At 41.7% G+C, this 65,222-nt stretch overlaps 1 protein-coding gene across 2 annotated transcripts; it reads right to left on the reverse strand.

Annotated features, from left to right (window-relative positions):
- Positions 1-553: 553 nt before the first annotated feature.
- LOC134336748 (BICD family-like cargo adapter 1) lies at positions 554-43,420 on the reverse strand. Of its 2 annotated transcripts, none has more exons than XM_063031171.1 (10): positions 40,911-43,420; positions 35,581-35,796; positions 22,027-22,143; positions 18,376-18,522; positions 14,905-15,084; positions 14,613-14,771; positions 12,778-12,900; positions 11,028-11,158; positions 6,883-7,003; positions 554-3,747 (listed from the first exon to the last, which is right to left on the reverse strand). In XM_063031171.1, exons 1-10 carry the CDS (start codon positions 41,127-41,129, stop codon positions 3,568-3,570), a joined length of 1,593 nt encoding a protein of 530 aa, XP_062887241.1. In that variant the 5' UTR covers positions 41,130-43,420; the 3' UTR covers positions 554-3,567. The 2 variants fall into 2 exon arrangements, with proteins under 2 accessions (XP_062887241.1, XP_062887242.1); XM_063031172.1 differs by lacking the exon at positions 40,911-43,420 and adding an exon at positions 38,841-38,862.
- Positions 43,421-65,222: the final 21,802 nt, after the last annotated feature.

Raw genomic sequence — 65,222 nt, forward strand, 5'->3', positions numbered from 1 at the left:
GTTTAATAGGTCTTGCAGTTCTTTGATGCTCTATTTTTAGTCCTTTGTGAGCTCCCAAATCAGCGAGTCAGAGACAAATCTTACCCTGGGTAAACTAGTCTATATCTCATCGTGGAAACTTGGCTCCACTGCATATTTCCCAATTTCTTGTTTACTTTCTCAAACTAGCCATTGTCTCAGTGGTTTCAAAGATCAGCATACGTGACCATCTTTTATAGAGTGTGCATGTGACCCTTTTATAGATAGTGCGAGTTGGAGACTGTCTGAAATGGAGAGTGTAAACATATTCTTCAATTATAGACATTGGAAATAATAACAGACACTACACAGCCTTGCAGACGGTGTAGATCCAAATGTAAATTCTTTTCACACTAATATCAATTTGTGTTGCAGGTAACACTCTATTACAGAAATGATACATAGTATGATTGTTTCCACATAGTGTATATTACTATAAATCTATTATAGACATGCATTAGAAATAATTCATGCTTTTGTTTTATAATGAAATGAATTTCTTAAGTAATAAATAATATTTTATTTAACGAACAACATATAGCAGCATCCAGGCACTGGAGAAACTGTTGAGTGTCTCTAAACTCATTATATTATGTACATTACAGATAAATTAAATGAAAAATGCCAATGCTGGAAACAAAAGTATAAGAAATACAGAATAATTTTGTTACATCTGTATAATGGGTACATACTGAAGATTCCTTTTCTGTGTATACTTGTTCTGATAAGACTTTACAATCAAATCTCCTTGCTCTTTACAGATGGTGATGAAACTGTGCCCAGTACCAGCTATTCACATTTTACTACATATTATCAATGGCATAACTCAAATATTTATTCTTAAGAACCTTTAATAATCACCAACTAGAACAATACCGAGCACCATCTCAGATTCAAACAAGCTGGTTGATAGCTTAGAAGATCCAACATAAATTGTATTAAGTCAAGTATTTTATTATCTATTGTTCTCTTTTATTTGACAGTGGATTTTCTTAGTCTGTTTAATCACTTCTGTAGCTCACAAGTACAGAAAACACTGCAAAGCTGGTGTCTCTTTTAAGCCGAAATTTCTTATACGTACAGTAGATATGCTCAGCTTTTTTTAAAAACAAAATTCCCCTTTTTATTTTAACAGTAATGGATAGTCCATGCACCCAGCTTCATTTTTTACTTGATCGATAATCTCTGATAAGAAATTACATATTCCAAAGGACTAATTCCATGGTGTAAGTAATCTCCTGAGTAACTATCGGCTAATGCCCAGAAATTGGGTTTATAAGTAAGCAAAAATTGACTTTAGCTGGAGTATAGGTCAATTTCCAGGTGAAATTCTGATTGATGCACAATTGGTTTGGGCATTTCTGGTCAGGAATTAAAAGAGATGCTTGAAATATTCTGCTGAAAAGTCATTTATTCAAAACATCAGCCCTACTTCTCCCTACAGGTATGTTCCTGACAATTTTCAACACCCGCCTTTTTTAATTTCATGTTACTAGCATTGGTGTTTATTTTGCTTTTCATTAATACCTGGTCAGTATCAATGTCTGTGTACCCAATTTTTTTTTTGTGTCAAAAGTGCATTACAAATTGTGCACTCACCTTTTATACCCCATCAACCCAATTTGACTTCTCACAATTGGAAAAAGACAACACACACAAAATGCTGGAAGAACATGCAGATCAGGCAGCATCCATGGAAATAAACAAACATTTGACGCTTTGGGCTAAGACTCTTCCTCAGGACTAGAAAGGAAGGGGAAAGATGCCAGAAAAATAAACTGTTGAGGGGGAGGGAAAGGAGGATAGCTGGAGGGTGATAGCTGAAGCCAGGTGCATGTGAAAGGTAAAGGGCTGGAGAGGAAAGGATCTGATAGGGGAGGAGAGTGGATCATAGGAAAAAAGGAAGGAGCACCACCAGGGGTAGGTGATAAGCAGGTGAGAAGATGTTAAAGACCGGTGGGGGGGGGGGGGTAGGGATAGAGAAGAGGAGTAGGGAATTTTCTTTCACCGGGAGAAATTGATATTCATGCCATCAGGTTGGAGGCTACCCAGACGGAATACAAGTTACTCCTACACCCTGAGGGTGGCCTCAACGAGGCACAAAAGGAGGCCATGGAGCGACACGTCAGAACAGGAATATGAATCAGAATTAAAATATTTGACCACCAGGAAGTTCCGCTTTCACCAGATGGAGTGGAGATACTTGACGGAGTGGTATTCCAGTTTAGAAACGAGTCTCACTAACGTAGAGAAGTCTGCATTGGAAGCACCAGACACAATAGACAGGTGAAGTGTTGCCCTACCTAGAAGGACTGTTTGGGGCCCTGAATAGAGGTGAAGGGGGTCTTGAATGGTGTAGCACTTTAGACTCTTGCAGGGTTAAGTGCTGGGAGGCTGATTAGTGGGGAGGGATGAATGGACAAGGGAATCACAGAGAGAGTGATCCCTCTGGAAAGTGGAAAGTGGGGGGAGATAAAGATGTGTTTGGTGGTAGGATCCCTTTGGAAGTTTCAGAGAAGGATGTGTTGGATGCAGAGGTGGTATACAAGTGCAGGAGGAACTCCATCACTGTTAAGGCAGTGGGAAGATGTGGTGAGCGTGGATGTCTAGCAAATGAAGGTGATGCAGGTGAGGGCAGCATCAGTGGTGGAGGAAGGGAAACCCTGTTCTTTGAAGAAGGCTGACTTCTCTGATGTCCTGGAAAGGGAAGCATCATCCTGGGAACAGATGCAGCAGAGACAAAAGTACTGAGAAAAGCAATAGCATTTTTACAGGAGACAGGGAGGGAAGAAATATAGTCAAGATAGCCGTGGGAATTTGTAGGTTTATAAAAGTTGTCAACAGTTTGTCTCTAGAGATGGTGGTGGAGGAAAGCTGGTTGGTTCTTTTATTGAGAGAGAAAATGACTGTCAGATGACAACCATAGAAAATAATGAAGCACAACCTACCAAAACTATCATTGAGATAGAGATTAAATAGATTCCATCGTAATATTGTACACAGAATCTGCCAGCTTATTTTGCAATGCTCAAGATATTAAAAATCGCTACTGTCTGCTCCATCGGTGATTACCTTAATCGGCCCAGCATAGTCCGCCACAGTGCCTAACTCAGTGATCACTCTGCACAGTGGCAAGGGGTCACATATGGCACATGATTTCATCAGAGCAGATCCTTGCATGGGGGATGGAGTGTGTTGAGGATCACCGCAAGTCCCCTTCCCATGTATTCCCTCACTTTCTTTAAAGCTGCTGTTGGGAGAGGGTTCCATAAGATCTGAAGGGCCTCCCAAGGGATCACTATGGAAGTTTAGAGCTGTCCATGACACTCATATTGGGAAGTTTGCAGCTCAAAACTTCTTTCATCTTTTGAGGTAAGATACAAAAGCACACTTCCAAAACTCTTTTCATACAATTTAACAATGTATTAAGGGAGGGAATCAAAGTGGCACCAACATTGCGCATAAAAATGTTTTAGCACACCAAAAGTAGATGAAATCTAATATTTGGGTACAAACGTCTCAAGGGAAAACAGACATCTGAGGCAGTTTTCACCTCTTAAACAATGCAAGGAAGCCTTTTCCTTCAGGAATCTGACCCCTGGTCCTTCGGAGAAAGAAAGAGTGTTTAGAATCAGAGTTCTCACTGGGATTTTCGGCAGAAGCAGGCCAGGTTTGTTCAGCTTGCTGCTGGTTTCTCAGTTGCTGGTTTATTACAAACTGCATGTCATCCTGCAGAATAATAGCACAAATAACAATATTGTCAATCAGGTAACCTGACCAAATATCCACATGTCTGTAAGGCTTTTGAATTTATCTCCCATTAATCTATTCAATCATCTGTAGAGCCATCAACTCACCAGCCACAGCATATTATGCTAAAATGGAAATAAATGACCCTTTAGTACTTTCTAAACTACTGGTGAATAGAATGTCCCTCATTCACAAATATCAAAGCATGCAATTTAATTAATTCCTAGATGTTTGTGGGCCTGGCTATATTTTAAATTGGTTGTTGTGTGCCCCTACGAACTAACTGTAGTTATATTACAGTTCCAGTCATCCAGGTTTGATCCTGATGCTGTTTACATGGAGTTTGTACTTTCTCTCTGTAACTCTGTGTTTCCTCTGAGTGCTCTGGTTTCCTCACATTTCGACAATGTGCTAGTTTTCAACTCAGCTGGTTACTTGTACAGATGGTTGGAAGGATAATCGAAGCGGGGATGTTAGTGAGAAAATAGGGGAGTGGAATGGATGGGAATTCTCTGAGAGTTGGCATAGACACACAGACATGGCATCCTTCCATGTCATAGTGCAGTATGAGAATTTACACTTTAGATGTGCAGTATCAGCTGAGATGCATTCTAGTATCCAGGGCCATAAAGGATGCCACCGATACATAAATGTCACTGTGCTTTAGTCCAGTCCATTCCCTCAGAAATCAGTCCATGTCTACACTCTCCATATATTAAACATCTGTCTACAACAGTTTTCCACTCTGTCCACTTCGATCCAGATTTACCATTGCTGAATCTCCTTAGACCTGCTCACAATTAAAGTCCAAGTGAAGTCCTTTTCGCCCATAAATAATGTACTAAAGTTAGCCTTTCCCTTGTAATCTTGATTGATTTCCCCTATCAATAGCTTACATTTCCCATTAGTGATCTTCCCATTCTCAACTCCTAGTTTATCATGGGCACATCAATAGCTACTGTCTGTATGAGGAGCTGCATCAAGAAGGCAACATCTATCACTAAAGACCCACACCATCCAGGCTATACCATCTTTTCACAACTACAGTTGGGCAGGAGCTACAGAGGCCCAAGATCCTACACCATCAAGAATACCTATTTATCTTCAACCATTAGTTCCTGGGCCAACCTGTGCAACTGTAATCAACTCCTCAGTGTAGCAACACTGTGACCACTTAGAACTCATTGCAGTATTATGAAATTTGTTTCTGTGTTCTAATTGTATACTTCTATTGGAAACCACAAATTTTTAAATAATACTTTTTATAAGATTCATACTTAAAAAAAAAACCCACTGGCAGCTAAACTAAGTTTATCACCTTTCTCATTTTTCATTGACTAGTTATTAGCATATTGCCCACATGATGTAATTGGTTTAATTATGTAGCCTATTAATTAATTCATCGCTATGTAAGGAATTTTCTTTATCTTGTGTTAGATTTTTCAGAAGCACCATCTTTATTCCATTGTCTTACACCCCTTAGCATTAACTCCCTTTTAGCATCATCTCTCAGCTCTTTATTTAATTTGCTTAGTATTTTATATGTCTGTTTGAACTCTTAAAATAAACTGAAATTTTGGAATTAAGACTGCACGCCATTCTTGGCTCCTGGAAGAACCCCAACGATCAGAAATTAAACAGAGGTCCAACTATTTCTTGTAAATTTTTTGTATAATTTATGTTTAATTTGTTTTACTAGTGAACGTTGTGCATCTGACGCGACGTGCCTGTGATGCTGCAGCAGGTAAGCTTTTCATTGCACCTTACAATATACTCATCTTCAAACTTCTTCCTCAAACTTAATGCAGTGAAAAGAAGTCTCAGGAACATCTTAATCCAATTAAATGTAGTGTCACTTCGTTATCAAAAAACATTTCAGAGCTCTTTTATACAAGTGACTCTCCACACGTTAGATATATTAGTGTGTCAATGTGTATGCACTGATTAAATGGCCAGGGAAATTATAAGGCACTGGAACAAACAGCTCCCTTGGGCCAACAGAATAAATTGAGAATTTTTCTGTGAGACATCCGGTTTGTTCACCTCCCATAATATTTGTGATTTTTCATTAGAGCTTTCCTGTTTTGTCCCCCAAGAAATTTCATTTAAAATAATTTTTGAATTAGGGACAGTGTCCCGTCCCTAATGTTGATGATCAGATGCATCTTGGGGTCCAGTTGTCGCACAGATTGAAAGGGTGCTGAAGGAGGTGTCTGGCATGCTTGCTTTTACCAGTCAAAACCCTGAGTCAGGAAGTAATGTTGTAGCTTTATAAAGCTTTGGTAAGGCTGCCTCTGGAGTATTGCATTCAATTCCAGTTATTCCAATAGAAGGGAAGATATGGCAGCCTTGGACAGGGCACTCAGGAGTTTTGCCAGGATGCTGTCTGGTTTAGAGGGCATATGCTATAATAAGTGAGTAGGCAATCTGGATTGTTTTCTCAGGAGCAGCAGAGATCTGATAGAAGTTTATAAAATTATGCAAGGTATAGAAAGGGTAAACGGCAGTACCTTTTGCCTGTGGTCGAAATGTCTAACACTAGGGGGTGTGCACTTAAGGGGAGAGGGGGTAAGTTCAAAGGAGATGTGAGGGGCAATCACATCTCCTGATAAAGGGTGCTGCCTGGCCTGTGGAGTTCCTCCAGTACTTTATGCATGTTGTTGTGAGGGGAAAATTTATCTTTACACAGAGAGGGGCAGGTGGAGGGAATGCACTGCCAGGAGTGGTGGTAGAGGCAAACATGATACTGTAGAGACATTTAAGAGGCTCTTAGATAGACACATGAATGTGCAGATAATGGGGCATAAGTTCATTTGGATAGGCAGAAGGGATTTGTTTAGGAGTTTAATTAGTTCATTAAGCACCTTTACCTTAATTAACTCAGCACATCAGCACATTCTTGTGTTTTACTGTTCTATGTTCCATTAGCTCTTTTGTCAATAGTTTGTGGTAGAGAACTCCTTGTCTGAAACTAAGTTTTACAATCTTTACAATTAACTCTGAAGTGATACCTTTCTATTGCCTTATTAGTTTGTGAAAACATGCATCACAACGTTTCATGATTCTGAAGACCTTAATTACATAAGTCATCCTTTGCAATGGCTTTGAACATACCTGCCAAGCTTCTAGCTCCTGTGACAGGTCCACTTTCTGCTGAATAGTGTCCAGAAGCTGGGAGTTCAACAACTTCATGTCCCTTTGACACTTGGCCAGCTCCACTTCCACGGCATTCTTCCTGGAAAAAAAAAGAATCCATTGTTAATATATCTGAGGTGATAAGTTACAGAAGCATTTGCTGTTCGTCCTAGTGTTCAGTTAAAAAACCATCCTTCCTAGCCTCACACGAAGGAGCTGGTGCCACATCCAATACTATTGGTCATCTAAAGGGGGGGGGGGGGAGGTAAAAGACAGGAAATTATAGACCAGTTAGCCTGACTTTATTGTAGTTGGGGAAATACCAGAGTCCATTATTAAGGATGAATGTTCTGGCCTGTGGAGGTGCAGTTTGTTTTGTATGCTCCCTGTTTGTATGATCATCACTTCCAGTAAGTAGGCTGTGTTTTTATATCATTTCCTGTGTGTATTAATTTGGATTTTGGTTTGAAGCACACAGTGGAAAGATGTCCATCTCCAACCACTCTTTATTTGCCCTTGAAGCAGCAATATTTGTGAATCTTAAGTTTTGTTAATACAGTGGTTTCCAGTTAATTGGGACAAATTAGGACCAACATATTTTGACCCAATTAAGTAGTTGCCCCAATTAGCCAAAGTTTAATGGAAATAGTTAAAAAGGTGTAGAAAATACAAACTACAATTTAACTGAGTAACAGATATTTATTTAAATGAAATTATGAATAAATCAAAATACTATCAAGACTACTACAGTACTATAAAACTGTGCACTAGTTTCTAAATGTTATTGATGGAGGAATTCTTATGACTGTCTATAAATTAACAAAATCAGTGCAGACACCTAGTGCAGATAGTGGACTGCCTTCAAACAGTGCTTTGGATGAATGCATCCTCCAAATCTTTTTTTTAATTGTGACTTTCAAGATGATTGTCAATATCTTCAAATTCCTCATGGTCCCTAACTTATTGAAGTAGTGAAATCCTTTCATTTTCACTTCCAGCCGTTTCGGGCATCTCCAAGTCTGAATGCTTGAAACTACAGTGACCAAAACAGCTCTGAATTTTCTTACTGTATATGGCTTGCCAACTATCAGTGACAAAAGTCACTGCTTTTTGAACACAAACACACAATGGCGCTATTTAGAAACAATTCAAACTAAGCATGTGTAGTGTCTAAGAGCCACACAAATTGCACGTGACTGACGCTAGTTAGAAAATGTCCGGCGACAAACTCTGGTCTCAACTAAGTGATATATTATCCCAAATAAACTCAGGGAATCCCACCTATCGTCTTGATTTGTTTTTGTTCTTTAAGAGTTGTCCCAAATAGCCAATGATTAATTGATGGCTCAATTAACCAGAATCCAGGGTATTGGTAACCATTCAGTAGATATATTTTGAAGGAAGTATTATATTTATTGCTTATTGTTATTAAGATATTGTAATGCCATGAGCTTACTGTTGTTTACACTGCGTAGTTATGTAGTGTTGCATGTGTGTAATACCTTGCTTAACACCGATTGCAAAAATAATTGCTGTATTTGTATATTCAGATACACAACAATTCTGTATTGAATTTATTACGTATTTTGCTTAACTTTCTGCAGTTTCACAAGTCAGATCTCGTTAAAATCCCTGAAGGAAGCTTCTGTCTCGGGTGAATTTTGAGAAGGTGTTTAACTTCTGCATAGCTTTGTATATATGCACTGCAAGGGCAGTAGAATAAGGTTTCAGTGTACTTGGATGTACTTGATAAAATAGGTCAAAGTCAGGATGGTTTCCTCAAGGGAAAATCTTGCCTTACAAATCTGCTAGAATTCTTTGAAGAAATAACAGGCAGGATAGATAAAAGAGAGATAAAGGATGTTGTTTCATTGGAATTTCAGAAGGCCTTTGACAAGGTACCACACGTGAGGCTACTAAATGAGATAAGAGCTCATGGTATTACAGGAAAGATACTAACATGGAAAGAAAATTGATTGACTGGTAGGAAGCAAAGAGTAGGAATAAAGGGGGACTTTTCTGGTCAGCTGCTGTTCTACAGCATTCTGTGCTGGGAACACTTATTTTGTGTTTTATGTCAATAATTTGGATGACACAATTGATGGCTTTGTAGCCAAGTTAGCAGATGATACAAAGAAAGGTGGAGGTGAGAAAGCAGGGAGTCTGCAGAAGGACTTAAACAGACTCAAAGTATGGGCAAGTAAGCAGCAGATGGAACACAGTGTAGGGAAGTCTATGGTCATGCACTTAGTTAGAAGGAATAAAGGCATAGACTACTTTCAGAAATCAGCAATGTCAGAAATCAGAACTGTAAAGGGGCTTGTGGGTCTTCATGCAGGATTCTCTAAAGGTTAACTTGTAGGTTGAGCTGATGGTAAGCAAAGGAAATTCGATGTCAGCATTCGTTTTGAGAGGACTAGAATATAAAAGTAAGGATGTAATGCTGAGGCTTTATAAAGCACTGGTCACTCTGCGGGAAGTTATGGTCCCCTTGTATAAGAAAGGATGTGCTGGCATTGGAGAGGGTACAGAGGAGGTTCACGAGAATAATCCTGGGAATGAAAGGGTTAATGTATTAGTAGTAGTTGATGACTCTGAGCCTGTACTCTCTGGAGTTTGGAAGAATGGGGGTGGGGTTGAATCTGCTTGAAACCTATTGAATATTGAAAGGCCTAGATAGAGTGGACATGGAGAAGATGTCTCCTATAGCGGGTGAGTTTAGGACCGGAGGAGACAGCCTCAGAATACAAGGACATCCCTTTAGAACAGAAGTGAGGAGGAATTTCTTTAGTCAGAGGGTGGTGAATCTGTGGAATTCATTGTCACAGATGGCTGTGGAGGCTAAGTCTTTGTATATTGGCTATATTTAAAGTGGGGGTTGATAGACTTTTGATTAGTAGTGACATCAAAGCTTATGGGGAGAAAGCAGGAGAATGGGATTGAGAAGGATAATACATCAGCCACGCTAGAGTGGCAGAGTAGACTTGATGGGCCAGTGGCCTAATTATGCTCCTATGTCTTAGGCCTTATGGTCTTAACTGGCAAAGAGATTAAAATCGGCACCGTGACATAACTAAAGCAAAGTAACAGATATTCTCAGGGTTGACATTGTGCTAACAGAATGCTGCAGCTCCAGCAACTAGGGTTTAATTCTCAACTCCAGGGCTGTCTGGAAGGAGTTCACCCATTCTCCCTGTGACTACATGGGCTTTCCCCCTGTTGATCTAGCTTCTTCCCACATCTCAGTATTAACATACGATGACAAATTTCCCCTAGTGCCTGGGAAAGTAGGGGAATTTGGGATGGCTGATGGGAATGTGAGGAGTATGAAAACACGGCTTAGTGTAAAAGAACGGTTGATGGTCGGTGCAAACTTGGTGACGAGGATCCCGTTTCCATGGAAAAGCAGGCAATCTGCTGGAGGAACTTAGCAGATTGAGGGTCATCAGTGGGAGGACAGGAATTGTCGATGCTTTAAGCTGAAACACTGCATCAGAATTTGGGTCCTGATGCAGGGTTTTGACGAAATGTCGACAGTTCCTTTCCTCCCAACAGCTGCGGCTCAATCCACCGAGTTCCTCCAGCAAATCTATTGCACCAGATTTCAGCATCCACAGTCTCATATCCCCAACCTGTTCACTCAGGGTCTCACTCAATGGCTCTTATGGCTGTGTTGCAAAAGCTGAGCTGAGGTTCTTTAACAGCAGCTGATTTTGGGTAAATTAAATTTAGCATTTTAAAGTAATGATATTGCTCAACTGGGAGCTGAGATGAGTGGATTTCCATTTTGGTGAGGGGCAGATGGGGCTGAATTAGTTAGGATGGCAACAGCAGTTATAAATGTGGAGAGTGGATGATGTGAGCCTGGCCTGGAGTGAGCTGAAAGGAGCCTTGTTCACAGGTAACAAAAGTATGGATAAGAGATTTGGCAGCAGGAACTGAGGCAGGGGTGGAGTCGGGCAGTGTGAGGGGGATTGAATTCAATAGTCTTAATTATGAAAGATGTGTGGGATCAGGTACCAAAAATTATAATATGCATTTCTGCTACATCAAGACATAGGAATCATGTAACAACTAAAAGTAGACTAGAAAAGGTTAGTGAAACAAGACACTCTGACACTCACTTTGCAATTGCGGTGTCCCGTTCGCGAATGGCCTGCTGGAGAGGTTGATTATCTGAAGAGTTCTCTAGGCTGCATCTCAGACTATCATTTTCCTTCCTGAGCTTCATCAGATCAGTGCTTTGCAACTGCACCTAAAAATCCAATCATACCATGATGCTATGTGAAAAAAAATGTGAACATTTCATGTGTCAAAAGCTGCTGTACCAAATCCATTGAGAACATTTCACTTGGACAGTGCTCTGTCCCAGAAACATCCTGCAGCCCTAATAATTGCTTTTGAACAGAAACTGAGACTTCAATAACTTTTTAAATGATAAAAATCACTTCACTGGAGGATGATTTCAGACAAGGGCCTTTCTTCATCATTCGAGATTGATTAGATGTTCACTGCAAATGACATGGCTTTCTGCCACTCAAACAGAGGTCTGCTCTGCTAGCAACTTAAAACACAAACCAAACTCAGGCAGCTATCATTTTTGCCGCACCCAATCATTGACACAGATATAATAACCTCAAACATGCTCTTGTTCTGTCTGAGAGGGAAACACCAAATCAGGATCTCAAGATGATTACAGCAAGGAAGGAAATCATTCAGCCTCTCGAGTCTGTACTGAGGCTGTCTAAGAACAAACCAGCCAGATCCACTCCACTGATTGCTCACCTTACCCCTGCAAATTATTTCCTCCTCCAGCTCTAAAATTGAACCCGCCTCCGCCACGACCTCTGGCAATAGTCTGCAGACTCTAACCACACAGAGACTGAAAAAAAAAACATATCCTTGTGCCACTTTTGGCTCTTTCCACAATCATCTACATTTTTCATCCTCTAGTCTTTGATTCTTCCACCAATGGGAGCTGTTTCTCTTTGTCTACTCTGCTAATCTCAAACATGCCATTGTTCCATTTAAGGGTGAAACACCAAAATCGCAGGAACTCAGGGTGATAAGAGCATGGAAGGAAACCATTCATAGTTTTAAATGCTTTCATCAGATTACTTTACAACCTGCTCTCCCAAGACAAATAACTCTATATTCTTCAACCTATTCTCATAATGAGTCCCACATGGAATCATTTTGATAAAACTCTCTCCAATCCCTTTGTATCTCTCTTATAATATGTAAAAGAAGACAAATTTGTGTTTTACAAAGACTCATCATGACCTTGTTGTTCTTTGTCCTTACTTATAAAGCATACATACTTAATTATCTCCTCATCTTGACCTGTTATTTCCATGAATTGTGGACATCTACCCACAGATCTCCTGGTATCTGTACTCCTTTTAGAACTCATTCCCATTATATTCCCATTTTTCACTGTTTTAATCACCCAGTATTGTTCAACGGAAACATTACACAAATCATCATGACCTAGATAAAAGTACTAATCCCTCTGGGACTGCACTACCCAACTTCACCCATCCTGATTTATGTTTACATATAAATTCCAACATCCTGTCAATCTGAACTGAGCACACAGATGAGCTCTGCTCGACTCTGGTTGGGTGGCCAGGGTTTGTGCTTTATAGCTCACAGCTTGGTGTGTTCGAGATGCAAATCCTTCCTAGTGTTGTAGATTCTAACTTTCTGGCTAAATAATGTGTAAGAATAGAAACATTGGCTGATCTACCTTCTCCAGTCTCATTGCCCAAAAATTATCTCAATGTCCAAGCTCCTTTATACAGCTGCTTCATGCATCCATCAGGCTATGCGGAAACTAGCCTGTGGACCACGTCATTTTCTGCACAGCATTACCTGATTCTGAAGCTCCTCGATCATCTGCTGCTTTTCTTTATTCATTGCTTTCTCCTGCTGGAATTGTTGCTGTTGCCATTTCAGCTTCTCCTGCAATCCTTTTGGATCATCTTCTGGGTGAACCTTAGGAAAATGTTAGAAAATAATTAACCATTTCCCAGAAAGAGCATTTATCCAACAGCATGCAGACAAATGTAACATGGTAGTCATTGTACAAGTGTCATTAAGAATCCTTATGTATGTCGTAGTGGAGGGTGGGGTTAGTGGGGAAAAGCTCCCACTGCCTATTAAATGTTCCCAACATCATGCATCTCAAGTTGCCTCTGACAACCAACTCCAGCCCCTGGCCTTCATGTGTGGCTTAGAGAAGCAAAATTCTGATCTCAAACCTCTGTTGCCTTGCAGCTATACTCACTCATGGGGAAGGCTTCGGGAGTAAACCCCAAGGAAAAATACAGAGCTCGTATCCCTAAGGCAGTCCTACATTGAGTTCGATGCTAGCTGACAACTCCTATCACACCATTGGTGCCACGCCGTATTGGTCCCTGCTGTTCCTTTGGATCCATCAGCTGCATGGAGAGGGGAAGCCTGCAGCACGGGCAATGGCTTGCTCTCCATATCGTACTGCCCTGGCTTACGTATTGAATATAGCCAGCTAGGATACAACGTCCACAGTCCACCTCAACCAACAGAGGCCTATAAATGAGTCATGACATTAACTTTCCTCAGTAGGGCTGGAGGAATTGAACTATTTAATCCAACAATTCGCTATGGTAATATGCTTTTATTGCTGTTGTCTCATTGGCCGATGTTGTTGTCATGCAGTTGCTTCACCATGTTCTCTGTGGCTCCCAGCCCTACATCGCAAAGTCCTTATTGTCTGCGGTTAACTTTAATGTTGCTTTTATATCAAAGTGCTGCTAATGAACTTGCACCTTTGGACCATTATTACAGGCAGGCAATAGGTGTATTTGTATTCTTAAAGTCTGCTGACTCAAATCCTTTGTTTTAGTTGTCCCAGTTTCTTCACGAGCCTGAACAAAGCAGCCATTGAGGACTAGATAGAATAATATTCGCGACAGGAGGCTCAGCTGCCGGAGTTTGGTTGATGTCCTGGAAGAGCTTCTTGGGACGAGGTGAAGAGACTTGGGCTTTGTGTGGTACTTCATTCAGAAACACATGTAATGTGACGATGTTTTGGGGAGGGGGAAGGTTACGCAGTGGCTCATCTGTGCAAACCTTATTGGGGCCTGCATTCATTCTGCTCAAATGTCAAGGAAAACAACAATTTGCTCTTTATCCCTGACAGGCATGAGCTGAATCCTCATTCTCTTTGCGGAGAGAACTGGATTTATTAAACAGTCTGGAGAGATATGGCTGCCGTGATTGGAGTTGTCACCAGAAAATCGACCAGTGTACCCTGCAGAACAACTGTCAGATCTGGGGGAGAGGGACCTTTGGTGTAAAATTCTCAGTGCAGCCATCCAGTATCAGGCCACACATGCAGATTAAGTGGAATTAGAGCTTTCACCTTTCAATAATATGCTTCAAGACCCAATAACAGAAAAAAAACATTCCATAATGTAATGGAGAGATTTTTCTGAGTTTCATCTCCAAGTAAGTTGACTGCTGAATTAGTGCTCTGGCCTGTGAGTCTATCCCCACTGGGACATGGATTGGAATATTTCAAATTCCTTTCCAGCTGGCAAACAGCGAAGGTTTTCATTCTTTAGTCAGGCTTGATTCCCTGCACCTCACTCAATGTGACCCTTAACTACTGGTCAATTCCAGCTGCAGTGAAATCAACTGATTGATAGGTATAAGAATTTCCTTACTGGTACAGCTGGCCCATGCACCAGATTGTATACCAAATCTTTCAGGTGCGAGAGGGCTGCCTGGAGACTGGGTGTCTGAGATCCAGTCAAACTATCAGAGCGATCCATGCCCATCAAGTTCAGTAACTCCTGGTGCAGCTTCTCAATTTCAGTCTTTATCTGGATTGAGACAAAGAAAAGCACAACTGATTAATAAAGTAACGAGTTCAGCAATTCCCTGCATACCAGCTCTACTGCAAAGTTTAGGGCAGTATAATCTGTAGACGTGAAAGTGTCCAGTGAGTATCCGTACCTGATCTTTCTCGGTCTCCCAGGCCTCGGACTCCAGGCTCTGCTCAATTTCCGAAAGCAGGGATGTGTTGCAGCTGGTGGATTCCTGCATTGTCTGCTGCTCACTCAGCTCCCGCAGTCGGCTCTGCAGCTGTTGGTTCAGTGCTTGCACCTCCGCGAAATCCTCCTGTGACAGGGTTAGCTATCAATGGCAGGCAAAGCAAACACATCAGCAACATTCAGAGAGAGGTCATCTCCTCAGCAATGATTACTTACTATTATGGTACAACCACACAAGTGGGACCACCTGGCCTATGGTAACACTTTCTTCGCACAAACCTTTCTACCACAGTGCTCCCATCCAATCTCCTGCCAAAGCCACTGCGTCTCACAGAGGACCTCCTCTGAAAAGTGCCTGAATTCGGTGGCCAGTCCTAATGTTCCAAGCCAGCAAGGATCAGCTATTCCGTCGCAGCCAACATTATATGAGAGTCAAAGCTTTCCTTTATCAATGCTCACATTCCAGGGGATTTACTGAATCACTCTGGGAGTACTGTTCTTCCTTTCAGTTCCAGAGAAGCTGAGCAAAACTGCAGTAAGCACAAAGGAGTGGGTAATACTGTCGAATATTTGAACCAGGGACTGAGTAGATACCGACTTGGAACTTGATTGGCCACAAATGTCTGATCATGGTGTCTCCTAAAATTGAGTTCCTTGGACATATTTTCAGAATCTCCAAAGGAAGCAAAGCATTTCACTGACTGTTGCCGCACCAGATCTGCACTAAGGTAATTCAACCACGACGTTTGTCCCTATAACGTGTCTAGTCATTAACTAGAGCTTTATTCAGCTTGTTTTGATTGGGTTAATCAACACACACACAGTATTACCGGCTACCGTAGAAGGAGAACTGAAGCCAGCGAGGATCACAAAGCTGAATAAACAAGAACTGAGCAGCCACACAGCAAGTAACCATCCACATGCTGAGTACATAACGGGTGAGAAGTCTCTTCTCCTCACATTTGGGTTATATATGTTCTTGCTCACAGAAGTACAATGAAGAGCTGCCTGGAAAGTGAATGAGGGCTCTCAACTGTGGAACTATCCCAACTGTGGAAACTTCTGAAAGTCCCATTTCCTCTCCAGAGAATTAGTTGGCTGAAACTAATCAGCAACACCAGTGTGAGTGTGTGTATGCACATTTGCATGCGTTTGAACGCAGATGTGCGCATGCATAGTTATTTTGTGTTCATTGTGTATTTTTTTTCCCAACAGCAGAGGAAAAGGTCATTCGGCCCATCAAGTCAATGCTGACCCTTGGAGCAATCCAAACATTTCCATTCCCTATTTATTTCCCTGCAATCTGTTTCCTCATCCATGTCTATCATCACCCCCTGATACTCCCAACACCCACCTGCACTGGGGGTTACCTAGAGCAGTCAGTTGATCTACAAACCAGCAGATCTCTGGGTGAGGGAGGAAATCCGAGCACCCAGGAGAGACCTGTGTGGTCACAGGGAGAAGGTTGAAGCTTTAAACAAGCAGCTAAGGTTGAATTGAAACACTAGAAAGCCTGCAGACACTGGAAATCAAACAGCACACACAAAATGCTAAAGGAGCTCAACAGGCCAGGCAGCATCTATGGAAAAGAGTAAACAGTCAACGTCAAGCTGAGGCCCTTCATCAGGACTAGAAGAGATGATAAGAAGTCAGAATAAGAAAGTAGGGGGAGGAGAGGAAGATGTACAAGGTGGTAGGTGATAGGTGAAATCAGGAGGAGGGTATGGGGAAGTGGGTAAAGAGCTGGGAAGTTGGTTGGTGAAAGAGATAAAGGGCTGGAGAAGGGGGAATCTGACAGAAAAGGGTAGAAGACCATGCAAGAAAGGGAAGGGGCAGGTGCACCAGAGGGAGGTGATGGGCAGGTAAGGTGGTAAAGTGAGAGAGGAAAATGGGAATGGAGAATGGTGAAGGAGGGTGGGGGGCAATTACTGGAAGTTCAACAAATTGATGTTCAAAATTGAACTCTGTCCCTGGAGCTGTTACACAGCTGCATAACCTTCTGTGTGCTACCCATGTCAATGTAGGTATGTTTAGATGCAAGTGTGGTCCTGTACAAGCTGCGGGTTTGCTTGCCTCTTCATGAGAGGTTGGTGCTTTCTGTTGTAGGCAGAAGATTAGGCGTACAGTACAAATAGCTACAATGTACCTTAATTTGTTCACAGAAAAAGCTATTACACTATCGATACATCATGTAATTTCTTAAAATATATTCAAAATTTGTACTGTCTGTCCATTAATAGCAGTTTGGTATTTAATTTTTACAGAACAAAGTGAGAGTGATCGCACAGAGGTTAAACGATGCAACAATCACCTAAACAGTCTTTCCAAGTGAAGCTGCACTTCACCAAAGCATGTACACTTCTTGTGTACTGCATCTAGTGTTCTCTACTTTGGAAACAGCAAACATACTTTGCAGAATGTGTAGGTTCTTTCCTCAGGATTGACCTTGACCTCCCCCTATCCCTTGCCCATGCTGGCCTGACTGTCTGCGTACTTTTGCACTGTTATGAGTCGGCCCAACACACACTTGATGAATAGCATCTTCTGTCAGGGCACTTATTATCTTACAGACTCGAAACTGAACTCTCTAACTTTGGGTAAATTGCTCTTTGTTTCTGTCTGTTTCTTAGGCAGGCATCCGTTAGTCTCATGAGACCATGGATTTGCGTCTTGGAAGGTTTTCCAGGGTGTAGGCCTGGGCAAGGTTGTTAGGAAGACCAGCAGTTGCCCATGCTGCAAGTCTCCCCTCTCCATGCCACCGATGTTGTCCAAGGGAAGGGCATTAGGACCCATACAGCTTGGCACCAGTGTTGTCGCAGAGCAATGTGTGGTTAAGTGCCTTGCTCAAAGACACACGCGCTGCCTCCGCCAAGGCTCAAACTAGTGACCTTCAAATCACTAGACGAATGCCTTAACCACTTGGCCACATGCCAACATTGAGGATTAGAAGGGTGATGAAGGCGGTTTTCTTTAAAACCGAGGGTAAACAGGATCGGGAACTCTGTTTCTATCCACTATGATTTTGGCACAGTTTTTCTTTCTTCATTGGGGCAGCAGACAGTAAAACTGACCCAGACCCTTGCTTTAGCAAAACATAACACAGCCAAAAAAGCATAACCTGTAACTAACTACGACACTAGCCCATCAGCTATCACCTCATCGGAGATCTACTGATCTACCCACCTCTTCCCCATGTTCCCTGAAAAAGAAAACTAAATGCTTTTTTTTCCTCAGTCCCAGTTCTGATGAAGGGTTCCACACCTGATATGTTAATTCTGTTTCTCTCCCCGTGACTTGTATTGCCAACGTCTGAAATTTTGGATTCTCATTTGTTATTTTCTCTGATCTAAGTAATGATTTTATAAGATTATCTTATTGTTCTATTCAATGACTCCTGTTAAGCTTCGGTTTCGAGTCCAGCGGTCCATCCTACCTGCAATGACTGCTCCTGGTTCTTCTGCTGCAGCTGTGAGCATTGTTCTTGTACCGAGTCGTGTTGGCTCTTCAGTGACAGATTTTCCTTCTCCATTGTAACCATCCGTTGCTCCAGGTTATGCTTCTGTTCTGATAATAGGGTGATCTGTCAAGAAGCAATGAAAACCTTCATGATCACTCCATTAAAACCTTTGCAAGAATCGGTTTTAATTAATCCAGAGAAGGCCAACTACTTAAGTCTCTCTTTATAGTAACATCGCAAATGTACAGTATTTTTAAAATTTTGCATGATCTGTATCATTTGCAAATGCTGGACCGCTTTCGAAAAGATGCCAATAAAAATACTGTCAAAGGGATTGTTAACTGCTGGAGCAACATACAGAAAGTACTGGAGGAACTCAGCAGGTCAGGCAGCATCTATGGAGGGAAATAAACCACCCAAGTTTCAGGCCAAGACCCTTCATCAGGACTGGAAAGGAAGGGCTAGCAACTAGAATAAGACAGTGAGGGTGGGGAAGGAGTACGAGATGGCAGGTGATGGGTGAGACCAGGTGAGGGGGAAGGTGGGTGGGGGAGGGGGGAAATTACCATAAGGTGGAGAAATCAATTTACTTCTTTTTCAGTTCCCCACTCTTACCTCTTCCCCTCACCTGACTATCACCTCTCCCTGGTGCCCCTTCCCCTTCACCAATGGTCCATTCTCCTCTCCCATCAGATTTTTTCTTCTCCAGCCCTTTATCTTTTCCAAGTACCACCTCCGAGCTTCTTCCCTCATCCACCCTCCCCCACCACTTGGCTTCCTAGCTTGCCTTCCTCCTTATTCTATCGTCTTCCCACTTTCTTTCCTGTCCTGAAGAAGGGCCTTGGCCCAAAATGTTGAATGTTTATTCATTTCCATAGAAGCTGCCTAACCTGCTGAGTTCCTCCAGAGTTTTTTGTGTGTTACCCCTGTGTTTATATTAACCGCTGGGACTGATCCGACTTTAGGCAGCTATCACTTGCTCATCTCCATGTTCATACATGACTCCCATGTTCCAAACATATCACATACCACAGGCTACACATTGAGGGATCACTGGACACATCTTTTAGATCGGGCAGTCCTGACTTACAAGGCAACCATGCTCAGTCTCACCCTTCATGTCTGTAAACAGTTCCCATGTCACGGTCTATCAGACAAATTCAAGGGCTCACCAGATTAGGTGGCAGCAGGAGTAGGATACCGGAGACTATCGCAATGAGAGCTGAAACCAGTTTACTGTAAAAGACATCATAGGTTTGAAATCCCTTTTCTAGCTCAGAGCATAATTGTAGCTCTTCTATTCAGTTAAGGGTATCTAAGATTACAGAAGAGTGGATAAAGCTGGAATCCTATTCAGTAGACTCACCGAACTCACAAGACTACTTCAAACTCCACAATTAGTCAGACGTTCAAATTTTTTAAAAAAATATTGAGGTACAAGTGTTGCCAATAATCACCAGCTTTCTGTGTCTGCAAAAGCACACTTCAGCAGTAAACAGACTTCTCTGTACCGTGAAACATACAGGGGCCTTTAAAACACTGACAGACAGTCACGATTTGAATCACACTGTTACAATGTTTCTGAATAACTATTAGAAATTTGGTTCTTTAAACAACCCATAAATGAAACAATTTAAAATTATGATTGTTTTCAAATTCCTTTGTAGGATACTTTGTAATGTGAGCTTGTCCTATACTGATCGGTGCATCTGTTTTCCTCACCCTACCCTCAACCCCATCTTGTGTATCTTATCAAAAAGTTTGGTTACTATTACTGCCAAGTTTACATAATAAAGATTGTTTTTTTTTGGGGGGGGGGCGGGGGAGGGTGAGGAATGTGAAGCTAAAGCCTCTTCTCTCCATTTGTTCCAGGTGTTAATGATACTGCCTTTGTGAGATGACGCAGAGAGAAATCAGAGAGAGGCAAATACCCATTAATATCTATGTGGCCACATACAGCTGGTAAATGTTTCACAAAATATTTCCCAACTGTCTATTGTTCATTTCCAATCTCTAGTGTTATAACTCCCAATAGTGTGAACAACTAATATGTCAAAAACACAGTGGCTCTCTTAATTAACTGACTGGCATACATTTAATTTCAAAATAAAATACAAAATACTGGAAATTATTCCCTGTAAAAATGACCTCTGTTTCTCTCCCATACATGGATCCTGAACTGCTGAATATTTCTGAGATATTTCAGGTACCTGTATTGGTTTGCTATTGGAGATCAATACATTTCCTGTAGCAGGAAACGGCACCTGGGGTGTACCTTTGCATTTGTATTATTGGACAGATCTACTGCCAGTCAAATGCAGGTCACCCTGCCCACCTGATCCAGACAGTTGAGACCCAGGTGAACGCGGGGAAGTATTTGTTCCATCATCACACGAGCTCAAGAAAATGTTCCTCTCCATCGGAGAAGATGGAAATATAAAGACCAGGCTGGTGGTGATGGCAGTATTTCTGTTATCTATCCCTTGTCAGACCAAGCTCACTTCTTGCTGAATGCGTGCCTGTTTACCTTGATTAGAAGCTGTAATGGCAGATCAGTCTGAAACATCTCCTCCTCGCATGAGCAATTGGATAGGACGGTTTGTTGAAATTGAGTGATGATGGAACAAATTTGCTCCTGTATTCACTCAGTGCAGGCTTGGCTCTCTGTTGGTATTTGGTGCTTCAGCTACAGAGACACAAACACTCAGCTGCAACCTCAGGCTTCAAACCATAGAAACATACGTTCAGTGGCGACTTTAACAGGTACCTCCTGTATCTAATAAAGTGGCCACTGAGTGTATGTTCATGCTCTTCTGTTGCTGTAGCCCATCCACTTCATGGTTCAACATATCCTGCATTCAGAGATACTCTTCTGCACACCACTGTTGTAATGTGTGGTTATCTGAGTTACTGTCACCTTCCTGTCAGCTTGAACCAGTCTGGCCATTCTCCTCTGACCTCTCTCATTAACAAAGCATGTTTGCCCACAGAACTGAACTGCCACTCACTGGATGTGTGTGTGTGTGTGTGTGTGTGTGTGTGTGTGTGTGTTTTGTCATGCTATTTGTCACGCTAAACTCTAGAGACTGCTGTGCATGAAAATCGCAGGAGATCAGCAATTTCTGAGATACTCAAACTACCCCATCTGGCACCAACAATTATTCCACAGTCAAAGTCACTTAGATCACCTTTGTTCCTCATTCTGATGTTTGGTCTGAACAACAACTGAACCTCTTAACCATGCCTGCATGCTTTTATGCATTGATTTGGTGCCATATGATTGGCTGATTAGCTATTCACATTAACAAGATGTACAGGTGTACCTGATAAAGTAGCTTCTAGTTTAATTATATTGCCAGCTTTAAATAGGATTGCCAATAACATTTCTGATGAGGTATTTGCTAAACTAAATCAGTACTCAGTAGAAATGCTCAGGTTTGATCTCTTGAGATGAGGCCTTGCATCTCTAGATCATTAAATCATCACGTGGGTGGGACCAAAAAGTGAGTCACTGGCTAGACAATCTACTGTTTTTTTTAAATCACATCTCTGAAAATGCAGTCACATCACTTTGACAGCCACCTCAGTCCTCAGGCTCCATGTTTCAGCTCCATCCTCTGTACTCACCTCAGCCTGGAGACTCTGTGCAATTGTTGCACTGTCATTCAGCAGAAGTTCCTTTCCCATAAACATGCCTCGCAGTGCGTGGATCTCATGGGCAAGAGTCTGCTCCACTTTGGTCGCCTGGTGGAAGAGGTACTTACTTTATTGAAGAGCACACAATTTTCCAAAGGAACATGCACATGCAAAGCTACGATAGCATGGGTTAAATAACACATGAATGGACATTTTAAAAACTGTAGATCTGGGAATCCAAAATAAAAGCAAAAAAATGCTGTAAAAACTTCAAAGGAAATTTTATTAACAAAGTACATATACGTCATCATATACAACACTGAGATTCATTTTCTTGTGGGCATACTCAACAAATCTATAGAATAGTAATTATGACAAAATCAATGAAAGACTGCCCAACTAGGGCTTTCAACCAGAGTGCAGAAGACAACAAACTGTGCAAATGCAAATATAAATAAATAGTAATAAACGTGAGAACATGAGATGAAGGGTCCTTAAAAGTGAGTCCATTGGTTATGGGAACATTTCAGTGATGGGCAAGTGAGGTTGAGTGAAGCTATCCCCTTTTGTTCAGGAGCCTGATGGTTGAGGGGTATTAACTGTTCTTGAACCTGGTAGTGAGAGTCCTGAGGCTCTTGTACCTTCTACCTGATGGCAGCAACGAGAAGAGAGTATGACCTGGGTGGTGGGGATCCCTGATGATGGAGCATGGGTCACGGGGTGTAGTGGGTCAAGGTCTATGAAGAGTGAAACAGTTAATGTTTCAGGTCAATGTCCTTTCATCAAAAGTGAGAAGAAGAGAAACCTAGTTAGAAGGCAGGGTAGGAATCGATAGGTCAAATGGAATATCTCTCATTGGATGACCAGGGCTGCCATGGGATGTTGTAAATGAAGTCATCTGATTGATGGGTTGGTGGAGGCAGTTTGAGAGGGAGAATATGGGATTTTGTTTGTAACAAGCTATCAAACAAGAATATGAATTCTAAAAGCTGATTATCCACGGGCATTAGCTCCTAACTTATTCCCACAATGAAGTAAATTCTCTGTTCGCTTGTTATGTGCCAAGTCAAATTTTCTGCAGAAGCTTTAAATAAATTTTAAAATCTACTAAAGACACTTGATTATGCTGGATGAGGCCTGCAGCCCAACGTTGCTGCCCTCCACTCCCAGACTGCTGCTCAGAGCTGGTTGTTGAGGTCTGACCTTGTTGGCTATCTTCACCCCTCTCATGGGGCATCATTACTGAATGTCCACCGGGCTGTGAGTGGCTCACTACCTCTGCAATGCCTTTGAGGCAAGATGGGCCGATTTCTCATCTATTAATAGGTCTTGAAAGTATCTGTCCTTGTGCCATTTATTGGGTACTATACTTGAAGTGAATGATTGAAAAAGATAAAAATTCTAACACTTTGTTAATCAAAGGCATAACACTTAGAAGTAATTAAAAAGATTACAGTAAAGCAAAATAATTAGTAACCATACACCTCTCCTCCCTGCCACAATCCCAAACCCCCAGCTTTGCTTCATAATTCACAGGTCTAGATCTCCACTGAGAATAATGAGGTCTCTGATCCCATGCGGGTTGTGACCTGGTTTAAATTTGGACTGTTTGGCTGGGGAATCATATCAAGACTGGCTTCTGCGTCCAAACACTAGAGCTGGTACATGGTGGTACATTTGCTGCTTGTTAAGCCTGGATCATTTCACTAGATGAAAGCCAGTGGCTCGGTTCCACAGTAAGATTCACCCCAGCAGATTAGGATCAGATTTACTCTTTGTAGCTAGTGCGCAAGGGAACTGCCTTATGTCGTAAAGCCACCTCTGTTCAGAAGTTGCTACAGCGCACAGTGATTGCATACAAAGTGATCAGTTGCTGTGTGAATGCTTTTTTTCCAGTACATTTTGTGCTGATTCAATCACTCCCAATCCTGTTTTCAGATGTTATCTCAGCATGTGACACAGACACAAAAATATGGCCCACCTTTATTCTCCCTTCGGGCCATTACATCCACTTGACAACTCACCACAAATATTGTTATCTCCTTATAAGTATTTTCAACAGTAAACAACAATAGCAAGTGTTACTAGCTTTCTATTAATTCAAAACAGTCAGTGATCAGCAGGACAACATGTCATTTATTTGCCAGAGTCATGTGGGAGGTGCTCATGAAATGCATGGTAAGTGATTCAGGAAGGAAAGGAAGGAAGGACAAACTAGTTTGTTTTATAAATATGAACATCATCTACTGGAGAGCTGGAGAGGGAGTATTTAGGGCTGGAAATTTAAAGCCTGCTATTTCAACATAAAAATAGGAATAACGGGGTAGGCCAATTGTTTCTGCCTGCTCCTGTCCTACTGAACTTGTGTCCTCACATCTCAATTCCATTCTATGCCCCTTGGTTCAGTCCCTTCCCACCTACATCCACAACACTTCTCATGTCCCCAATGTCCTCAGTAACTTTCAATTCCCTGGCCCTGACTGCCTCATCTTCACCATGGATGTTCAGTCCCTATACACTTCTATCCCCCATCAGGAAGGCCTCAAAGCTCTCTGTTTCTTCCTTGACCAAAGAACCAACCAATCTCCCTCCACCACCACCCTTCTCCATCTTGAAGAACTGGTTCTCGCCATGACCAGTATTTCTTTCAGCTTCTCCCACTTTCTCCAAACTCGAGGGGTAGCCATGAGCACTAGCATGGGTCCCAGCTATGCCTGCCTCTTTGTCAGCAATGTAGAATAGTCTATGTTTGAAGCCTTCCCCAGTCATACTCTCCAACTCTTTCTCCGCTATATTGAAGACTGCATTGGTGCTGCTTCATGCACCCATGCTGAGCTCACCAATTTTATCAACTTTGCCTCTAACTTCCACCCTGCCCTTAAATTCACTTGGTCCATCTCTGGCACCTTCCTCCCCTTTCTCAATCTCTCTGCCTTCATCTCTGGAGACAAACTGTCAATTGACACCTTTTATAAACCTACCTCTTCCCACCCTATCTCCAATAAAAATGTTATTCCCTGTCCACAGTTTCTTTGCCTCTGCCAAATCTATTCACAGGACACAGCTGTCCATTCCAGGACATAGTGATGTCCTCCTTCTTTAAAGGATGGAGTTCCCCTCTTTCTATTATTGATGCTGCCCTCACCTGAATCTCCTCCATTTCCCACACATCCATGCTCATCCCATCTTCCCGCCACCATAATAGTGATAGAGTCCCTCTTGTCCTTACCCACTACCCCATCAGCCTCTGTAACCAATGCATTATCCTCCACAACTTTCACCAGCTCCAAAGGGATCCTACCACTAAACATATCTTTACCACCTGTCCTCCATGATCCCCTTGTTCCGTCGTCCCTCCCGACTAATCTTCCTCCCAGCACTTATCCCTGCAAGTGGCCAAAGTGCTACACCTGCCCATTCACCTCCTCGCTCACCTCCAACCAGGGCTCCAAACAGTCCCTCCAAGTGAGGCAACACTCCACACTTGCGAATCTGCTGGGGTTGTCCATCGAGTCCGGACTCCTGATGCAGCCTCCTCTGCATTGGTGATGTCCGCTGTAAATTGGGGGACCGCTTCATTGATCTCCTCTGCGCCATCCATCACAAGCGGGGCTTCCTGGTAGCCCAACATTTTAATTCCCGTTCCCGTGCCGATGTGTCAGTCCGTGGCCTCCTCTTGTGCCACCCTGAGGGTGGAGGAGCAACCCCTTTTATTCCGTCTGGGTACCCTCCAAACTGATGGCATGAATATCGATTTCACCTTCCAGTGAACAAATCTTCCCCCCCCCCACCACTCCTTGATTCCCCACTCTGATCTTCCACTTTTTCCTCACCAGCATATTACTTCCCCCTGGGTCCCCTCCTCCTTCCATTTCTCCTATTGTCCACTCTCCTCTCCTATCAGATTCTTTGTTCTCCAGCCCTCGACCTTTCCCACCACCTGGTTTCACCCATCACCCTCCAGCGAGCCTCCTTTTCCTTCCCCGCCCCCCCCCCAACCTTTTTATTCTGGCATCTTCCCTTTTCCTTCTCGGTCCTGAAGAAGAGTTTCTGTCCGAAACGTCAACTGTTTACCCTTTTCCACTGATGCTGCATAACCTGCTGAGATCCTCCAGTGTTTTGTGTGTGTTGCTTTGGACTTCCAGCATCTGCAGACTTCCTCGTATTTAGGAATAACTTCAATTACGCCTGAGCCCCCGAGCATTGAAAGACTGCCAGGATTTAACCCACCCCTGTACCATCTGGAACCCAAACGTTTCCCGAAGTCCCAGTGCAGTCACAATTGCAACCCCAGCGTCTTGCCCAGTTTCCCCACAGCATAAGCATAACATGGAGTAAACCTGCGTAATGTTTTTCACCTTCAGAAGCAGATTAACTAGTATAAATTTGTTTCCTTTCAAGGTTACAATGGAATGTCTTATCACAACACCAGGAACGGATCATCCTGAACCGGTATTTTGCACTCTGTTTGTTCCTCAGGCAGACGACCTGAAATGATATTCTCTGCTACCCTGTTGTGTAAAGTTCCCCTATCCCATGATTTTTCTGTCACAGGGGCAAAGCTGAGCATGTCTACAAATGCAGCCTATATTCCCATGCAGAAAATCCACTGCTTATGCCTCTAAACCACAGCCCAAAGGAGTTTGCCCTGTGCTATAACGCAACAGGTGCCTGACTCTACACCAGAGATCCACATATCTCGGTGCCCATGCCACATATCTTCAGCTACGTTTTCTTGTAGTGAACTTTTTGCCTCGCATTTTTACTGTGAATTAAATGCTTTGTGATTTCAATGTCAACAAAACTATATAAGCAATAGGGCCAGGAGTGGGCTATTTTTGAAACTGCTCTGCAGAGTCGCAGAGTTGCAGAACACAGAAACAGGTTCTTCAGCCTACCGGCTCTGAGATTACCTTTTTGCTCATTTACACAAATCCCATTTGCTCACATTAGGCCTGATTCCTTCCATAACTGTCTAAACGTCTCTTAAATGTAGTGATTGTATCTGAATCCACAATCTCCTGTAGCAGCAAATTCCAGGTTACAATCACACTCTGAAAATTCTTTCTCCCTAAAACTCCTTAAAAAATTCCTTCTTCACACCTTAAACCTCTTTTTTTTAAAATACCTCTATGATGGGAAAAATATTCTGAATATCAATCCTTATTAAACATGAGAAAGTCTGCAGATGCTGGAAATCCAAAGCCGCACACTTAAAATGCTGGAGGAACTCAGCAGGTCAGGCAGCATCTATGGAAATGAGTAGACAGTTGACGTTTTGGGCTGAGACCCTTCTTTAGGACTCACAAAATAATTTTATTTACCTCTGTCAGATCATACCTCAGTTTCCTTTGTTCCTGAGAAAACAAATGCAGTCTTCCAGTCTCTCTCCATAACTAAAGTCCTCCAATCCAGACAATATTTTGGAGAATCTCCGCACCGTCTCCCGTGCGACTACAGCCACTCACTAAGATCATGGCTGAACTTCTACCTCAGTGCCCTTTTCAAGCATTTTCCCTTACTTTTGATGTTATCAATTTCTGTTCAGAATGCAATTGAGACTCCACACTTGGGTCCTGGTGAGACCACACCTGGAATATTGTGTACAGTTTTGGTCTCCAAATTTGAGGAAGGACATTCTAGCTATTGAGGGAGTGCAGCGTAGGTTCACGAGGTTAAGTCCCGGGATGGCAGGACTGTCATATGTTGAAAGATTGGAGCAACTGGGGTTGTATACACTGGAATTTAGAAGGATGAGAGGGAATCTGATTGAAACATATAAGATTATTAAGGGATTGGACACACTAGAGGCAGGAAACATGTTCCCGATGTTGGAGGAGTCCAGAACCAGAGGCCACAGTTTAAGAATAAGGGGTAGACAATTTAGAATGGAGTTGAAGAAAAACTTCTTCACACTGAGGGTTGTGGTTCTGTGGAATGCTCTGCCTCAGAAGGCAGTGGAGGCCAATTTTCTGGATTCTTTCAAAAAAGAGTTAGATAGAGCTCTTAAAGATAGCGGAGTGAAGGGATACGGGGAGAAGGTAGGAAAAAGGTACTGATTGTGGATGATCAGCCATCATCACAGTGAATGGTGGTGCTGGCTTGAAGGGCTGAATGGCCCACTCCTGCACCTATTGTCTATTGTCCACATCCCTCTAGAGTAGAGAATTCTAAAGGTTCACCACATCTGAGTGAGTAAGTTTCAATGACATCGCTCTTTGTTCTGAATTTTAGAAAATACAGGCTTGATCTGCTTAATCTCTCTCCTTGCAGCAAATCAAGTCAGGAGAATATTCTCTGCATCCACTCTATGCAAGTGCATTCTTTCTAAGGTAAAGAGAACAAAACTATTCAAATTACTACAGGTGTGATCTCACAAAAGAACCTTGATAATTATAGCGGGACATCTTTATTCCTGTCCGTAAATCCTCCTGCAATGAAAGCCAACAGAACATTTGCCTTCCTAATTATTTATTGTAGCTGTAGTTTCCCTTTGAGTGATGTGTACAAGTGCGCCCAGGTCCCTTTGAACATCAGCACCACCTGATATCTCACTATTTAAAAAAAAATTCAGCTTCTCTGTTTTGTTGCACGAAAGTAGAAATATGATATTTGATTGCCGCACCCAAATTGTTATAATACACCCCGCTCCCCCCACCCCAGGACACACCCTGCCATCCTGAGGTAGAACTGGGTATTGGACATGAATCTCAGTCCAGGTCAATATATCACCCTCAGCTCCACGTGTTCCAACCTTGTTGACCAACCTCATCTTCATATTGATCGGTTCTCTTTTTCTATCCTATAAGTCACATTCTCAAAGAACTCCAACAGATAAAGCTTGATTTCCCTTTCGGAAACATATATTGAGCTGCCCAATCTGATTACTCTTTCCAGGATAATCTGTTAATAAACCTTTTATTTTGGTACTTTCTCAACTATTTATGTTTATCTAACAGGTCGATGTTGCTTGTTTTCCTTTTCCTTTCTTTCTTAAGTACTGGGATCACATTTATTACCCTCCTGTCACAGGCCACACTGGAGTTAGACGTAATGTGTAACATGTAATTGTGTCATGGTTCAACACAGACTAGTACCCCTACTACAAAAATATAAGATTGCTATTCTGTATCAGAGAAGCTTTCTGCACAGGAGATAACAAGTACCTATTTCTTTTACACAAAACAATTCTGTTCTGTGTAACACTATCCATTAGGCAATGGATTGAGACTGACAAAATCCTTTTCACTTTAATAACTACTTTTGACACTCATTTGATGCAGTGTTAGAGAGAGAACATTAATGCCGAGTTCTTCAGGAATACACAGAGTTTATCCAAACGTGTCATATTGGCTCAGTTAGTAAAATTCTTATCCAAGTAAGATATCCCAGTGTAGTATCCGGCTGTGTTGGATGTGAAGCACTTTGCTCAATACTTTAAGGCAAGATCACATCAATTTGAGTATGTGGCAAAATATTCCAGACCACTGACGATACCCAAGTACTTGTACGTTTCCAGACAATATTCATGAAACATTATTGTCAGTAATAAATTTGTATTTCATATTCTGGGCCACTAATGGATGTACTTAACTCCATAACAGAAATTGATAGTGGGAAATGATGTATACTTCGAAGCATTCCTTGCAAAATGTATTAAGACATACTATCAGTATGTCTTACTTCCAAAAGGGTTTTGTCTATGGAAAATGAAATTATTAGATTTACTGAAATATGATTCAAACTCACTGAAGAAAAGTACAAAGAAACTCAGTGAATAAAGAGAATTAGGTCTAGACATTTTATTAAATGTGATACTCAAGAAGCATCAACAGCACTGATGCCTGTCAACTGGACTAGACAGAATACCACTGCCTGATTCAACTATTTTTACCCGAAGCAATCATCTGTGAAAGCTTTGTAACCTCAGAGTTGATTCTCAGAAATACAAAGCACTGGGGAGCGGCTTGACGCTGCTGCGTTTGTTCAGTCAATGTAATTAACAGAGCCTGGCACTGCTCTCAGTCTTGCTATTACACTCTCCTCTATCACATGAGGCTCTGCAACACGGGCATGACTCACTCACATACCCATTTCTGAGGTAAATATGTGAGAAGTGGAACACTAACACACATACAGAGGGACAGAGAGGTACACAAATATGTAACGGAAAATGAATCAGTCACAGAGAGACCTACTTTAGAGCTTCTGCAAGGTTTCCTCCAAAACGGTGAATAATTAACCACAAAAAAAAGTTCTTTCCTTTCTATAAGTGGAATCCAAACTGTACATCTCTGTCCATCTGAAGTTAACTTGTTCCTCTCAATGCTTACACAAGGCATCCCACCTCATTTCCATGTGTGGAAACTAGTAATCATAGCTCAGGGACAGTGGTTCTCTGGCTTTGTTATATCTTCTGTAGAGCAAGCACATCCACTGATTAGAAAGGCTGGCTCTGTTACAGGAGTCAAACTGGAAACGCTGGAGACTGTGGTAGAACAAAGGACCCAATAGAAAATCCTGGCAACCCTGGACAATATTTCTCACCCCCCCACATGCCACCTTGGCTGAACAGAGGAGCACTTTTAGTAACAGACTAAGACAACTGTGCTGTTCCAAAGAGCACTATACGTGATCATTCTTACCCGTGGCCACTAGGCTCGATAACCTCTAGCCAGGAAGTGATGACCCCCTCCTGTTAGACTGTTTGAGATACCTTATTTTTTATTCTTTCTTACTTCTCTTCTGATATTTGTATATCAGTGCACCTGTAATGCTACTATGAACACTGTAATTTCCTTTGGGATCAATAAAATATCTATCTATCTAAAGTCAAAGGCCAAGATATACACTATAGAAAAAGTAATTCTGGACAACCTTAACAATTGTGCTTTCCCTTTAAGAGAGTCCACCTCAGCTGACATCAAGTTAAGCACACAATGGGCAGTATTGGTACAACAGTAGCAAGTACTAAATAGAGCAAGGCAGGTTTAAGGAAAACACACAATGTGGTAAAGCAATAAATCACCCTCTGTGTACAACAAGTGCAGACAGGGGCTGATCGTACAGCAGGTTAAACAAGGCACAGGATACAGTGTACAAAGGCATTTGCTGGGTATAGTAAAGCAGGACACCATGCACTCAGTCTGAAGCTAAAAAGGAGTACTGGACATACTGGCGTAGCCTAACACTTATCAGGCACAACATGTACTGGACACGGCATAGAAGGCATTACACCCACTGGTCCCAGTGAGGCACATGCTTGGTAGAGGACATGTAGGACATATACTGGGTACAGCAAATGCTTGCTACAACACAGTAAGTAATGCACATGGGTAATGTGCAATGGGCAGTTCATCAAGGGAGTACACATGCAGTTTCTAAATATAGCAGTATCACTTGAGAACTAGACTGTACAGAGTGGAATTGCAGCCCAACTGAACAGGACCCACCTGACACCAGAGTAAGACTAACCAATAGCTATAGGAAGGAGCCAGCCCAAAGATCCCTGATTATATGCCTTCAGCTAATGCTGATCTCTGTGGGTATTTATTATTCCATTGTTAATTTTTGAATGTTTGTAAAGGTTAACCTGCATTTTTTTGGGTCATACCAAAAATTCAAGTATTTCCCCAATTCCAGATTCTTAAACACAGTTTACCTGAAGAGCATGTGATTGTAAAAGCAAGCGATTTTTTTTTAAGAAGCTATACCATATTGAGTTTGACATTTCCTGGGGTCCCAGCTCCTCATGTTTCGTTCTGTCCAATTAAACCCATTTAAGTTTCAATTTATTATAATAAAATTGGGAGTACTTAGTTTGACTTGGCACCAATAAAATGGCAAGGACTATTGTCTCCTTGTGGTCCACTGTCTGGCTGTGCACAGGAAGTATACTCAAATCAATGGTGCAAGTAATGACTAAGTTACCAGAGATCTGACATCATGTAAACGTTAAATTATTAAAAGGAATCAGAAGCTCTGTTGTTATGGAGTATTCAACTCCCATTAGAAAATACTTCCACAATTCTGACACTACATGATGAGAGACTCTTGTTTCGATCTTCCTAGCCTGCATCAAACTTTGTTCTAGTCAAATGCTTGAGTTCTTATGCTTTGATTCATTTAACTATTAGTGTCTTTTGCTGTTGCACTTGCTAGTTGAACAACATTTACCAATAGAAGTATCAACCAGTGAGGGTTAAGTTCAGTCAAAACTTTAAAAGTATTGGGACAAGCTAAAGGAAAGACTTGCATGATGAAAATGGTGGGGCCTGGGATGTGCAGTAGAAGAAAGAGGGTTGGGAAGACAGATCCATAATTTCTTGTAAGTGATAATATATGTCGATAGAGTCATAAAGAGAGCTTTCAGCATGTTGGCCTTTATAAACCAAGTACAGAAGTTGTTTATTTTTAATTTGCATAAGACGTCAGTTAATCCAAATTTGAAGTACTGTGTACAGTTCTGGTCATCTAACCACAGGAAATATATCAATAAGCTTGAAATAGTGTGGAGAAAATTTACAAAGATGTGGCCAGGACTTGAGAACCTGAGTTTTAGGGAAAGGTTAAATAGGTTAGGACTTTATTCATTGGAGCGCAGGAGAATGAGGGGAAATCTTATAGTGGCATACAAAATTATGAGAGGCTTAGACAAGGCTGGGTGAGACTAAAGATACAGGTCATAGGTTTAGGGTGAAAGGTGAAATATCTACAGGGAATCTGAAGGGAAACATCTTTACTCAGAGGGTGATACCAGTGTGGAATGAGCTACCAGTGGAAGTGGTTAAATTGTAACATTTAAGAGAAGTTTGGATAAGTAATTGTATTAGAGAGGTATGAAAGTCTATGGTCTGGATGCAGATAGATGGGACTAAGCAGCAGACCAGGTCAGCGCGGACTAGATAGGCTGAAGGGCTCTAACACTCTTATGACTTGTTGGATATTTTACTTCAACATTTCTTAGGTGGTTCCCCCTGAGAAATGTTTAGTTTAAGTAAAATGTTTCAGTGCAAAGCAGCTAATGGGAAAATGAAGCAGTCTGCTGCCATTGGTTTCACAAGGGGGTTTCTTGTCTTTTCAGCTCAGGAGACTTCCTGAACACATTAAAAAGCAAGCAACAACCCCACCTTGTCTATTTATAAATTGCACGGTAGAAAGAACAAGTCAGGTTGTTGCCTCGAGGAAGTTTACATTACAATAGTGGGTGGGGCAATGAAACTTCTGCAGCTTTATATGGTATGACGTTTGAAGAATTATCAAGACTAAAAAGGATTTGTGACGTTATCAAAGACCTTTCCTAGTTAATAACATGTTATAAAACCTATGAACAGCGATCTTTATATCTATAAAAGAAACTTGAGTGGACTCACAACAAATTGTCGTGAGAGACTAGTTGGCCAGTCAGAGCTGCCAGGATGATGTAACCATGAAGGCGAAATTATTCACTTCAAAGTGTCCATTCCCTAATGGGAGTTAATGATTGAATCTCTACTGGAATTTTCTTAATTAAAGCTCATTTTTTATGTTCCTGTTATTGCAGCATGCATGATTTCACCCATTTGAACTGTTAAGGACCAAGCTGAACATTAAAGAAACAGAAACTAAGTACCCTTTTCTAAATGTGCAATCTACAAGTTAAGGCCTTTCACTTGTTAGTTAACCTCCTCTCTGCCCACAGAATGTTCCGAAACCAATACAGAATAATTAAGCACAGTGCTTCTTCAAAACAAAACCACCACCTGGGGAGGCTAATTGGAAATGAATGATGACAAAGACAATGAAAAAGATTTTTTTCCATCTTGCATATACAACATTTCGTACAAGCGGAAAGGGTTGAATTGAAGGGGTGTAGGCTGCTCTAATGGGCAACAGAAAATAAACAGCATCAGCCTAAAAGATGGCTGTTAATAAATATCCAACTGTGGCAATACACTGCAAATGGATTAGCAGAGGATCAGAGGACAGCAGGTATTTACATAACCAGAAGACAAAACACTGCAGATGCTGAAAATCTGAAATTAGAACCAGAAAATGCTGTTAATTCCCAACAGGGCAGATAGCATCTACAGGGAGTGAAACAAAGTTAACGTCTTCAGGTAATGAACTTTCAACAGAACTATTGTCATTCCAGAAACGCTGCTTGACTTGCTGGAATACGCAGCATTTTATTAAGTCGTCATTAATGAAAAACATATACCTTTGTGCTTCACAAAATAGTCTGATGCTCTGTTAAAGAAAATATTTTTGACAAAAAGTGCACTCCAAGGAGCTGTTTTTAAAGGGAAACTTAAGAATGTACAAACGGCACTGCAAGCACCAATGTCCTCGAACAGAAGAGCCTACAAAAAGTAGCAGATACAGCCCAGTCCATCACAGGTAAAACCCTCCCAATGGAGTGGTGTCACAGGAAAGCAGCATCCATCAAGGACCCCCATCATCCAGGCCATGCTCTCGCCTTGCTGCTGCCATCAGGAAGAAAGTACAAGAGCCTTAGGACCCACACCACCAGGTTCAGGAACAGTTATTACCTTACAGTCAACAGGCTCTTGAACCAGAGGGGGTAACTTCACTCACCATATCGCTAAACTGTTCACACAACCCAGGAACTCACTTTCAAGGACTCTTTATCTTATGTTCTTGGTGTTTTATTGCTTATTTTTTTCTTTTTGTATTTGCACAATTTGTTGTCTTTTGGACATGTCGGCGGTGGTCATTCATTGATTCTATTGGGTTTCTTGTACTTACTGTGAATACCCACGAGAAAATGAATCTCAGCGTTGTCTATTGTGTTATACCTGGATAATAACTTTGAACTTTGGACATAATCAACAGAAGTAGGAAGTAAGTGATTGGTCTTTTGATCCTACTGCACTGTTCAATAAGATCATGCCTGGCACTGTATCCCTAATCCCAATTCTACTGAATTAGCACATTGTTTGTTTCCCTAACAGCATCTATTGACCTCAGTCCTGAATATATTCAATGACTGAGTGCCCTCCAGAGACAGATTATTCTGGAGATCTACAACCCTGAGTTAAAGTCATCAGCCTGAACAGACATTTCTGGTTCTAGATTCTCCTTTCAACACAGCCTCTAGTCTCCATCCTGTCAATTCCCATCAATAGAGGTTTATTTATTTACTTAGAGATACAGCATGGTAACAGGCCCTTCTGGTCATCGAGCCAGGATTGCCTAATTAAACCCGTTTGAGCAATTAACCTACTAATCCGGGTGTCTTTGCGATACAGGAAGAAACCAGAGCTCCCAAAGGAAACTCACGTGGATCTTGGGGAAAACGTACAAACTCCTTACAGATAGTGGTGTTTAAAAGATGTGCTCCAAGATAACAGAGACCTGAGGATTGGATCTCTACTTCACCCATACTGAAAACCATAGTGTTTGGTTTAAGTTGGAATTGGGGAAGATTGGCAATGATCTAGCAAGCTCCTTCTCATAAATTCAACCCTGTGGTTGAGAGCATTAGGTTGGTCTATGCTGCAAAAGTTAATTAAGAGATATTTGTTTAATTCATCCGGGCCTTACTTTTCTCAGTTGCTCCACGAGTTTCTGGTTTTGTTCACTTAGATCACATTCCATATCTACTTTGACCTTCTCGACCTCACGCGTGTATTGTTGCTGTTTCTGGAGCTCCAGCTGCAGCTGTTGCACATCTCCTTCCAGCTCTACTACTCGAGCCTCCCACTCACTCTCCCTCACTTCATACTTCAGGCGCGATGCATATTTCTCCTGTTCAAGCTCCTAAAGGAAAGGCAGTCAGAAGAGGTTCAGACAAGTTATATTACATCATTGTGAACACAACTGGTGCTCATATCATATCTGACCGACTCCTGGAAAAAACTTCCATTGGAAGGGGCCATGAGCAAATCAAGTATTAATTACAAAGTAATTATGACCAAAGTGTACAATTTGGCTCATTATATTCCATTATTCAGGAAGGCTACATCATTCTCCTATATCAGCAAAGGGTTATTCCTCTACTTCACTCTGGATGTCCATTAGAGACCTTCATTACTCCTTGTGTGAACAAGTGCCTGTTATCATACTTTAAGGTATATTTCACAAATTCGACTCTTTGCCTCACTCATTTTGATTCTGGATTTATGTTTTGCTTTGCCTTAAGTAGTTTTCAGTAAATCTATCTCTGCCATATGAAACAAAACTTGGTTAAACAAGATAACCATGTTTTGACTTATTTGCAGACCTCTACCATTAGGGATCAGACTTGTGTCTCGGCTGCTCACAGCCTCCAGTGCCTGAACGTCTCCTTTGCTTCATGGTGAACCATAAACACAATTCTCAGCTCAACTTCCTTAAATTTAGCTCACAATACAAATTCTTCATATGTGAAACTGCCTATAATATGCCTTTGCATTTGCTCAAGCAGAAAGATGCCTAGCTATGATCAGTGGAATTATACACCAAACTCCAGCTAAGAACTAATGAAACTTCTTTGGCGTTATTGCTTACATAATTCAAAATTTTCATAGATGCTTACATTCAGTAAATACAACATTGTTAGTGTTGGTAATAATTCAATTTCTCTTCAATTATTTGGAGCAAATGTGTGTTTAATGAGAGGGGAAAATCAGGAGCCCCATTGAAATTAAATACTGTGCTTGCACCACGCAAGCGTGGTGTTACTTTCCGTTACTTAAACTAATCCGTTACTTTCTTAGCAGCTATCTGCTTTGTGCTCTATCATTAATTTCTAGTGGTTTTTAAAACAAGATGAAAAATAAGAGCAATCTAACATACAAAGATGTACAGAGCCTTGAAAAAATAAATGAGTATTACAACCAGTGACTTTCATCAAATTAACTGAGAATTTTTATTTGTGAAACACATGCTTTTTTCACAGCAGAGCTCAAAAAACAGGGAAACTTGTAAAACATGAAAAACTAAATACTCAAAAACTGAAACATCAGCATTTCAAAAGTATTCATCCCCCTTTGCTCAGTACTTACTTGAACCACCTCTCGCAGCTACTACAGCCAGTAATAATTTTGGATAAGCGTCTATGAGCTTTGCACAATGTGATGGAGTGAGATTTGCTCCTCCTCCTTGCAAAATTCTTCAAGCTGTGCCAGGTTAGTTAGGGAGCAGTGGTGGACAGCAGTCTTGAGGTCTTACCAGAGATGGCCAATCAGGTTTAGTTCAGGACCCTGAATGGGTCAATCAAGGACATTAATTTTCTTCATTTGAAGCCAGTCCATGGTTGGTCTGGTAGCTTTATTTGGGTTATTGACATGATGAAAGATTAACTGCATCCCCTGTTTAAGTTTTCTGGCAGAGGATAGCAGGTTTTTATCCAGGATTTCTCTGTATTTAGCAGCATTCATCTTCCCATCAATCCTGACCAGATTTCCAGTCCCTGCTGCTGAAAAGCATCCTAGTAGCATGATGCTACCTCCACCGTAATTTACAGTAGGGATAGTGTTACCTGACTGAAGAGCAATATTAAATCTATACCCCATGTACAACTTAGTGTTGAGGCCAAATGTTCAACTTTAGTCTCATCCAATCACTTTCTTCCACACCTTTAAAGTATCTTCTGAGTGACACTTTGCAATGTCTTCATGGGCAAGGATATGCTTTTTATTTAAGCCAGTGCTTACACCTTGCCACTCTTCTATAAATACACTTTTTGTGCAAGGCCTTAGAGATTGTGGAGCCGAGAACTTTATCTTCAATTGCAGCCATTGACTCCTGCAGCTCACTCAGAGTGACTGTTGGCCTCACAGTAGCCTCTCTTACGCGTGCCATTCTTTTCCAGTGACTAAGTTTAGAGGGGCAGCCTGACCAAGGCAGTGTGGCTGTGGTTTCATAATTTTTCCACTTTTTCATGATGAACTGCTCTGAGCTCCAAGATACGCGTGTTCAGTACCTTTGAGATGGACTTGTACACTTCCCCACATTTCTGCTTCTCTATTATCATTTCCCTGACACGTATATAACATAATATAATTTTGAAATCTATATTAATATAATTGCGAAATAATCAGTAATTATATGCTAATGAATATAATCCATAAATTGTCTAAATGATAAACATACCACATTTGAAACATTTTAGAGTTAACGTATTTACATTGTCAATGTTTCAAGTTACAACGCTTATAAATTATAACAATAAACACAGAATGGAAGTCAGTAGCTTATTGCTAATAAACTGTTGGCCTGCTGAACATCAACTCTGTCTTTGCTTTTTCCATTGTGCCTTTCAGTTATTTTGACTGCCTGGCATTGTTTATTTGTGGTGTGAGTTGTGCTTTTTGTTTCATTGATCTGTATATTGCAAAAAAAAAAGGCATTTCAAGTGCCACGCAGTTTTTAGATCATGTAAAAATTTCCTGCTTAGAGCAATGGTTGGTCCATGCAGCTGTAAAAAAAATAAATATAGTGGGAACATTGCCTATGAACTAGTTTTAACATTTTAAGAAACTTCTCTGATCTATTTGATAGCCATCTCTTCCACTACGATGTCTGAATAAAGAGATCTGTTTTCTTTTTCACATCAAGGATTTTCTTATATTCAAAAGATATTAAATCATTTCAAATAAAATTAAATGCTACTCATACACATTTCCTCTCTCAAATTCCTATACACAGAACATGTATATACTATATGTAAAATATATATCTGATCAATAGCTCATATTCCACTCAACTCTAACATCCAGCTTTTTCTTTTCTAACCTGATATGTTTCCATACATTCTTGTCAATATCCTGCTCTTGTTTCTCCAAGTTCCAATACACTTACCTACATGTTTTCATTCTTACCCGCATCTTAACTGTGACACAAATACAAACATAGGATTTATTGCCCTTACATGTCAAACTTCTTTTTTGCTAGGAGGTCAAGGTCACATTGTCCTTGCAATTCTTTTCTTTTATATTATAAGCTTTCCAGCCGAGTTTTTTTTTAAATTTTAACTCATTTTCTAATTGCTTCTTTCCAAAGTTGGTAATCGTTTCATGGACTTTAGCATTTCGCTGGATTTTTCATTAAAAAAAAGGGGTTAAAAATAAACCCAATAAAGCACTGGTGCAAGTTTTATCAACATGCCAACAGTTCAATGGACAGGACTCTGTTTAATGAATTATCGTTACAAACTTCAGTGGACATAGTTCATAAATCTATCTAAATTGTGTCTGAAATGAAATTCCAAGGGAATAAATTGACTTGTTATCTGTCCCTAAATTGGTAGCACTCCGGTCTTTGGCTCAGAAGGTTGTGGATTTATTTCACTCCAGAACCCTAGTGTAAAACCTCTAGATTAACATGTCAGATATAGCAATGAATGACAGTTTCTCCCAGATCTTAAACTACTTCCTTGCTGTTTAGGAAGTATCACTAAAAAAATCCAAGGCACTTCCTTGAACAATGGAGGATTTATTTTCCTGGTGCTCCAGCCAATATTTTACATTTACAACAGATAATAACATGATGATCATGTTTCCATTTGTATGACCTTGCTGGGGACACACTGACTATTTCTTAGTTACAACATTTGTTCCATGTGGAGTGTAAAATGTTCTTCTTTATATAGAAGCCTCCCCCCACCGCCCCACAAAACTAAAGTCTCCTTGAAATTAAAAGTTCCTTTTCCTACTCTGTGGGGTTAGAATGACGTAACATTTTGCATTGTTTCTCCATTCATCCTGCAGAGTTTTAACAGGTTACCAGGAGCTGAATCAAATCGTCTCACTGAACAATATCCACAAGCCGACATTTTCATTAGGAACCCTAGCAGAACCATAAGAGCATAAGGGGAGATTTGATGGAGGTGTACAAAATTACGATGGGTGTAGATAGGGTAAATGCAAGCAGGCTGTTTCACACTGAGGTTAGGTGAGAAGAGAACTAGAGGTCATGGATTAAGGGTGAAAGGTGAATTGTTTAAGGGGACCTTCTTCACTCAGAGGGTGGTGAGAATGTGGAATGAGCTACCAGCAAAAGTGGTGGATGAGGGTTTGATTTGAACATTTAAGAGAAATTTGGACAGGTACATGGATGGGAGTGGTATGGGAGGCTATGTTCCAGGTGCAGTTCGATAGGAATAGGCAGAAAAACGATTCAGCATGGACTAGATGGGCCAAAGGGTCTGTTTCTGTGCGGTCACGTTCTGTACGCTAACCACCGCATGGGCACCTATGCAGATCAAATCTGATTAATTTGATCTCAGTCAAAGGTATGTGGACTCAGCATCTGCAATGAGTATTTAGTGGTTTACACTACATCATGGGGACGACGTTACCCATTAGATCTAAACATACACCTTTAATGCTACACCCGCAGTTCCTTTATCAATAAGTATATTCCATTGCTCCCTGTCGCAACGAGTCCAAACAATGAACCTGTCCCAAGCCTCCCTCAGGGATCGGTCAATCAGCAGATCTCCGGGATGGAGTCAGCTGAAGTGCTGATCATCAAGGTTCCGAAAAGATTGAACCGCACAGGTTATGGCACAATCAGCAGGTCATAAACACGAGAAAGACTGCAGACGCTGCAAATCCAAAGCAACACATACAGGATGCTGGAGGAACTCAGCAAGTCAGGCAGCATCTGTGGAAATGAATAAACAGTCGACGCTTCGGGCCGAGACCCTTCTTCCGGACCTCCAGTTCTAGTCTCAATCAGTGTGTGAGGCGTCTGCGGGTAACCTGACCGCAGGGTCACTCTTGGGGATTGGCGGAACTAACGTGAGATATCACATAAACTCTGATGCGTGTTAACTACTAAAGGTGGTGATAACTAGCGATTTTTTTTTAAAAAAATGCCTTTTGAAGTTAGGTTCAATGATATCTAAAACAGGTTCATTCACAAGCGCGCGGCCGGTAGTCACTCACCTCTAGTTTCTGGCTGTATTCTTCCTCTAACCTGTCGTTTTCCCTCTTCAGATCCTGGTTTTCAGTGAGCAGTGCTTTTCCCAGCTCAGCGGCCACATGCACTTCTTTCTCCCTCTGCCTGAGGAGGGAGAGCAGGTCGGCGGGGTCCACGCAAGCGGGAACTTCCCCTACGCGGTCGCGGGCGAATGGGAAGAGATCCTCCTCCAAAGGCGATTTCATCTCCAGAGCCCCTCCAGCGGTCACAGGTCCCGAGTCCTGAAAAGTGGATTTAGTGCGAAGTTTGCAGTGAGGCGGGAGCTGTTGGTCCGGTCTGTCCCAGTTCTGGGCTTTGATTTTATTTTAATATATAGCTTAACGCCGATGGAAATGAGCGTCGCTAGAGCAGCGTCTTTCCTCAGAGGAGACAGATGGTGGAATGAGAGAGGGAGGGGAAAGAAAGGATAAGATCAGGGCTGGAGATATATCCGATGTTCGGACTCCGCACCTTTCAATGGGAGTTCCGCGTTCCTCGCGGAGAGACTGATCGCTTCGGGACTCGGAAACACACAGAAGGCAATCGGCACCTTGCGAGGACGCACGGTTCCGATGAAACTGACGCCCAGAGAGCGTCCGGGGTGAAGTGACGGAGTCCCAGAGCTGCGAATTAGTGGCACCCCGCCTTCAATTAGTCGTCAAATCTCCTCACAGGCGTGAAAACAACTGGGGCAGTTCAAAGCTCAAGCCTCTGTCTGGTCGTGCTGCCCGGTCCGAAATACTCTGACCAAGTGTTAGATATTAATGTTAATCGCTGCACGGTCGGCTTCTGTTTGTCAACGCTCTTGTTCTTTGGACATTGAAGCAAGAATACAGGTTGTTGTTATTGTCTCTTGACATCTGTAAACTTAAATTTATGGAAAGCTCCGCTACTTCCAACATATCCCAGAACAATGCACAACCCCTATCCACAGTGCAACACATAGAAAATGCTCGCGGAACTCAGCAAGTCGGCAGCATCCATGGAAGAAAATAAAGAATCAACATTTCAGACCCACAGCCCTGAAGGTCCACTGTTTATTTCCCTTCATAGCTGCAGTCCGACTTGCTGAGTTCCTTCAATATGTTGGGCTGTTGTCAAGATCTCTAGTATTTGTGGAATCTCTTGTGTCTCCCATCCTACAGTACCTTCTTTGCCCTGCATGAGTTCTACATCTCCCTCATATTACAAACAAATTCCAACCATTGCCGTAGAGTCACACAGCACGGAAATAGGCCCTTCGGCCCATCTATTCTAGCCCCTGTGTTGCCCAGTGAGCTAGTCCATTGCCTGTGATTGGCCCATAGCCCTCTAAGTCTCTCTTCTATCTATACGCTTATCTAGATGGCTTTAAAATGCTGGTAGTGACACTGCATCAACCACCATTTCTGGTGGCTCATGCAAATGCATAACACCCCTGGCATGAAGTTGTCCCTGATATCCCTTGTAAAATCTCCTGCCTCTGATCTTAAAGCTATGTCCTCTCCTTTTTATAACACTCTCACTGTGAAAAAGACTATGTGCTTTTACTTTGTCTATCCCTCCTTATGATTTACCTATATACCCCTATCAGGTCACCCCTCAATCGCCTACATTCCAGGGAATAAAGTCCCAATCTTTGCAGCCTTTTCTTGTTACTCAGGCCCCCAAGACCAAGAAAATTCCTGATAAATCTTTCTGCACTCTTTTTAGTTTAATAGCCAATGTCTTATTGCTGCACCGTAACTTTCCAACTCCTAAACTTTCCAACTCCTGACTGATGCAGGCTTGGTTGCCAAATGTCTTCTTTATCACTCTATCTACCTATGACACTGCATTCAGTGAAATGTACAGCAGTACTCCTATATCTTACTGTTCCATTACCCTCCCCAAGGCCCTACCATTCACTGTACAAGTCCTATTCTAGTTTGATCTCCCAAAATGCAATACCTTACAATTATTTGGATTGAAAGCCATTTTTCAATCCTCTGCCCACGTACCTGCAACATATTTTAGTAACATCCACAAGCTTACTAGCTATGCATGGACATTGACATCCAAATCATTTATATGTTTAAAAACAGCAAAGATCCCAGCACCAACCGCTGTGGTACACCACTAGATACAGGGCATCACCCTCTGTTTCCTACCACTAAGTCAGTTATGAATCCAACCTGCTATCTCCCCCAGATCGCATGCAATCTAACTTCCAGACTATTCTGGTATGATGAGCCTTGTGAAAGGCTTTGCTAAAATTCATATACACAACCTGTTAAAATATCCCATATCATTCCATAATTTCTCAGCTCTAAACCCACACTGTGAATTCTTAATTTCTCTTACTTCTGATGTAACCCATTACCCTCCCCCCTTCTTTCGTTTTCATCAGCTTTACCGAACAACATCCTAGCCTGCAATTTATTCCCTAAGACATTGTCAATATCCAGTTTACTGACAGCTGCCCCCTTTTGGCTCTGAATCACATTTAATATCACTGGCATATGTCATGAAATTTGTTGTTCTGTGGTAGCAGTGCTGTGCAATACACAATAATAAAAAAGCTACAAATTACAGAAGACTGTATATATTGGAAAAATAGCACAAAAAGAAAAAAAAAGTGAGGTTGTGTACATGGATTCATTATCAATTCAGAAATCTAACTTTTTCTGATCCTGTGCAGTGGCCCTTCCAGAAATCTAACAGCAAAGGGGAAGAAGCTGTTCCTAAAATATTGATTGTGTGGCTACAGGCTCCTGTACCTCCTCCTTGATGGTAGCAATGAGAAGAGGGCGTGTCCTGGGTGAGTGGGTCCTTAATGATAGATGCAGACTTTTTGAGGCATCAACTTTTGAAGATGTCCTCGAAGCTGATGAGGCTAGTGCCCGTGATGGAGCTGGCTGAACTTGCAATTCTTTGCAGCTTTTATCCGATCCTGTACAGTGGCCACTCCATATCAGATGGCAATTCAACCACTTACAATGCCCTCGATGTCACATTCTTTGGTGACATTTCAAGACTCCTGAAACACCTAATGAAATATAGCCACTGTCATGCCTTCTTTGTAATTGCATCAGTACGTCGGGCCCAGGATAAATCTTCAGAGATGCTGACACCAAGGAACTTGAAATGGCTCACCCTTTCCACTACTGATCCCTCAATGAGGACTGATGAGTGTTCCCTAAACTTCCCCTTACTGAAGTCCACAATCAAATCCTTGGTCTTACTGATATTGAGCACAAGGTTGGTGTGACACCACTCAATCAGCTGATCCATCTCACTCCTGTATGCTTCCTTGTCACCATTTGAAATTCTGCCAAAAGTTGAGTCATTGGCAAATTTACAGATGGAGTTTGAGCTATGCCTAGTCACACAGTCGTGGGCATAGAGAGAGTAAAACAGTGGGCTAAGTACACATCTGTGAGGTGTGCCAGTGTTGATTGTCAGCAAGGAGATGCTATTTCTGATCCACACTGACTGTGGTCTGTTGATGAGAAAGTCAAGGATCCAGGTTTTGAAGCCTGTTGACTGGGACTGAGGGCACGATGGTGTTGGATGCTGAACTGTAATCAGTAAATATCAGCTTGACTTAGATCCATAAATTCATAAGACATAGGAGCAGAATTAGGCTGTTCAGCTCATCGAGTCTGCTCCACCATTTGATCATAACTGATTTAATATCCCTCTTAACCATATTCTCCTGCCTTCTCTCGATAATCTTTGCTGTCCTTATTAATCAAGAACCAATCAAACTTTGATGTATACAGAATGACCTGGCCTTCACAGCTGTCTATGGCAATGAATTTCACAGATTCACCTCTCTCAGGCTAAATAAACTCCTCCTCAACTCCGTTCTAAATGGACGTCGTATTCTGAGGCTGTGTCCTCTGGTCCTGGACACCCCTTCTATTGGAAACATCCTCCCCACATCCAGTCTATCTAGGTCTTACAATATTCCATTGGTTTCAATGAGATCATCCCTGCACCCCCCCCCCCCCCGATTCTTCTAAACTCCAGTGAGTACAGGTCCAGAGCCATCAAACTCTTCTCATATGTTAACCCCTCAATTCCCAGGATAATTCTTGTGAGCCTTCTCTGGACCATCTTTAATGCCAGCACATCCTTTCTTAGATAAGGGGCCTAAAACTGTTCACAATATTCCAACTGCAGTCTGACCAAATCCTTATAAAGCCACAGCATCACATCCTTACTTTTATATTCTATAGTCCTCTCAAAAAGAATTCTAACATTGCATTTAACTTCTTTGCTACCAACTCAACCTGCAAGTTAACCTTTAGGGAACCTTGCATGAAGACTCCCAAGTCCTTTTGCACCTCTGTTTCTGAATTTACTCCCCATTCAGAAAACAGCCCACCTCTTTATTCCTTCTACCAAAGTGCATGGTCATACACTTACCTACACTGTATTCCATCTCCCACTTTTTACCGTTCTTCAAATCTGTCCAAGGTCTTCTGCAGACTCCCAGCTTCCTCAACACGATCTGCCCCTCCACCTATCTTTGGATCATCTGTAAACCTGGCCACAAAGCCATCAATTCTGTAATCCATGATGAAGATAATGATGATGACGCCAACTCAGGCCTGAGAGGCCTGCGTCAGGCATTTTCATGCCTTACAAGGCGTGGATCGGAAGGCTGTGTGGGGCGCCACTCCTCACACAGACATTTCGCTGTATTTTTCTTGATTTTACGAGGTCGAGTTGCGAGCTCAACACCCGGCACAGATGGAAAGCGTACTCGGGAGCGGCCCGACTGGATTCGAACCCAGGAACCGGAGCCCGGCGCTGATGTCACTGTGCCACCAGCCGCCATCATTGATATATGACAAAAAAGAAGCAGTGGCAATGCTGATCCCTGCGAAACACCACCAGTCATCAGCAGCCAAGCAGAAAAGGCCCCCTTTATTCCCACCAGTCAGCCGGTCAGCCAATTATTTTATCCATGCGAGTATCTTTTCCATAATACCATGGACTCTTGTTTTGTGGCTTCATGTGCAGTACTTTGTCAACAGCCTTTGTAAACCCGAGTAAACAACATCCACTGACTCTCCATCGTTTATCCTGCCTATCGTTTCCTCAAAGAATTCCAAAAGATTTGTATGCAAGTTTTGTCCTTGAGGAAACCATGCTGACTTCAGCCTATTTTATCATGTGCCTCCAAATATGCTGAAAACTTGTCCTTAATAATGGACTCTATAACATCTTACCAATCACTTAAGACAGATTAACTGTCCTATGATTTCCTGCCTTTTGCCTTCCTCCACATCAATTACTTTCACAGCATTGATATTTTCCCTGGCTGGATGTAGTCACAGTCTCAAAATAATGGGCCGGCCACTCAATACAGGGATAAGAAATATCCTCGGGTAGGAGGCAGTGATTACTACGAATTCCCTCCGCAGAAAGTTGTAGAGATTTAGTCACTTAGTTTACTTAAGATAGAGATCAGTAGATTTTACATATTAAGAAAATCCAGGAATATGGGTTTACTGCAGGAAAGTTTCACCAAAGAATTGGCCTTGACTTTATTGAACAGCAGCTTGGGCATGAGTCATAAAGCATGGTACTAGGCCCTTGGCGCAATGTCCATACCAACTAAGATGCCCATCTGTTAGTCCCATGTACTTGAGTTTAGCTCATATCTTTCTTACCTATGTAGCCATGCACGTGTCTCTTAATATTGTAACTTTTACCTGCCTCAACCAGTTCCTCTGGCAGTTTGTTCCACATACGTACCACCTTCCGAGTGAAAAAGATGCCTCTCAAGTACCTTTAAAAGTTTCCTCACTCACCTTTAATCCATCCCTTCTGGACTTGGGTTCTCTTTCCCTGAGAAAACAACTGAGTGTATTCACTCTACTGTGCCTCTCCTGATTTTACTTACCTCTGTAAGCTCACCACCACCACCGCCCCCCCACCCAGTCTCCTGCATTTCAACAAATGAAGTCCTATCCCTATAACTTAAACCCTTGGGTCCTAGCAACATTCCGGTAAATCTTCTTTGCATTCTTTCCCAGCTTGAGGCCTAATGCTCTATTCTTCTATTTCTGATGTCCCTTTGAGGTGGGAATGTCTGAGGAATTATTGAAGGCTAATTTGATCTTTCACTGTTGTTGTAGTCTGATTACTTTATTGGACTTTTTCATTTGAAGAAACATCCTTTGTTTCTGAGTTGTTGATGCTAATTAAAACTATAACTTCGTCATATAGAGTTCATACATGTCATATTAGACTATTAAAAATTAGAATATAATCTTTTCCAGTTTCCTGTAGGTCAACCAACTCACCAGGAGTCAAATTGGCCAGTGAATCAAACAGAACTGTTGCTTTGATATATCTTACTTTAGTTTTAACTTTCCAAGTTGTTCAAAATTTTTGAGGAGGAAACAACCTAATTTAAATAATCAACTCTGTCAGTGTACACTCAGGAAACACAATCATGAAATATGGAGAAAAACATCCCTGCCTATATTTGGAATCTCAGCCAGCAGATTCACACATGGTGCAAGCCAAGTCCCACGTGAACAAATAGCTTTATATATAAAAAGCCCCAAGGAAAATAAACATAAAGCAGCTACGAGTCAAGCTAAAGGTATACACAATGCTGTGACTCATTCACAAAAGAATCTATAGTTTCAATAGTCAATAAAAGCAGGACCAAGGCTCTTGGCTAACAACTGCACATCAATAATACTTTTGGCCAAACATCTTGGAAGGCAAAAAAAAATATGATCATTAAGATCTCTCCAGGAGAAGTGGAAATGAAGACTAAATGGGATTTTGGAACTCATATACTGGAAACTGTACGCAATGTGAGCATCCTCTTGCCATCTCAACTTCTCTGAGGCCCGTGTCGGTCAGAGTTGACCATGGATACTGTATCCTAGCTGTTTGGGTACACAAGCCTGGGCAGTACGAAATGGAAAGCAAGCTGTTGCCCATGTAGCATCCTCCCCCTCTCCACACAACTGATAAACACAAACGGATTAACAGAGGTCAATACAGTTTGGTACCAGCCTCATCGCAGGAATTGCCAGTCTACATTGGACTCAATGTAGCACTGCCTTAGGGACTCCAGCTCCAGATTTTTCCCTTGGAGTTTACTCCTGAAGCCTTTCCCATGAGTGGTATACCCACAAGATACCAAAGGTTTGAGATCAGAGTTTTCCTCTCAATGAGCATGGCTGACAATCCCAATCTGCCCGAAGCAACTGGTTTTAAGGTACCAGTAACCTGTCTTTGCCCCTTCTCCTGTCTGTAGAAATGGTTCCACCGGGCTTAGTAGCTGGCCTTGGTTGTCAGAGGCTATTTGAGGTGTACACCATTGGGAGCATTCAATTGGGAGCTTGTCATGTTGCAACGAATGAGGCAAAACCAAACGCAGGACACGGGCACGGAGATTGAATTAGGATGCAGACATGGGCGTGAGCATTGAACGGCAAACAGGAGGGAGTACAGGAAAGCAGGAGGCAGGCAGAACTTATCTTGACACAGAGAGTAGAAAGGGAAGCGGCAGACAAAACTTTTCTTAGAACGGAGGGACGGAGTTACACAGGTAAACCTCGATGCTGAAGTAAAACTTAGAATACTTATCTTGACACGGAGAGACTGAGTTTCACAGATAAATCTTGGTACTGAAGCAAAACTTAGAACACACAATCCGAAGTGGCTGGGAAACGTTCGTTACCACACTAGCAATGCCAACGATCTGGCAACTAGTGGGTGTGAAGCCAGGGTTCTTATGCTGCAGGTCTTGATGAAAACCAGGTGTGTCGCCATTAAAGGAAATTAGGAGAAAATGGGGAATTAATGGTCGGGACCGTGGCACAATCAAAGGGAATTAGGAGAAAATGGGGAATTAACGGTCGAGACCATGACATGTCCTCATTACCATCTCTGGCTATAACAAACTTAAGAAACCATTCAATAGGTAGTGGAAGCTTATTCCCATTGCCAGCTCTGTCTATAGCAACCTTACTTATATTACAGTATTTTAAATGAATACTTACATTTAACAAAAAGAGGTGATGTGATAACAGCACATTTGGAAAGCAGTGAAATCATCGGACAAAGTCAGCATGGATTTGTGAAAGGAAAATCGTGTCTGACGAATCTCATAGAATTTTTTGAGGATGTAACTAGTAGAGTGGATAGGGGAGAACCAGTGGATGTGGTATATTTGGATTTTCAAAAGGCTTTTGACAAGGTCCCACACAGGAGATTAGTGTGCAAACTTAAAGCACACGGTATTAGGGGTAAGGTATTGATGTGGATAGAGAATTGGTTGGCAGACAGGAAGCAAAGAGTGGGAATAAACGGGACCTTTTCAGAATGGCAGGCAGTGACTAGTGGGGTACCGCAAGGCTCAGTGCTGGGACCCCAGTTGTTTACAATATATATTAATGACTTGGATGAGGGAATTAAATGCAGCATCTCCAAGTTTGCGGATGACACGAAGCTGGGCGGCAGTGTTAGCTGTGAGGAGGATGCTAAGAGGATGCAGAGTGACTTGGATAGGTTAGTTGAGTGGGCAAATTCATGGCAGATGCAATTTAATGTGGATAAATGTGAAGTTATCCACTTTGGTGGCAAAAACAGGAAAACAGATTAATATCTGAATGGTGGCTGATTAGGAAAAGGGGAGGTGCAACGAGACCTGGGTGTCATTATACACCAGTCATTGAAAGTGGGCATGCAGGTACAGCAGGCGGTGAAAAAGGCGAATGGTATGCTGGCATTTATAGCAAGAAGATTCGAGTACAGGAGCAGGGAGGTACTACTGCAGGTGTACAAGGCCTTGGTGAGACCACACCTGGAGTATTGTGTGCAGTTTTGGTCCCCTAATCTGAGGAAAGACATCCTTGCCATGGAGGGAGTACAAAGAAGGTTCACCAGATTGATTCCTGGGATGGCAGGACTTTCATATGATGAAAGACTGGATGAACTAGGCTTATACTCGTTGGAATTTAGAAGATTGAGGGGGGATCTGATTGAAACGTATAAAATCCTAAAGGGATTGGACAGGCTAGATGCAGGAAGATTGTTCCTGATGTTGGGGAAGTCCAGAACGAGGGGTCACAGTTTGAGGATAAAGGGGAAGCCTTTTAGGACCGAGATTAGGAAAAACTTCTTCACACAGAGAGTGGTGAATCTGTGGAATTCTCTGCCACAGGAAACAGTTGAGGCCAGTTCATTGGCTATATTTAAGAGGGAGTTAGATATGGCCCTTGTGGCTAAAGGGATCAGGGGGTATTGAGGGAAGGCTGATACAGGGTTCTGAGTTGGATGATCAGCCATGATCATACTGAATGGTGGTGCAGGCTCGAAGGGCCGAATGGCCTACTCCTGCACCTATTTTCTATGTTTCTAATTCTACCTTGTGAAGAAGCTCTGCAATTACCTGTAAAGGTATGTGGCTTTCTATATGCATGCCTGCTGTCACTTGTGTTTTGTGAATGAATAGGCATGTACAATTTTGCCCTGGACAGCACAAGTAGTGCACATTATTCTCTGGTGCTGCCACATTAATCTAAGCACTTAAAGTAACTGCAGCTATTTACTCATCTCTGCCATCAACTTTTTGTGGAACTATGCTTTTTACTCTTGTAACATCAAAGAAGATTAGGATGCTAATATTCTTCCATATGAGATGTTCATAAAGTATGGGTAGCACCAGTATTGATTTGAAAATCATAATAGCACTATCTAACCTGGTCCCAACATATCGATGCAGCTACAAAGGTGGCAAGACAGCGGCTGTATTTCATTCGGAGTTTGAGGAGATTTGGTTTGTCACCTAAAACACTCAGAAACCTCTACAGGTGTATTGTGGAGAGCATTCTGACTGGCTACTTCACAGGATCGAAAGAGGCTACAGTTAGTCAGCTCTGTTGTGGGTACTACATAATATCCAAGACAGCTTCAAGGAGCAGTGCCGCAGAAAGACAGTGTCCATTATTAAGGACCCCACCACCCAGGGCATGCCCTCTTCTCATTGTTACCATTGGGAAGGAGGTACAGAAGCCTGAAGGCTGTTTACTGTGATTCAGGAACAGCCTCTTCCCCGCTGCCATCCGATTCCTAAATGGACATTGAACCCATGAATACTACTGCACCTTTCTTTTATTAGTTCTGTTTTGCACTACTATTTTTAATTTAACTATTTACTATACATATATACTGTATATACTTACTGTAATTCATTCATTTTTCTATATTTATCATTGTTCTGCTGCCACTAGGGAAATAACAAACTTCATGACACATGCCAGTGATGTCAAACCTGCTTCTGACTTTGGAAGTGAATGAATGATTGAGTTACAGGGTGAAACAAATACTTATTTGATCAGAAGTAATCATTAATTGAAGAACTATTGTGTTACTTGGTGTTTACTACATACCACCAAATGATAGGAAGGAGATAATTAATCTTCACTAAGAAGTAACATAGGATCAGAAGATGTAGAATTCTTAGCCAGTTAAGAAATGGAATAGGTAAAAAGCTGGTGGCCAGCGACATCAGCGCTGGACTCCGGAGCGAAGATTCCCGAGTTCGAACCCAGTCGGGTCATTCCCGGGCACACTTTCCATCCGTGCCAGGTTGAGTGTCGAGCTCGCAACTCAGCCTCGTAAAAAAAAACTGCGCTGTGAGAAGGATGTGGGGGACCACTCGCAGAATCTTTCCTCCAAGACAACCACTTGAAAAAAAAAGTGGTTGCCGATGCTCCGGCAGAGTATGGCGCACAAAAGAAAGCTTACTGATGAGAGTTAAGTGCAGAATACAAATTGTAGCTAGGTTATGGGGTCAAATTACAACAGGGGATAGAAAAGGCATGCAAAAGGACAATGTTATTGTAGTTGAGGGACTTTAATATGCAGATGGACTGGGAAAATCAGGTTAGCACAGGATCCCAAGAGAAGAAATTTGTAGAATGCCTACAAGATGCTTGTTTTTAAAGCGGCTTGTGGTTGAGCCCACTAGAGAAAAGACAACTTTAGATCTGGTGTTGTGCAATGAACAAGGTTTGTTTAGCGAGCTTAAGGTAAAAGAACCCTTACGAGGCAGTGATCATGTATGATAGAATTCACCCTGCGTTTTGACAGGGAAAAGCTAAAATCTGATGTATTGATATTACAGTTGAGTAAAAGGTAGCAACAGAGACATTTGAGAGAAGCTGGCCAAAGTTGATTGGAAGGGGACATCAGCAGAGATGATAGTAGACGAGGAGTTTCTGGGGGTAATTTGGAAGATACCGGGTCATTTCATCCAAAAGAAGTAGCATTCTAAAGGAAGGATAAGCCAACTGTCACTGACAAGGGAAGTCAAAGAAAACAAACGCAAAAGAGAAGGCATACAACACGCAGAAACTAGTGGGAAGCTAAAGGATTAGGAAACATTTAAAAACACCAGAAGGCAATTTTTAAAAAAAGGGAGAGAAACGAGAAAAATATAGACAATAATATAAAAGAGGATACCAAAAGTGTTTTCAGATATATAAAGGGTAAAAGAAACACAAGAGTGGACATTGACTGGTGATAAGTGAACCTGAAGTGGTAGTAATGGAGACAAAGAAATGGCAGACCAACTGAATAAGGATTTTGCATCACTCTTCACTGTTGCAAACACTAGCAACATGTCAGAAACCTGAGGATATCATGGGAACAGTCACTATTACTAAGGAGAAGGTGTTTGGGAAGCTGAAAGGTCTTAGATTGAACAAATCTTCAGGACCTGATGAAGTACATTACAGAGTTCTGAAAAAAGTAGCTGAAGAGATCATGGATACATTAGTAGTCATCTTTCCAGAATTACTAGAATCAGAAATGTTTCCAGACAACTGGAAAATCACAAACATCACTCTACAGTTTAAGAAGGGAGGGAAGTAAAAGACAGAAAATTTACATTGTACATCAACGATTTGGATTATGGAATAGATGGCTTTGTGGCTAAGTTTGCTGACGATATGAAGATAGGTGGAGGGGCTGGTAGTGCGGAGGGAACGGAGAGTCAGCAGAGAGACTTGGATAGATTGGAAGAATTGGCAAAGAAGTGGCAAATGAAATACAAATGTTGGAAAGTGAATGGTTATGCACTTTGGCAGAAGAAATAAACGGGCAGACTATTATTTAGATGGGGAAAGAATTCAAAGTTCTGAGATGCAACGGGACTTGGGAGTCCTTGTACAGGATACCCTTAAGGTTAACCTCCAGGTTGAGTCGGTGGTGAAGAAGGCGAATGCAAGGTTGACATTCATTTCAAGAGGAATAGAGTATAGGAGCAGGGATGTGATGTTGAGGCTCTATAAGGCGCTGGTGAGACCTCACTTGGAGTACTGTGGGCAGTTTTGGTCTCCTTATTTAAGAAAGGATGTGCTGATGTTGGAGAGGGTACAGAGAAGATTCACTAAAATGATTCCGGGAATGAGAGGGTTAACATATGAGGAACATTTGCCCGCTCTTGGACTGTATTCCTTGGAGCTTAGAAGAATGAGGGGAGACCTCATAGAAACATTTTGAATGTTGAAAGGCATGGACAGAGTGGATGTGGCAAAGTTGTTTCCCATGAGGGCATGACTTAAGGATTGAAGGGCGCCCATTTAGAACAGAGATGTGAAGAAATTTTTTTTAGCCAGAGGGTGGTGAATCTATGGAATTTTTTGCCACGGGCAGCAGTGGAGGCCAAGTCATTGGGTGTATTTAAGGCAGAGATTGATAGGTATCTGAGTAGCCAGGGCATCAAAGGTTATGGTGAGAAGGCGGGGGAGTGGGACTAAATGGGAGAATGGATCAGCTCATGATAAAATAGCAGAGCAGACTCGATGGGCCGAATGGCTGACTTCTGCTCCTTTGTCTTATGGTCTAAAATTGTAGGCCTATTAACCTGACTTCAGTGGTTGGTAAAATTTTAGAGTCCATTATTAAGGATGAGGTTTCAGGTACTTGAAGCCACACAATAAAATAAGCTAAAGTCATCATGGTTTCCCTAAGGGAAAATCTTGATTGACAAACCTGTTGGACTTGTTTTAAGGAAGTAATAAGCAGGACAGACAAAGGAAAGTCAATGTTTACTTGGATTTTCAGAAGCCTTTAACAGGGACTGCTAAACAGGGTAGGAGTGCTTACTATTACAGCAAAGGGATTATGAAATTGATGGCTTTGTGGCCAAGTTTGTGGATGATACAAAGGCAGCTATTGTTGAGGAAGCAGGGACTTTGACAGGTGGAAGAATGGCAATTAAGTTGAAGATGGAATACAGTATAGGGAAGAATATGGTCATACACTTTGGTAGAAGAAATAAAAGTGTAGATTATTTTCTAAATGGGGAAAGAATCCAGAAATTGGAGGTACAAAGGGGCTAGTAGTCCTAGTGCAGGATTCCCTGAAGATAAACTGATTTAGCAGACTTGATGGACCAAATGGCATAATGAAACAAATGTTGAAATTACAGAAAAATTAAAGGACTGTCGATCCCTGGCATAGAAGCCACAGTTATTCTAAATTAGACCAGTGCAGGAAACTAAATGAATGCTGTGGTTGCAGGAACTAATCAATGGCTGGTACGCAAAGGCAAGTAACTCACCTGATTTAGTAAAGTCTTTTTACCACAAGCAAGGTGCATGTACAGTACTTCTCTGAATGAATGCAATCCCAGCAACATAGTAGTGTAACGTAATCCAAGGTGAGAAGTCTGGTTTGCCTTTACTTGTCCATTTGCTCCACTTACCACCAGTGCAAAGTAGCAATTTGCACATTGCCAACACACAATGAAGTAACTTGCCGGAGTTTCCGTGAAAGTACCTCCCAAGCATTGAGCATCTGTTCCTTAGAGAGACAAGGGCAACTGCTACAGAGGAGCACCACCATATTCAAGCTCCCCTCTAACTCACATTCAATTGAGTCTTGGAAATGTATCACTATTTCTTCATGGTTGCTGTGTCTAAATATTGAAACCCCTTGCGAAATATCTTTGTGGGAATATCTTGACAACATAGTAGTGATTCAAGAAAGAAGTTGAAAGTTCAAAGTAAATTTTATTATCAAAGTACATTTATGTCACCATATACAACTCTGAGATTCATTTTCTGGTGGGAATACTCAACAAATCTATAGAACAGTAACTATAACAGAATCAATGAAGGATCACCCAACCAGGGCTTTCAACCAGGGTGCAGAAGAGAAACTGAGTAACTGCAAAAAGAAGAAACAATAATATGAATAATAAGCAATACGTATTGAGAACATGATATGAGGAGTCCTTGAAAGTGAGTCCATTGGTTGTGGGAACATTTCAAAGGGGTATTTGAAGTTGAGTCAAGTTATCCCCTTTGGCTCAAGAGTCTGATGGTTGAGGGGTAATAACTGTTCCAAAACTTGGTGATGTGAGTCCTGAGGCTCTTGTACCTTCTTCCTGATGACAGCTGCAAGAAGGGAACATTTTCTAGGTGGTGGGGATCCCTGATAATGATGCTGCTTTCCTGCGAAAGCTTTTCATGTAAACGTGCTCAATGGTTGGGAGGGCTTTAACGCAATAGAATGAACCATATCCACTACTTTTTGTTGGACTTTTCATTCAAGGGCATTGGTATTTCCATTCCAGGCTGTGATGCAGCCAGTCAATATACTCCGCACTACACAGTTATAGAAGTTGGTCAAAGTCTTAGATGTCATGCCGAATTTCCGCAAACACCTAAGGAAATAGAGACCTGCCGTGCTTTCTTAGTAATTGCACTGACATGCTGGGCCCAGGACAGGTCCTCTGAAATAATAACACCTAGGAATTTAAAGTTGATAACCCTCTCCATCTCTGGTCCTCCAATGAGGACTAGCTCAAGGACCTCTGGTTCTCTTCTCATGAAATCTATAATCAGTCCCTTGGTCTTATTGACATTGAGTGAGAGGTTGCTGTTGTGACACCACCCAGCCAGGTTTTCAATCTCCTTCCTATATGCTGGTTCATCACATTTGTTTCAGCCTATGACAGCGGTGTCATCAGCAAACTTGAATATGGCATTGGAGCTGTCCTTAGCCACACAGTCATAAGTGTACAGCAAGTAGAGCTGGGGGCTATTCACATAACGTTGTGGTGCACCTGTGCTGATGGAGAATGTGGAGGAGATGTTGTGACTAATCTGAACTGACTGGTGTTTACAAGTGAGGAAATCCAGGATCCTGCTGCACAAGGAGGTATTGAAGCCAAGGTCTTGGGGCTTATTGACTAATTTTGAGAGGATAATGGTATTGCATACTGAGCTATAGTCGATAAAGAACATCCTGATATATGCATTTTTGCTGTCCAAATGTTCCGGGGTTGAGTGAAGAGCAAATGAGATGGCATCTGCTGTGCACCTACTGCACCGTGAGCAAATTGGAGCAGGACTAAGTTGCTTCTCAAGCAGGAATTGATATGTTCCATCACCATTGTCAGTGAGGTGGAGATGTTATTTCCGATCTGCACTGACTGTGGTCTCCTGACGATTGTGAAAGGTGTCGGTGTAGGTTGTTTCTTGTAGGCTAATCATGGCACTCAATACACAGAGTGCATGCTTAACATCTGCCTTTGATGGCATGTAAACTGAAGACTCAGCTAGCTGCATAATGGGCACAACCCCCACTCTGCTCCCTGCCCACACACACCCCATAAAGAACATCTTCAAGAGGCTTCTTCCCTGTCATCAGATTTCTGAACTGTGCTGTTATTCTTTCTCGGCACTATTTATTAATTTTGTAATTTATAGTAATTTTATGTCTTTGCATTCTATTGCTTCCCCAAAACAACAAGTTTCACGTCTTGCAAGACAGTGATAATAAACATGATTCAGAATCACAATGTTTTATACTATTCCATCTATTTTCTTTATCATTAGCATGTAAGGAATCTTTACCATGCAAGGAAATCTTACACTTTATGCTCTCCTCCAGGTCATTAATGTAATACTAAAAAATTGAGCGTTAAGAACTGAGATACTCCACTAACTAAACACCTCCAATCGGAAAAAGGCCGATTTATTCTAATTCAATGTTTTCAACATGACAACTTGCTCTTTATCCTTGCTAACACACTTCATCCAGTGCTCTGGGCTCTTAATTTATGTATCAGCCTCTTATGTAGCATCTTATCAAATGCCTTTTGGAAACCTAAAAACACTACATCAACAGGTTCCTCTATTAACTCTCACAGGCTCAACTCAAAGAATGAGCAAATTTGTCAGACATAATTTATCTTTTATAAAACAATTTTGATGATGTTTGATTACAATTGATGCTAAACCAACTGGCCTACTGTTCCCTGCTCCCTGTTGTCCTCTCTTTTTGAACATGGGAGCCACACTAGCTACTTTCCAGTCTTCTGAAACCCTCCTGAAATTCAGTGAGCTCTAAGAAAATGTTCAACTAATGAGTCATCTATCTCTGCAGCCAATTCTTTTCAAACCCTTGCGTTCAGACCTTGGGGTCCTGATGATCTACCTGCTTGTAGCTCTATGAAGCACAGCAAATCCTATTTGTCTGTTGCAGACTTTCCATATAAATGAACCTCACACATGCCCATCTACTCTAATTATTTTTGGCAATAATTTACACTAGGGGATGATCTACAGTAGCCAGTTAACTTATCAGCATACCACTGGAAAGAGGGGGGTAGTCAAAGCATCTGAAGGAAACACATGTAGTCACAGAAAAGAAGGAAACATTGAACAGACAGCACCTGAGGTTACAATCAAACCCAGGCCTGAGTCTAATGGAACGGCAGTAAAAGATTCACCACTCTGCAGCGAATTACGTGTGAACATCAAGCTTCTGAGGGTAGCAGACGATGATGAACAGCAGACCACATCTTATCCCCTAGATTGTGCTCCAGTTTAGGACCAAACTGGTTCAGTGCTGGAGGTGAATTTGTCAATCCACAAATCAAACCAGTTGTCTCGCATTTGTTCCATCTCATTTGTTGCATGTGTCAAGGTTGCCCCCTTCTGGTTAAAATTTAAAATCTTTATCTGTGTAGAGTATATGAAATTTATTTTTGATATCTTGTACTAATTTAGTGCAAGTGTCTCTGGGATACAAATGACAGACCCACAAGATGCCTTGCGCACAAATTCCCATAATATTATTAAATTTAAAAGTCCAATGTATGTATAGACATTCATCCCTGTGGATAGCAGAACGAGCTTCCTCCCTCTCTCCACTTTTAGTAATTAGGTGAGAAGTATAGATACTATTGAATGATTTTTATGTATTTTCCGACTCGTGGACAAAATTGACTTAAGGAATCGGTGAAAACAGAACCCATTTGTTACTCAGTAACAGCAAGCAGAGTAAAGTGTGGGAAAGTTCAAATAGTCATTCTTTAAAGGGCCTTGGTTCATTATTAACTATGGAGGGTACTTTTGTTTTTCAAAGAAACATTCATTTTGGGTTATCCATAAAACTGTTATTACTTGCCTTCCAACTTCTATAAATCCCTTTAATTTTCATTATCAGTGCCAAATTACACAGGACAGCTTCATTTCTTTGTATTAACCTTAACAGTCATTCAAAATCTCTGCTGAAATACATTATGATGAACATTAGTGGCTAGAAAGTATTGTACTTGCTTTTGCGTTAAATCATTGTGGGGTTTGATTGTTCTCTGATCTTGGAAATTTACTGGCAAATGTTTCATCACTATACAAGGAGATATCGATGCACTTTTTTCCAGATTCTTGGCCTTTATATACATATCAATCAGCTGATTGACCGTCATTATGAAAACTCAATTGTGATGCAGGGAGGATCCATAATGACAGCCAATCAGCTGATGATATGTATATATGTATATGTATGATATGTATATTATTCAGAGGACACGCCACAATTAACAACGCACTAATGTCTCCTTATACGGTGACGAAATGTTTGCAAGTAAATTGCCTAGTTCAGTGAACAACTCAACCATTAACCACCTGAGCTACACACTTTCTAAATCATTTAAAACATTGAATATAATTCTGCTGGCAATATAGTCCCCACAAAAAGAAAACTCTGAATTGGATAAAGCAAATGTAAAACAATTTTAGCCTGACTTCTGCCCCAAATGGTGTTGAACCATGATCTGCAGTCTGCAAGGTGTGCAGTATCATTATAAAACAGTTGCCAATAGTTTGCTATGCGATAAATTAGGAAAAATTGCCAGCCCACAATCCGCTCTATGCATGTTTTACCCATGTGATGATCATGGAGTCAAACATGACATCTTCTCTCCTCTTATAGTCCACAAAATGTATTTAAAGTTTGATTGCACATTGCACATCTTGGAATGTGAATGTTTGCAGTCAGCATTAGAGCTATAATTGTCCTAATGTCTCCTTAAATCTGGAGAAAAGCATAAATATTTCATAAAATTGCTCTTAATTCTCTTGAAACTGTTTCATGGAAGTTGATACATGGAGTATCAGCTCCAAATTTATGTGGTTGTGGGATGATATTTGCAATGAATGATGACAGACACCAAGAAAACTTCAACCATACACAACACAACACAGATTGGGGCTGGAAGTGCCTGTGACAATTCCGCAATCCGTGCATGTTCATTCAGAAATAAATACAAACATGGCAAGTAAAATTAATGTTCAATTGCAGACAGAAAAAAAACAGCTCAATATCATCTAATTTCTAACTTGAGATGATTACTGGACAGATATTCACTGGAATTAACCATTATACTCACATGTAGTGAATGAAATGTTGGCAAAAAGATGTCAAGCAGAAGTTAACTATTTTATCATCCAGTCCAAGGTGTATGCTTCTGCCCAAGTACTTCTGGCTGGAAACATTGTTTCTAGGACATAAGGTGTAGCAATGTTAGTCTAACCACGAAATTACCTGCTGATTTTCTATCTTGGCATATCCAGAAAATAGGGATATTTTAGCACATTATCAAAGTCCAGCTCTAGGAAGGGGATCATAAATCTGGCAAGTGCACAGAAAACATTCACAATGCCACTGACAGGACTGGAATGCTTGGCTTATAAGGAAGGGGCCTGATAAACTGGGACAATTTCCCGAAAGCATAGGAGACTGAGGCATTACTTTATAAAGGTATATAAAATCATGAGGGCTTTAGACAAGGTGAATTGTCAGTCTTTTTCCCAGTGTCTAACAGTAGAGAGTACAAACTTAACATGAGAGGGGAAAGATTTACAAGGGACCTGAAGCTCAACTTTTTCTACAAAGAGTATATGGAATCAGTTGCCAGAAGAGGTGGGTTTAATTACATTTAAAGTGACATTTAGACAGGTAAATGGATCAGAAAAACTTAAGAGGGATAGGGAGAAATGCAGACAAATAGGCTAGTTGAACTTGACAACTTGGTTGCCATGAACAAGTTGGGCAAAAAGGCCTGTTTCCACGGTGTATATGACCTTGTGCTGTCCAACAAGAACCATTGCCTTTAGGAAAATAGAGAGTAGACTGAAGAGAATAGGATTTCAAACCAGTAACTACAATGCAGACTTCAAAACATTGCTGAAAACCTGGGCCTCTGTATCTCTCTTGACTTCTTCATCTGGAGTCCACACAGTCAATGCAGATCAGAAATAACATCTCCTCACTGACAATCAACCCCAACACACTTCAAGGATGTGTGCTTAGCTTACTGCTCTGTTCTCCCTATAGCTATGACTGTGTGGCTAGGCAAAGGTCAAATGCCCTCTGTAAGTTTGCCAATATCAACTTTTGTTGGCAGAATCTCAGATGGCGAGGAGGCGTACAGGAGTGATATAGATCAGCTGGTTGATTGGTGCCGCAAAAACAACCTTGCACTTAACGTTAATAAGTCCAAGGAATTGTTTGCAAACTTCAAGAAGGGGAAGTCTGTGGAGTACACACCAGTCCTTATTGGGAGTGGGATGGGGAGTGATCAGCAGTGGAATGGGGGAGTACTTTCAAGTTCTTGGGTGTCAACATCTCTGAAGATGTATCATAGGCCCAACATATTGATGCAACTACACAGAAATCACGACAGCAGCTATATTTCCTTAGGAGTTTGAGGAGATTTGGTATGTCACAAAAGACACGAGCAAATTTCTACAGATGTTGAGTGGACAGCATTCCAATTGGTTGCATCACTATCTGGTATGGACGGACCACTGCACGGGATCACACAAAAAAAAGCGGCAGAGGATAGCAAACTCAGCCGGCTCCATTGTGGGTACTAACCTCTCCAGCATCGAGGACATCTTCAAAATACAATGCCTCAAAAAGGCAGCATCCATCATTAGATTATGAAGACACGCAGTCCTCTTTTATTGTCATTTAGTAATGCATGCATTAAGAAATGATACAATACTTCCTCCGGTGTGATATCACAAAACACAGGATAGACCAAGACTGAAAAAACTAACAAAACCACATAATTATAACATATAGTTACAACAGTGCAACAATACCATAACTTGATGAAACAGTCCATGAGCACAGTAAAAAGTTCAAAGTTCCTCAAATGTCCCACATCTCACGCAGACAGGAGAAGAAAGAAAAACTCTCCCTGCCATGCCCGACCGCAGTCCAACTCTGAGTCGTCCGAAAACTTCGAGCCTCCGATCAGCTCTCTGACACTGAGTACCAAGCACCATCTCTATCCGAACGATTCAACCTCAATCTCGGTCGCCAACAGCAGGTGAAGCTGGGGATTTTGAGGCCTTCCCTCCGGAAGATTCTCCATCGCGCAGTAACAACTGCAGCAAACCTGCGTTTCAGAAATTTCTCCAGGTGTTCCTCTGTGCTTTCACATCTGTCTCCATCCAATCAGAATTGTCCACGGCCCCTATTTAACGGATACAATATCATTTTCATCGGAGGGCTGTGCACATGCAGCGCGCTGCTATCTCCTCCTCTTGCCTATTAAAGACCTCCATCAACCTGGATGCGTGCTCTTCTTATTGCTACCAGAGGGGTGGCACAGGACCCTGAAGGCACACACTCAATGTATTAGGACAGCTTCTTCCCCTTTGCCACCAGATTTCTGAATGGACAATTAACCATCCCATGAACACTACCTATTATTGTTCTCTTTTTGCACTACATATTTAATCTTACATATTGTAATTTCTTATTGTAATTCATGTTTTATGCATTGTTCTGTACTGCTGCTGCAGAACAAATTTCACAATAATCATTGATATTAAAACTAATTCTGATGAGGATATGTATACTTCCCAAAGATTTATCAGAGCATGGACCAGCATAGCTGCCATGTCCTTGCTTGTCCTGTGCGAAAGCCTGCACCTCTCCTGGAATTCTGTGTGGTGCTAGATTTTAATGATCCAGTAGTTCTCTTATGTCTGTGAGCACTCAATAAGTTACGTTTCTCAAAACAAATCACTTTGGCAAACAAGGTCTCTTGAACCCTGGACTACCAAGCAAATGGCCCAGCATGAACAGCATTCAAAGCATTGTGGAGGAGGATGACCCCTTTGTATTGCCCCTAGTTTTAGGGTCAGAGAGGTCAGTGAAGTGAGAAGCCCTGGTGATTACATCACCCTCAGGTTGCTGATGTTGCCTCATCATCTCATGAATGGCTGCTGCAGTGCAGTTTGCATCAGGCCATCTGCTCTACACATATATTACTTTAATTTAGCAGCCTTGCTCAGGGCTTCTGGATCCTCAACCATTCTCCAGCTTTGTATTGATGAAAATGCCTGCAATGAGCTTCTAGTGATTAATGGACAAGTACAACAAACAGCTCGATGAAATGTTCTTCACCCAATTTCATTGCTAGTTTTGTCATTTTTTAAAACTTAAGTCTTTTTTATTGACCAAATAATCAACTTACTCCAAGCCAATGAACCATCCTAACGTGCTGACTTCCACAAGCTGAAGTAAAACCTCACATTACCTATTGTATCTAGATCTTTCCAATAGCACCAAACCTGTTGCATGCTCTCACGTCTCTACTCTTTCCTAAACTCTGCCCTTGTGACCCAATTCTGTTAACATCCTCATTACTTGCCAATTTAGCTCCATGTCCTTTGGCCCTCACAGTAAGACAACAAATATCAAAGTAACACACATAAAAATTGCTGGTGAACGCAGCAGGCCAGGCAGCATCTATAGGAAGAGGTTAGTCCTGATGATGGGTCTCCGTCCCAAAACTTTGACTGTACCTCTTCCTATAGATGCTGCCTGGCCTGCTGCATTCACCAGCAATTTTTATGTGTGTTGCTTGAAATTCCAGCATCTGCAGATTTCCTCGTGTTTCCCTTCTTAAATATCAAAGTAATGTAATTTGAGAAAATCACAAAAGCAGCGATGTAATGTTAAAATTAGTGGGACTTGGCTTAAAGCACAGTGCCGGATTCCTTAGGGCTGCCAGCAATTGTTGCAAGCACTCCTGATGGTTAACAGTGTGGCATCAACAAATGTTAATTAATGGGGACCCCTGCAATTATCATTCTAAAGTTTCAGGAGCTGATATATAAAAAGAATCAGCAGGTATCCCTGTTGGCATTGCCCTCCTCACACAATCTTTTTCTTGACATCCAGTCTCCAACATTATCTTTATGTATTCCTTTACCAATAACTGGAGTCATTTTTACTCCTTTGATTTCTACCTCTTCACCACCTTGTCCTTGATCACTCATTCCTAATCTCTCCCTCCATTTCCATCCCAAGACCTTCTCTGTTAGTTCCTCATCCATAGCTCCATCTTCCGTTTCATCCTTGCCATGCTAGTCTAAACTGATGCTGGCACATCTTTCCAGCCTTGATAGCCCTAATACACAACCCTGTCAAACCACTCAGTTGTGATCACCCCCCCTGATACTTTCACAGCCAGTTCTTTTATCTAGATTATTTAATGTCACCTCCTACCTCCACCACTCCTTCTAATCTCCCTTTCTTTAAATCCACCATTCTGAGTCACTGCCCTACAAACCCAACAGCACACTTGGTTATCCCATTTCCCTTTATAAAATTCTCTCCAGATTGGTTACATTCAACTCAACTTCAGCTCCTCTGCCTTCCCTCAATGTATCCACACCTTTCCAAACACTCTTCTAAATTCATATCTGCCCTCTGCACTGTCACCAACTCAGTTCATTACAAGTTCCACTTTCCTGAATTCATTTGCTGACCTCCATCACCCAGATTTGCACAATCACCATATTCCCCATACCCATTTCACTCTCTCCTCTTGATCTCTAAAAATCACCATTTCTGTGGAGTCCACATTCCCATAGTCTTCATCTCTCCTTCTGACTCAAATTCTCCATCCTCCAACTCATTCCAGCAATCCCCAGTCTTCCTGTGAAAACCTTTGTCCCACTTTTCAATGCCTCAACTCCCTTACCTGTTATGTCATTCTCTCAAAATACCCCTTTCCAGAGTCCAACCTTCAGAATCTGCGGTATGTCTCCCTTGATCTCACACAGGAGTTCCCAACCTGGGGCCTACAGACCCCTTGCTTAATGGCATTAGTCTATGGCATAAAAAAAGTTGGGAACCCCTGAATCCAGAGACATCTGAACATGGGTACTGGAATCCTGCTACTCCATTATTGGCATTCCACTTCACCTGCAGCCACAGCCTCCTTTCCCCTAACTTGTTCAGCCTTCCAGTCTTTACCATTGAGCCCTTCTTCATCTGCAATACCTTCAAGTCCCCCTTACACTTTTCTCTGACCATGCCCAAGACCGACCCACTTCTTTTCACTTTCCACTCTTCCTTTCTGATCATCCCCAGGCATGTCTCTCTCTAACCACTCACATCCTTCATCAACGCCTCATTCAATCATGGTTTCCCACACAAGATTTAATTGGGAGTTTGCAGTGTGAAAACTGACTGTTCTCTTTCCAATAATAATCACTGCAGTTCACAAACAACACACAAGATTTTCAGTATGCAGAAGCTCATGTTTATGATTTGCACTTCATAAAGCAGCTTACAGCCATAAGAATCCTAGAATCCTAAAAGTTACTAAAAAGGCATTTCACAAGTGTGTGGTTTATTTGCTCTTTTCCCTGAAACTCCAGGCTCCAGTCATCCCCAAGATCACCATTCCCAATCTCAAAAATAACATCAGCCCATTCTTCAAATCAGAAAGGGGAGGTCAAACCTGTGTTAGCTCATTGGGCAGGTTTCTCCAAGATTTAGTGATGAGCCTGCTCCTTCAATACTCATTGGAAGACTTGGCTTAAGGCCCAGATTTTCATGAATGACTTGGCTTAAGGCCCAGATTTTCATGTAACTAATACTTAAGAATTTTTGAACCTTTAACATTTGTAAATGACACAGACATTGAGGTAGTTCACAGTCTGGGGCAATGGCTTCAC

This window comes from Mobula hypostoma, chromosome 23 (assembly GCF_963921235.1).
Source record: "Mobula hypostoma chromosome 23, sMobHyp1.1, whole genome shotgun sequence".
Lineage (NCBI taxonomy): Eukaryota > Metazoa > Chordata > Chondrichthyes > Myliobatiformes > Myliobatidae > Mobula > Mobula hypostoma.

What these genes read in the sequence shown, in the direction of transcription:
- LOC134336748 (XM_063031171.1), bottom strand. Translation starts at nt 41,129, where the DNA reads ATGAAATCGCCTTTGGAGGAGGATCTCTTCCCATTCGCCCGCGACCGC. An exon ending in CACAGAGTCTCCAGGCTGAG is followed by an intron (nt 18,523 to 22,026) that starts GTGAGTACAGAG and finishes GCTTCTTGACAG; the next exon opens with ATCACCCTATTATCAGAACA. An exon ending in TCGAGGAGCTTCAGAATCAG is followed by an intron (nt 11,159 to 12,777) that starts GTAATGCTGTGC and finishes TTGGATTTTTAG; the next exon opens with GTGCAGTTGCAAAGCACTGA.